The 72,089-nt window shown below is 39.5% G+C and overlaps 1 long non-coding RNA gene across 5 annotated transcripts; it reads left to right on the forward strand.

The window, feature by feature from the left end:
• The first annotated feature begins 5,554 nt into the window (after positions 1–5,554).
• Positions 5,555–53,054, forward strand: LOC308176850. Of its 5 annotated transcripts, none has more exons than XR_013938691.1 (5): positions 5,555–5,599; positions 8,817–8,992; positions 11,901–12,029; positions 27,891–41,287; positions 42,385–53,054. It is a non-coding gene; the product is annotated as an uncharacterized lncRNA (long non-coding RNA). The 5 variants fall into 5 exon arrangements; XR_013938693.1 differs by lacking the exon at positions 5,555–5,599 and having other exon boundaries at positions 7,154–8,992; positions 42,385–42,500; positions 47,362–53,054; XR_013938694.1 differs by lacking the exon at positions 5,555–5,599 and having other exon boundaries at positions 7,154–8,992; positions 27,891–28,047; positions 41,178–41,287.
• Positions 53,055–72,089: the final 19,035 nt, after the last annotated feature.

Raw genomic sequence — 72,089 nt, forward strand, 5'->3', positions numbered from 1 at the left:
TATTTATGTAAGGTAGATCTTGGTTTATCCTTTACCAAAGCTTTACTGCTGGTAAGGTTTTCAGCTGAATATCTGACAATGACAAAACTTAGTTAGATTTGGAAATTTCATTTGAATGAAATTCCCAAAAGTTGAATCTGATTTTAAGCTGTATCTGAACTTATTGAAAACAGTGTTCCTTGGTAAGCTTTGATTTACAGGTATTTCTAGCTTAGCTAGAAATGAACATAGCTTATTTTGTGCCAGCCAATGTTGGAAATAAGCAGCAGAGGAGCCAACAGCAATGGCCACAAAATTATGTAAAAACAAACCAGCTTTATTTTGCTTTGTTTTTTGTAATAGTGGAGAAAGTTCCTTTTGAGTGTAGCCATTGTCATCAGTTACAATATTAAATGTGAATTACTTAAAAGCCAGTTTCAACACATTTTAGGTAGCCTGACTACCCCATTCCATGAGTCAGTGATATCTAAGAGCCTTGTGACATATCATGCCAGACTTAAATTGAAGAAGGCAGAACTTTCTAAGGTAAAACCCTAAAGTAGGGCTCCAGTAATTCTGCTCCTCTCCCTGCCCTGAGTTTTCTAGCCCTGCTCCCTTCTCTGGCCAGACATTATGTGACTGATTGAGGAGGGACAAGAAAGCAGCTGAGCAGCTGAGCCCATGAAAATTCTTGAATTCTAGGGGAGGGTGCCAGGCAGAACTGCTGGCCTCTGATGGCCCAGACAAAAGGGCTGTTGCAAAGGAGTGGGTGAGAATATGTCTCTGTGTGACAGCTCAAAAATGGATCATGTGAAGTCTCCATGCAGCTGCACAATTATTTATTTAAGTATTATTATTAAAGTTGTTGCAAGCTGAGTATGGGCAAGAGACAATGTTTGGGTTCAACGAACAGGCATGACACTGAAATTCTGAATCAGACTGCCTAAACTTACACTTAAAGAACATTTTTACAGCACTTAAAATTTAGGAAAAATAAGGATTAAAATGCACCTTGACTTCAGTTTCCTCTTGCATTATTTTGTAGTGTTTGCCTAAAATAATCAGTCTGGAGTAACACAAAGTCCTGGAGTAGTTCAGACAACAGCCACAACCTTGTGACCTCATTCAGGGGATTTTTTTTTCTTATTTTTATTTTTTTTTTTTTTTATTTATTTTTCCTAATCTCATTTGATTGGGCACAAAGCTCTTTTTTTTTTTTTTTTCAGAGAGAGCCTTAGTCTTAGCAAAGGCCTTCCCTTGGACAGCTCTGTGAATGACACCATTTATTACTCCAGTGAAGATTTCACCAAGTGGAACACTTTTCAAAGGCAGGGGCCCTCAGGCAGAATCCCAGCACTGAGCAACTCTTTCAGGTCACAGGTTGCATGCTCTTTTCATGGCTCTGTGGCTGACAGCATGTGCCTTCTCCCCAGTGAATCATCAATGACAAGGGAGAGCAAGAGGGTGCTTCTCTGTGCACTTTACATCTGACGTTTGGAAGGGCCATGACCAGAGAGCTAATACACTGGCTGCTGGAGGGCTCTAGTCACTTTATTGTGACTTATAGACCGGGAAAGTGAATCACATTAAAGACCTAACCTGCAGATGAATACAAATTTGGTCTCTCATTATAAATGACATCTGCAAAATGCAGCTCTGCTTCCTAGCAGGAGAAGGAACAATCAAACTTAATGCTAATGCAGCAGCCCCATCCTGTCCTGTGACGCATGGTGATCAATTGCTTGTTCTTCTGCTGTGGATGTAACACATCTTCAAGCAGGGAAACATTTTAGTCTAAGGTGTGGATTTAATTTGCCTATAATTCTTGCTGCTCTGTAGGATATGTTTCTGAGCTATGGCAAAGAATATATTTATTTATTTATTTATTTCCAGAGACATTGGTTGGAAGTAATTTTTGATAAGTGTACAGCTTGAAAGACTTCATAACGTTAATTGTTTTGTGTCCTGTTCAAGCTGCTCTTTCTGATGGTCAGTGACATATAAGATTTATTTCTGCATTATGAAGTCACGGGCTGGGTGCATCATGGAATACCCTTTTTCTCTTGATTCGGAATATTTTATGTACAGACTGGAATTAGTGGGGGTTAGATCAAACTATGACTGCCAAATTTCCTTTTTCCTTCAGGATAGCTTCTTCCTCCCTAACATGCTGATTTGGTAAATTATGAGTCACATTTGCCTATTACTCTCTCTGGAGATGGCTTTTTTGGTGTGGTTTTTTGTTACTGTTTTCTTTTTGAAAATGCCAGACAAGAGTTTCTCTACTGTACAATAAACAACTCTGTGATTTGGTTAGTTAGAGTCATCTGAAGGAAAGAGAGAAATAGATGTGTTGAAAAGCACAGCTCTACTAATTGAGTTTTATGAGGACCAATGAAAGCTTGCTTCTAAACTTCTAAACTAAAGTTTCAGTATTACTCAGAAGAGAGTTTGCACAGGCTTGCAGAAGACAGCTTGACTTTCTGAAAGCCTGTCAAAATTGCCTTACACAGGGGAGTGGTGTCTTTTAAGAGAAAAAAAAAATTGTCCTCAGCATTAGAAGTGAAGCATGCAGGTGGGGTTTCCTTTGTGGTCACATATCTTGCTCGTTTGATCTAAAAATAAGAAATCTAACAGTAGATTTTATTGCAGTTTCCAACTTGTTCTCAAGTTCAGTCAATTTGCTTAAGCTTTGGAAGTGATAGGACAATTTGAACTGGAGCAACTAGCATCTGTCTTGCAAGCACATTCTCTGTTTGGGATGAAAAGCTGAGCAGAAATTGAAAGCAAGGGTTAATTATGAACAAAAGGGTAATTACCTGGATTTGGGGTTTTCTTTTTCTTTTTTATTTTCCTATTGCAACCTTTACTGTCCTATAGCTACTGTTAGTTCACTTTCCATTCTGCACTGATACCTCTATGCATTCCAAATGGCTTTGCCCGTTGTCTTTCTGCTTAAATAAAACCCTGGGGATTCTTCAGCCATTAAATAAAATTACAAAAGCCTTTGCATATTGTGCAATTACCTCTTATTTTGCTTTCCTAAAAAATACATTAGACACCTCCCTGTCAGGACACCATAATTAGCACATCAATATTAACACATCTCCATATATAACATTCCAGTCCAAGGTTATATGTTGATAGGCAAAGCCACATTAAAAAGAGTTGTTTGCACCAGTACCTTCAGGGGAAATAAACAGGTAGTAGTCTCTTCATTCCTGTCATGACTGCAGAATCTATTACAGGCAGAAAAACATTTGTGATTTAGAACAAGAGGTTTCAGAGTAGGCAACCTCATTTCCTGTCCTGCACCCCACACACTCCTTCTGATTCCCAAAGTCCTTCCACATAAGAGACACCCTCATCTGCACATTGCCATTGCCTGGAAACTGATATCCCTCTTCCAGCCTGGCTTTAAACAGTGGAGCTCTAATGATGGCATTCTCCACTCATTTTTTATCATGTTCATTTTCACTAATGAATATTTTTCCTGTCATACCTAAGGTGCAGATAGTGAACCCCTTCTGAGAAAATAAATAAATACACATATATGTGACTTCAAAAACAGATGTAATTCTGGGAAATTATAAGTCTTTCATGTGATGGTGTTTATGAAGGTTAAATATTCTAATTCAAACCCAGCTTTAGTTCTGGAACAACTAATTTGCTCTAGAAGTCAGAAATGTATCAGTATTTTTAAGCTTGTATACCAGAAAGAAGAAGAAAAAAAAAAGAGAGAGAGAGAGAGAGAGAGAGGGAAAAAACACTTTTTAAAAGCTCTGATCCTCCTTATACATCTACATCTACTGCCAGAGTAGATTGCAGTAGATAAGAGGTAGATGAAACCAAACAGCCAGTATAAGAGGGATCAGCAATACCCAGAGTCTGGTGAGAGTTTTCACTAAGAAGCCTTCCACGTCCAACCTCCCCACCATGACTCTGCAGAAAAGTCACAGCAAGCCTGGGAATTCCTAAATTCATAACGCTGCTGCAGACTGAAATCATGGACAAGACAAAAACACTTTGCCTTCCAATCTTTTTGCAATCATAACAGGTAACTCTTAGCAGGGTTGTGCTCTGCCCCTTCTCAGCTGTTGTAAAAGCAATGGTCCTGTCTGTTTCTGACCAGGCTGAAAATTTGTATGTCCCAGGTCTTACCTTTTTTTCTTTTTTCAATGCATTCAATTGATTTTATAAAGCGTTTGACCTGTCCCTTCAAACCTTACTTCTCTGAAAAGATTAGCAGTACCGAGGACATTGCAGTTTTTGATGCTGACAAGCCATTTGAAGGGAGTTGGGGATGTATGTGTCTAATCCTGAGCAGCAGCAGTCTCTCTTTGGTTCGTGTGACAGAACAGATGTAATTTGGGCATACTTACAGCTGGATGGGGCTGCATCTTCCTCATGTTCCTTCAGTGCCATCATGCTCACTCAGAACTGGATACAAATTTCAGTGGAACAGATAAATACATGAAGTTTAGAGTGGTTAAAAGTGCCAGACTGGAAATGTGGATGCCTGTATTCCTGGTTATGCCACTAATACACCTGCAGTCTTGGCCCAGTCATCCCTCCTCCTTGTGCCTCAGTTTCCTCATCTGTAAATTGTGAATAGTAATGTTAACATTCTCTTCACAGTAACATGAAGAAAAAAAATACAGAGGGCTGCTGAGCTCACTGTGGTCTGTAGGAGAAATCCTAGCACCTGGTTCATAAGTCTACTCGGGGAACACCACAGTTACTTTTTGGTTCCCCAAACATTTTTCTTGGCCTAGGTTTGCATGTTATCAGGAGATCTCAGTATTTTATCTACCTCAGGTGGTCTTGATCCACTTGTTCATTCCTCTTTCTTCCCTGCATGTGAAAATGTGAAGATTGTGAAGTTGTGAACTTGTGAAGATGAAAGACCATTTATTCCTAAATATGTTTTTTTTTTCTTTTTTCCTGTGCATAAGCAACATCCCACTGCTGCAGCTGCTGCACTTTCTGCTGCTGCTGCTAAAGGGTACCAGAATATTCAAATAAATATGTACTAATGTAGTTACAGCAGAGAGAGAGGGCCTCTGACTGTTGCTAGACATGAATAATGTGCAGAATGAGAGCATGGATGTCCCTGCTCCTAGACATTTACAGCCTACCCAGGCAAATCAAATCACATGAAGAAAGAAGTGTGCTAGTCACCATCTCCAGAGAGCAGACAGAGCAGAATAAAAATAAAGGGATTTGCCAAAAACAGAGACGGGAAATGGAGGAAGAGCCTGGGACTTGGTTTGGTTTCCCAAGGAGCAGCCCAGCTCCCTTCCTTGCTCTGGCTTTCTGTCCTGCTTCCCTTTGCAGTATTGTTTGAGTATATCCAGTCATAGCATCATACCTCCCGGGGAGGAGCTGCTTATGTGCAGACAGAAGAACCATGTAAGTTATTTCTGGATGAACAGATAATTGGATTCCGAAGTGAATAAAGTTTTTGTTGTTGTTGTTGTTTTTTGTTTATTTTTAATTTATTTATTTTATTTAGCCTCATCCCCACCCCCCCCTTCAGTCTCTCTATCTTATTCTGTCTTTCTGTTTATTTTTTCAGGTCTGCCTTTCATATCCTTGTATTTGATAATGTTGTCCAGGGGTAAGTGTTTCTTCTTTGCACAACACCTGCTGCTTTTTTTTTGGGAAATGAGTGGAAGATAAAAATGTAGCAAGGCAGAAACACGAGGCAACCAAGCCCCAAGGATTATAGCCAAGCTCCCAAACAGGGCTCAGGCACTTGCACACCTTGCACCTTCCCAGCTTTGCTCTGCAGCTTTCAAAGTACATTTGCCAATTACAATTTGCCACTCTTTGTCTCCTGTGAAGTTATCAGGTGAAATCTGTCACCAACTAGCTGAACTCTGGTTACCCTGCAAAAGTGCTTGCAGAGTGTTGGTGCCAATTCTTTTTTCTACAGTGATAAGTGATTCCTTGTGATACAGTCTGCCTGAGCTGTAATTTTGCTCTTGCCAGAATAACTTGACACTGCTAGTAGCTGGAAACAAAACTTACATGTTTACGTTTGTATGCCTCCTCTCAGTGTTTGCTGCTGTTTGTTGTTCCCCGTGTTCTCACTTGTCTGGCAGTGCTCTGGCCGCTTGATCAGCCTTCCTGCCCTGCACCCCAGAGGCTGCACATTTCCCAGAGGAGAAGTAATCCTGAACAAAGAGATAAGGTGTGGGAGTATGGGCAGTAGTGCCGAGCAATTTATCAACAGCACTATCCCTGCTGGAAACAAGTCATCAGCAATAAGAAAGGGGCATGATAGTCCCTTCTCCAGAGCAGCCGGATAGCCCCGTGCTGAATGCTAATGGCTTCATGAAGGTCTCCTTGTCCTCCGTGTTTGCTCTGAAGCACAAGAAGAAAGCTGCTTCCACAGAGTAGCACTTTCAGCAAGGCCCATAGAGGTGTTTTTACATCCCCACTAAGGGTCTACAGAACTCCTTCGGCATTTTGGAGCTATTGAGGAGTTTCCACCAAAAGAACTCCAGCCTAAAAAACGCCTTCATGTACCAGCAGCCAGCTGTTTCAGTCTCACTGCATTGTGCAGTCATAGGCTCACTCTAGCTGTGGCCAAACACCTCTTTGCTGTTGCAGTACCGAGGACCACAGCACATGTGTTTGTGAACTACATCTCTGAGCCTGCATTTGAATCACAGCTGTCCAGGTTTCTGTTTTAGTCATAAAAGAAACAGAGAGTTTAGTTAAGATATTTTTCTTGCAAAGGGTGTGGGGGTGGAAGAACCTGCTCCTATCCTCTTGCCAGAAGTGCATTTCTGCAGAATTGTGCTGTTGATAAATTGTCACTACTGGTCTTCTAATCCATGCTATTCCTCTCCCATAAATCCCACACACATATGTCAGAGTGTCCCACTCCATTGCAGTGTGGGGCCTAGAGACCTTTCCTGTAAGGTCTGAGTCCTATGCTTTTGTGGATACATTGGCTTTACATTCCATAACACTTGATACTAAAAGTTTTTCCCTTGATTCCCCAAATCTCTAATTGACTGGACTTGAGCTGTCTCAGAGACATGTACTGCTTCAATGGCCAAAAAATACCTTATTGACTACAAGCCAGAACAGCAACGTATATATATATATATATATATATATACACACATTTTGTTTTTCAGATAGAGAGAGAGGTGTGGGACTGCAATGCTTCAAACCCTATTATCTGTGGCCCAAGAGCTAAAAACAGTCTCAAACATTTGGATGAAAATTTGCAGCTCATCTTGCAACTGTTTCTTCTTTAGCAGTAAGAAAAACAGTCACTTTTAACAGGGCTTATCTATCTAAATTTTTCTCTGTCTGTAACAGGGAAGAAGCTAAAAAACCTCAGTGGGCTCACAGATTTAGACTAGCTACCAGATTTACAGTCCTGAGAAATGTTCTCATAACCAAGTGATGTATCACTCAAATATGTAAATAAGTTTTCCGTGGGGAGCTCTCAGTCTCTGCCTCAGAGGAAGAGTTTTGCTTAAATAAGCACAGAACAGCTCTGTTGTTGCAACTTTATGGAGCTTATCCCTTCAGGCTGCTAGTCCCAGAAACTGTGCAAGTCCTGGCCAGGCTCTCTGACAATCTAGCAGATGTGTTCAGCTGCAGACACTACCTTTCTTGCTCTGCCAGCACTCCTCTCCCTGCTCTGTCAGAGGCTGCTGCTGCTGTGCTTTACAAGTAATGTAAAGTATTTTCTTTTTTTTTTTTTTTTCCCCCCCACAGGAGGGCATAGGACATCTGGGCTGTGCACAGTGAGAGACATTCTCAAAGAAAGTTTTCATGGGACTAAATTATAATAATTCAGCCTTTGGTTTGCTTTGAAGTTGTGCAGTCACACTATAGCAGTTGTGGTTCATTTTCTTACCGAAAATACAATGTGAGTTGTCCCTTAAAATGACAATTCTTGCATGATCCCCTTTCCTGACAGAGAACAGTGGCATTGTTTTGTCATTATGTATGATAGAATTCCCACTTCTCCCTTTGTCTTTAAAACAGGGAGATTTGGAGACCTCCTGTGCCAGCATCAAGAAATAGATTCAAATGTAGAATTCAAAATTTCACATAAATTGTTTTCAGAAGATTTTAGAGGCAGATTCAGCTCAAGAGATGCAGAGAAAACAGGAAGGAAAAGCTACTCGTGCATGGAAGAAAAGGGAGGAGAAGGCATACAAAGCAGCAGAGGAGATAGAAGCCAATGAGATGGAACAGAAACTGAATCAAACCTGGATTTAAGAAAAAAATTACATCTCTTTATTTTAGTGTACAAAAGTACCAAATCCCAAAATAGGACACTTTAATGACAATGATCACATTATTATGAAACTTGTCTTTGGGGCAAAAGGGATGAATATGTTCAGTGGCATTATTCCAGCCTTGTACTTGAGATAGCTTTTCTTCTACTCCCATTTCAAGCAAGTGCTATTACAAGCCACATTTAGGCACAAACAAAGCAACTAAGAAAACAGAAATAGGCATTATTTCAGGCCATGAAAACAGAACAAGATGCAGATGGCCTTCTTCAAAATCTGGCTTTCTTTCAATGCATGTCAGCACAGCTATATATCTTTCTGAGCTACTGTGACAAGAACTGAGAATAGATGGATGGCTGTTTTACTGCAGGTTTTGATAGCAGTTTTGAGAGATTAGGGCTGTTTTGGAAAGACAAGTTTCAGAGTCTGCTTTCTGAAGGTGCTTGAGATTAGCAAGTATCTTTAGCAACTCTGATATCTCCTTCAGAGACGATTGAAGGTTGAAGGAAAATCAGTCATGAAAGAGAATTTAACTAAGTTTCTTATCCCCTCATGTTTGTTTAGGGAGGGCATTTTCAGAGGACTGGCAGAGCCAACTTCATAGGATGCATTTCAACAATGAGAAAGGGCTGTGATCAAAGGGAATTAATATACTCTTAAACGTGAAACATCTACACTGACATAGCATGTGGCCTCTTGCATTGGCTGGAAAGAAATGGAATCAGCAGCCAACAAAGCAGGCAATTTTTCTTTGATTGTTCTTATACTTTTTTTTTTTTTCATTGAACCTTGTGTGGTTCTTGTTGGGTTGCTGGTGTGCTAGGTTAACCTTCTACTCTCAGTCATTAGTCTCCTTGTCTCGATGGCAGTCACTTCCTTCAGCCAATGTGGTAAATTTTGTGGGGGTGATTTCACAGAAGAATTATGATGAATGCTGCTAGTATTAATCACTGTCTTCCTGAATTAAGGCACTTGAAGTAAAGCACTGTCTGGTGAAAGGAGAACCATCATATCTGTGTGATAAACTGCTAGTGCTCTATTAATGCCCAGAGAGAGGAGCTGCTTAGTTCTGTAATGACTGGAGTCTCTTATTTCATTTAAGAATATATTTCTCTTCCTTCTGACATTCATGTCTGCTTATTCATATTAGTATACTAAGTAAAATTATGCTTTCTGTCATATTTGCATTACATCCACTGAATACAGTGGTAAACGAGGGTGTCAGACTATAAAATATGTGTTCCTTAAACACTGCTGAGAAGGGAAATATTAATGTGTCCATCAGCAGTTTTTCTTTTTCACTTGTGCTATTCATGAGTGATACAGCAACTTCCCCTGGCCTCACTCTTCAGATAATTAAATTGTGCTGTAACTCCTTATGGTGGGTGACTACAGAACTGTACTTCTGGGAAATCAATTGGTAGGGAGAGGCACCATCTTTTACTAGAAAAAAAAAAAAAAAAAAAAAGTGCTATCGGGTTCCTCTAGATGACTCTATGCTTGAAAATATTCTATATCCAGCCTAGTAATGGATGTGAGCTCTGTTCTAAGTCTTACTTTCTCTGGCTGTCACACCTACAACAACACTATTATAAAGCACACAGAAAATTGTACTTTCCTTCCTGGATTTCCATAGGCCAGAAGAATAACAATTCTATGTCCCATAAGATGTTGGGAGGGAAGAATCAATGCCTTTTGTATCAATGGGCAATGATTTTTCTCCAGCTGGTGCCTGGCATTTTCTTCTGATCACTCCAGTTCTCACTTGGTTCTGGATACTGCCCCCACACAACCCACCATCAGGCCAACAGCTTCTGCTCTATTTAGACCAACAACTCAGACACACATTTCATAGCCATCAGCTTCTGGTATCAGTTTTATAGACATGCAAAATAGCTTTCCTTCCCCCAGCAACCATATGCTGAATTGCCAGATTATACAGATGCTTTTTTGTTTGTTTGTTTTAATTTGCAAAGTCTCATTAAATTGAGAATTAATTGTGAGTTTTGAGTTAAATCACTTCTCTGGCTGAATCAATGGTACACTGCTAAATAAACCCTTTTCTGGGATTTGGACAAGTTGTTTTAAGACCTGGCTAATGCTAGTTGTGAAGCTGTAGATCCTTGACCCAACATTCCCTCTTCAGCTACGTGGAGCTAAATACCTAAATGCAATTTCAGAGAAACCATTGTGCTTAACATCTGTACCTATGTAATCAACCTTACATGTTGAAAAGAAACAGAAGTCAGGAGAGAAAATGGTGGCCACCAAAAGAAAACAGGTTGTCTGAGGTCAAGCAGAGGGTTGGAGCCAGGGCAGAGCTGTTCCAGCCCAGCTCAGGTCTTGTGCCCCAGATGTTGCTCATGAGCTGCCTCACTCCTTCATATTTTCAGACACCAATTTATTATGGCTTCACAAGTTGGTTTCCTGTGCTTCTGTGGGACAAGGATATTGGTAAACAAGAATACAGGACCGTGTGATTTTCTCACTATAAACTAGAAGAATAGAGTTTGTGCTTGGACTTATATTTATTCATGACAATTTTGCCAGTATGACGTAACATATTAAATGTAAGTATTTATACTAATGCACTTTCATAGTCCCACTTGGGCCATGAAGATGAAGAATGTTTAGCAAATCTGTTAGCTACTTATGGCTGCTATTTTTCTCTCAGGGTTTTAGTAGTGATTTGTAATGTTCATTTAAATAACAACAACTTCCCATCTAAGACAGGCTGGCATCCTGACTTCAACGACCTCCTGTTCACAGAGAAATCAGTTGGGTTATATAGTCTTTGCTATATATGCACTTAACCTAAATACACTTACAATGTTGGAAGAGAATTGTGACACAGCTTAAAATGTTTTGGGCCCGTGTTATACAAGCTGTTTCAGCAACCATATCACATACGTATGCCTTCCTAATGTTTTGGTCAGTATGCTTATAGCTACTCCAGATCTTTTTTTAGCAAAAAAATCATAAAAAAAAATCACACCTGTAAGTACAAAATTACCTAAACTAATAACTGTAAGAAACAGGTTTCACATTCAGTTTTATGCTTTTTTTTTTCCATTTGTATTTTCAGAAGAAAAAGTAGGTAGCATCTATGAACAACCCATTGTTTTGCTAACTTTGTCTTCATCCCAAATTGAGAAGCGTTTCAACCAATTGGCCACCATAGTTCTATGTTTGGAGTTAATACATCCAGTTAGGGCAGAGTCATAGCCTTAATCAAGAGTGTCTCCTGATAGAGTCTTCTCTTTTCAGGTTGCAAGATTTCAAAAATTAAAATGTATTCATGCCTGAGTACTCCTTGGATGCCATTTTGTGGTAGCTTTATGAAAAGCATGACTCAGAGCATATAATTAATCCCTAAAGCATTTCATACTTTTTCAAGTTATTCAACAAATGAGACTTCGCAATAATGGTGAAATAATTTTATTTCCAAAATGTAAGACTGAGTTCAGCTCTAACAATTCTTCTGGGTGTATAGAAATTTATTTATTTCTTTGATCAGGAAAGAACACAATAAAGATGGATATATTCCACTTTAAAACAAGGAAAGAATTATGAGATATAAGAATATGTATATATATATAGTTTATTATACACTTCTATAGTTAATTTTATTTGTGATTTGTTAAACAGGGAGAAGAGCTGAAGATCTTACTGAAGAACTTACCAAAGATCTTAAACTGAACATTAATGATTTCTTAATGGACAAAGACTGTTGAAGCTCTGGGACAGTGGTCACAATATTACCTACCCTGCTAGAAAGTAAGTAGCCATATTGCTTTCAAAGTCTTGTTCACTGAACATAAGAATGACAGTACAGCACCAGAATAAAGATTAATCTAGGTAATTTGCTGTCTGGGATAGTAGCAGATGCTTAGAGATGAGCACGAGCTTATGGTTTCATAATACATAGAGCCAAGATAACAGCTAGGTACTGCCAAGAGAGAAAGGTCCTGCTCTTTCAGCTTCTGCACCCCCAGCTCCTGGATTCATAAACTTGCCTGTGCAGTTCTGATGCTTGTCCAGTCACACAACACACCAATTCACTCCAAATGACTGACTGAAAGGGTAGAGAATGCACTTAAAAACAGAAGGAAAAAAAAAAAGTGCATTTGTATTTGGTGTGTTGAGCTGGCTAGCCCTATGATCAGTCAGGTACCAGAGCCAGACTGAGGTGTCAGGCATCTGGGGTCAGCTAATGTGAGAGGAAAGAGAAAGGAAGGCTGGATAGGAGGAGGAATTGAAGTAAATCTCTTTCCTGAATGGAAATAGCTAATTTAGAATTTATAATCTATACTACATATATCTTTTTTTTCTTTACCTAAGTGCATTACTTACAATGTATTGCATTTGATTTTCATTGGCCATTTTATTATTTGGTCACTCAATGTCATGCAGTCTTTCTGTGGCAGTTCACTGTAGCTGTCACTGTAGGCAGCATAAGGTCTTAGTATTCAGAACCTAGGAGGACCATGACAGTAACTGCTTTCCATCGTCAAAACTGACCATATAGTTGAATGCTCTCTTTCCTACTTTTTAAGCAGTCATCAGTCTTTGAGAGAAACTTTCTTTCCAGCCTGAGAGGTCTGAAGGGCTTTTGATAAGGAGAGCTGTTGCCACCTTTTCTGGAAGATGGCAGATTGACCACTTGGGCATTGATTCTGTCCATATGATGGATGACTTGTCTGAGCAAAAGTCATGTTAATACACTTATTTACTATTCATTCACTTCTTTGTTTCTCTCACTGTCCCTTACAACAGCTGGGATTTTTTTTCTATGAGTTTCATGCAGGGACAGGGAGCCTTTGTTAAAGATTGGTGCCATACTGCCACCTTCTACTCCTCAAGCACTTTGTTGGTGCTATGCTATAGATCACACCTCATGGCAGTTCCATAGCTGAGATGCTTTAAGCTCTTGAATAAATATCATCTGTTCCTGGTAATTTTTCATTGTTCAGTTTCTCAATTTGTTCCAAGCCATCTAATATTGATTCTTTAAGTTGAGGCCATTCTTTCTGGTGAAAAATGTCTCCATTGTAGGAAATTCATGGACACTTTTAGGGCCATTACATACTTCTGAAAATCTTTGAGGTTCTTTTATAGCTTAGTGATATGTCCAAATATAAACATTTAAAAAATAGTCATTATGGTAGGCAAAAAACTCCTCTAAACTGGCAGCAGATAATTGCATGTATGCACATATGTGCAGGATGAATATCTAAACATCCTGGCTGCAGGAATATCGTGGAAATAGGGGAGATTTATAGCTTGAGAATTGGGACCACCTGAACCTGACAAGGTTCAACAAGTCAGAATGAAAGTTGCTGCGCCTGGGCTGGGGCAATCCCAGACGTGAGTACAGACTGGGATTAAAACTCATTGAGAGAAGCCCTGCTGAGAAGGACCTGCGGGTTCTTATGGATGAAAAGCTTGACATGAGCCAGCAGTGCGTACCTGCAGCCCAGAAGGCCAACTGCATCCTGGGCTGCATCAAAAGAGCGGCCAGCAGGGTGAGGGAGGTGATTGTCCCCCTCTGCTCTGTTCTTCCAAGGCCCCACCTGCAGTGCTGTGTGCAGGCCCAGGGCCCCCAGCACAAGAAGGATGTGGACCTGTTAGAATGGGTCCAGAGGAGGGCCACGAAGATGATCAAGGGGCTGGAGCACCTCTCCTACAAAGAAAGGCTGAGATAGCTGGGGCTGTTCAGCCTAAAGAAGAGAAGGCTCTGGGGTGACCTCATTACATCTTTTCAGTACTTAAAGGGAACTTATAAAAAAGATGGAGAGTGACACTTTGCTTAATCAAATAATGACAGAACAAGGGGGAATGGATTTAAACTAAAAGAAGGGATATTTAGATTAGAGGTTAGGAGGAAATTCTTCACTCAGAGGGTAGTGAGGCACTGGACGTTTACCGAGAGAGGTTGTGGATGCCCCACCTACAGGTGTTAAAGACCAGGTTGGATGGAGCTTTGGGCAACCTGATCTAGTGGGTGGCATCCCTGTCTATGGCAGGGGGGTTGGAACTAGGTGATCTTTAAGGTCCCTTCTAACCTGAGCCATTCTATGATTCTATAATTCTGTGATATAGAGAAAAATGAAAAGAAATGCCCAGGAACCTTAGCATAGATAACACTGGAGACTGACAATGGCAAGCAGCTGCTCAGCAGGCCTGACTTGCTGCCTGACCTTCCCAGACGAGGAAGACCTCCCACCTGAGCAGGGAAACTAAGACCTAGGGAAGATGATACAGGTGGGTCAGCAAACAAGTATGTAAAATAATAAAGTAGGGCAAAAACATGTTGGTTCTTAAATAGACCCCAGTGTCTAAATCCAAGAGTTGTTGTTTACTCTGTCTCATGAGTCAGATCCACTACATTTTTCTATTTATTTATTTATTTTTCTTTTATTTTCATTACAACAGACAACAGTAAGTTGAGGCTTCTTTTTTTCCTTTATGCTCAGTCTTGAAGTGCACTTTCAATGTTTTGAAATATTGCTTTTAAATTAGAAATACAAGAAACCTACTATTATTTTGAGAAAGGCTGTATATTCCCCTATTTACCTGATTCCCATAACTGGATAATAAATGAAAACCTTCATTAACACATATCTTGCCCTAAAATTTGAAGAACTGTCAGTACTGGACAATGAATAAAACTGTAAATGTAATCAGAGCTGGTGTTGCAACTATTTAAGCTGAAAATGATTTTCTAGGGTAGGAGTACATCTAATTGAGCTGTATTTTAAATTCAGTATGTTTTATTCTGTTCCATTAAATCACAATTTGTAAGCCAAACTTATATTTATTCTACTGCAAAATTAATCTTTAGAAAACCAGTAAAATTTTTTCCACACCAGAACTATATAACAGACTACAGATTGAAGTTTAATATACTGACTTGTTGGTTTGTGTTTTTGTTTGTTTTTTAACTAACATTTCATTTTGTGGAATGGTTATAAAGCATAATTCATGGTCTTTTTCATGTGCCACACGTTAGATTCCCTAGTCAATGTTTTTTCCTATTAAAAAAAAAAAAAAAGGCATTTCTGAAAATTGGGACCATCGATGCTTATTTAGGTACACAACTAGGCTACATGACATTCAAAAGTGATGAACATTTAGAGCTTTTTTGCTGTCACTCAAGGTCTATTTCTTGTACTAGAACAGACGGGCAGTCTCTTGTTTTACTCTGTCATAGTTTTGAGTCTCCTGTCCTGAAAGCAGGACAGGAGCTATTTCATTACACCTGAGTTGGGTGCTGGCAGTGGTCAGTCCTTAACCCTGCTATCCAGCACATCAGTGAAGGTAGGTTCCATTCCCTAGCCACCTCACTTCAATGCAACGAGTCTCATACCCCAGAAGCCTTCACTTTGAATTCAGTTCCTGGGGCTGACTGATAGGCATCTGACTTTCTTGTGGGCACACAGAGCTATAGGCAGATTCAGAACATCAGCTATTTGTTCTGATAAAGCTAATCTGGAATGTCAATTTGATTTGTTAGTTAATTACCAGCATTCTGCTTTTTTTCTTGGAACAATTTTAGTTTTGTTCACACTGACCTGCAGAAACTGCCTACTTACTCATTTATGTCTTCCAGTCAGCAACATAGAATCACAGAATCATAGAATATCCTGAGTTGGAAGGGACCCATAAGGATCATCAAGTCCAACTCCTGGCACCGCACAGGTCTGCCCAAAAGTTTAGACCATGTGACTAAGTAGACAGTCCAATCTCTTCTTAAATTCAGACAGGCTTGGTGCAGTGACTACTTCACTGGGGAGACTGTTCCAGTTTGCGGCCACCCTTTCGGTGAAGAACCTCTTCCTGATGTCCAGCCTAAACTTCACCTGCCTCAGCTTGACACCATTCCCGCGGGTCCTGTCGCTGGTGATAACAGAGAATAGGTCACCTGCCTCTCCACTCCCCCTCACGAGGAAGTTGTAGACTGCGATGATGTCCCCCCTCAGCCTCCTCTTCTCCAGGCTGAACAGGCCAAGTGACCTCAGCCGCTCCTCATATGTCTTCCCCTCTAGGCCCTTCACCATCTTCGTCGCCCTCCTCTGGACACTCTCCAACAGTTTAATGTCCTTTTTGTACTGTGGTGCCCAGAACTGCACACAGTACTCGAGGTGAGGCCGCACCAGCGTAGAGTAGAGCGGGACAATCACTCCCCTCGACCGACTAGCAATGCCGTGCTTGATGCACCACCCCAGGATACGGTTGGCCCTCCTGGCTGCCAGGGCACACTGCTGGCTCATATTCAACTTGCTGTCAACCACAACCCTCAGATCCCTCTCTGCGGGGCTGCTCTCCAGCGTCTTGTCACCCAGTCTGTACATATAGCCAGGGTTTCCCCGTCCCAGGTGCAGGACCCAGCACTTGCTCTTATTAAACTTCATGTGGCTGGTGATCACCCAGCTCTCCAATCTGTCCAGATCTCTCTGCAAGGCCTTTCCACCCTCAGCCGAGTCTACAACTCCTCCAAGTTTTGTGTTGTCAGCAAATTTGCTCAAAACACCTTCTAGTCCTACATCCAAATCATTTATAAAGACATTGAAGAGGACTGGCCCTAAAATGGAGCCTTGAGAGACCCAACTAGTGACCATCTGCCAGCTGGATGTGGACCCATTTACCACAACCCTTTGAGCCCTGCCCGTCAGCCAATTGCTCACCCATCGTATGATATTTTTGTTTAGCTGTATGCTGGACATTTTGTCCAGTAGGATCCTATGGGAAACCGTGTCAAAAGCTTTGCTGAAGTCCAAAAAGATCACATCAGCTGGTTTCCCTTGATCGACTAGATGGGTGATCTTATAAAAAGAAATCAGATTTGTTAGGCAGGACCTACCCCTCATGAACTCATGTTGGCTGGGACCAATGACTGCATTGTCCCCCAGGTGCGCTTCAATAACTTCAAGGATCATCTTCTCCATAATTTTACCAGGCACTGATGTAAGACTGACAGGCCTGTAATTGCTAGTGTCTTCTTTCTTACCCTTCTTGAAAATTGGCACAACATTTGCCAGCTTCCAGTCCACTGGGACCTCTCCAGATGCCCAAGATTTTTGAAAAATAATTGAGAGAGGTCCCACGATGACATCAGCCAGCTCTTTAAGCACCCTGGGATGAATCCCATCTGGACCCATGGACTTGTATGGATCCAGGTGGAGCAGCAAATCCCGCACACGTTCAAGGTCGGTTGGGAGTTTGTCCTTCCCACCATCATGGTCCTCCAGCTCAGGGCACCCTGGGTCCCGAAGCCCATCATCAGTGTTTAAGACAGAGGCGAAGAAGGCGTTAAACATCTCTGCTTTGCCTGTGTCATTGTCTGTGAGGAGACCTTCCCCATCTAGTAGCGGACCTATGTTTTCTTTGGTTCTCCTTTTTCTGTTCACGTATCTAAAAAAACCTTTTTTATTGTCTCCCACAGACACAGCCAGCTTCAACTCTAGTTGGGCTTTGGCCACACAAATTTTCTCCCTACAAACACAAACAGCATCCCTGTATTTCTTCCTTCTCGCCTGACCCTCCTTCCAGCTGCCGTACACTTTCTTTTTTTGCCTAAGCTCCAGTAGAAGTTCCCTGGTCAGCTAGGCTGGCCTTCTGCCCCGCTTGCCTGACTTCCAATATTTTGGAATTGCCTGATCTTGTTCTTTTAGAAGTCAGTGCTTAAAGACTGACCAGCACTGATGGACGCCAATGCCTTCAAAAGCAGTTTCCCAGGGGACCTTGCTGACTAGTTCCCTGAGCAGCCTGAAGTCTGCTTTCCCCATATCCAGGGCTGAAGTTTTGGTGACAGTTTTCCTTCTGTCACCATAAATTCTAAAATCAACCACTTCATGGTCACTATGACCGAGACGGCCGCCAATTGCCACGTCCCCCACAAGACCCTCTCTGTTCTCCAGCAACAGATCTAGGAGGGCACCTTTCCTAGTTGGCTCTCTTAGCACCTGCACCAAGAAGTTATCATCTAGGTGCTTTATGAACCTCTTTGACTTGCTCGTGTCAGCCGTGTGGTAATCCCAGTTGACATCTGGCAAGTTGAAATCCCCCATTAGGACAAGGGGAGTTGATCTTGAGGCATCTCTTAGTTCTGGAAAGAATAATTCATCTGTGTTGTTGTCCTGTGTTTGCCAGGTCCTCTGTAATAGACTCCCACAACGACATCCCCTTTATTTGTTCGTCCCTTAATCCTTACCCAGAGGCTCTCAACTTTGCCATCGCCAAGTTGAAGTTCCACACAGTCCAGCCCATGCTTCACATACATTGCCAGCCCGCCACCTCGCCTACCCTGCCTGTCCCTCCTGAAGAGCCTGTAACCATCTATTGCAACACATCAGCCACAGGACTCATCCCACCAGGTTTCGCTTATGCCAATGATGTCATAGCTGCGGGACTGGGCCAAGACTTCTAGCTCATCCATTTTATTCCTCATACTTCATGCGTTTGTGTAGAAGCACTTCAAATGCGCCTCCCTACAAGCAGCACCTTGTGTAGCCGACCGAAGGGCCTCACTAACACACAGTCCGTCTGATTCTATGCACCATCCCTTAGGTCATCACTGGCATGCCTGGTTTTATCCCCTCCCCCCTTCGATTCTAGTTTAAAGCCCTATCTATCAGCCCTGCCAACTCCTGAGCAAAAATCCTCACCCCTCTCTGAGAGAGTCGCATCCCATCTGGTGCCAGCAGGCCCGGTGTCGCGTAGACCTTCCCGTGATCAAAAAGCCTGGAATTCTGCCGGTTGCACCAGTCCCGAAGCCACGTGTTAATGTGATGAGTCTGTTTGTCAGCATCGATTCCCCCTGTCGGAAGGACGGAGGCAAACACAACCTGTGCCCTTGATCCTTTAAGTAGTCTCCCCAAAACCCTAAAGTCCCTTTTGATCGCTCTCGGACTTCCCATTGCTATGTCGTCATTACCAGCCTGAAAGACCAGTAGCAGGTAGTAATCGGTGGGCCGTACCAGGCGCTTGACTTTCTTAGCAAAGTCTCTCACCCGAGCCCCAGGGAGGCAACAGACTTCCCTGTGGGTTGGGTCTGGTCGGCATATTGGGCCCTCTGTCCCTTTCAAAAGGGAGTCCCCCATGACAATAACACTTCTTTCTTTTTTGACAGTTGATGTAGCAATGTGGGGGATAGGTTGCCTTGCCTTAGGCATCCTCTCCAAAACAATGAATAGCAGCCAACATCATTGTAAGGGTATTGCAGATATTTTCAAACTTTATAGTAAGCCATATACCGAGATTTTTCAGTGGAATTCAGAAGTTGATAAGAATAACAATACATACCTGGGATTTAAATCCAGGCTAGTGATAACATAGTGATTTTAACTGTGAGGATGCTTGATCATTGAAACAAATTATCTGTTGATTAGAATGGATTCCTTGTAAACTAAAAATGCTCATATCAAGATTGCACAGGCTTTTAGAAGTATGTACTGGCTTCAGTCTCAACAAAATGTTTATAGGAAAGAGTGGTGGTAGGAATCAGATTATTTTATTGCAGGATTTTTTTTTTCTTTTGGTCTTAAAACTATTAATTTTATTTCTTAGAATGGAAATGTTTTTCTTCTGAATTATTTACCGGTGTACATTTTTTAGCATCTTTCCTCACGTCTTCACGAGCATAGTAAAAGAATAAATAAACAAAATATTTGTACCTTTGTATCCAGAGGGCAGAAAAAATCCCCATTGCTCAAGCCATACTCAGCCTCCCCCTTTCTTTCACCTCGTATGAATCACTGATGTGCATAGATGTATGTTCCTCTCCTTCTCCCTAAACACGTGCTGAGCTCAAATAGTCCATGTCTCAATGTGTCATAGTTACCTCTAGAGTATCTGGAGATAACTGTTATATGCCCGAGTGCTCGTGAGAAAGGACTGGGTTTATATGGGATTGGATATATATATTTTTTCTGCCTAGAAGGATGGGTAGGAAGGGTAGAAAATCAAACAAAATTAGTATGAACCCTACAGTGGAAAAAAACTCATCCAGCAGACTGAACGTCTTTGCCATAATAAAAAGATTTTCTTGCCAAAGTCCAAATAAGAGCTCTGGGATTTTTATCATGCTCAGACAGTTTTAACTCTTTGTCATTTATTTGAACCTGTGATTAGTTCAGCAATTCACTTAAGGAAATGCTAGTTTCTGTTCAGTTCCTCGTAAAAGGAGGGTATTCACCTCACACCACCAGCTATCACAATGGGTTAGCACCTTCACCTTTGATCTTTCCAAAACCACTGAACTCTTGCAGTTCTGTTGAAAGCTTTGATTTCACGCAGAAAAGTGACCTTTATAAGGATTTACATGAACATACAGGATACTGCTTCTGTACTTGTTCTTTGATTTTTTTTTTTTAATACCATCAAATGTTTCATTTCACACTAATTTTATGTTCATAGTGGTCAACACTTTCCCTTCCAGCCAAAGTTCCTGGAAGGCAGCACACAGTACGGCAAATGCCACCTTAACACTTTAGCTTGGTTCTTGATCAAGTGAAGAGGGTCTAAGTTACCACTGGAATTCTCTAAAGAGCTCTAGTTTTCTTTAACAGCAATAATCAGTGTAATTTGATTGACTCTAATTAAAATTACACCTTAAAACTTTATTGTTTCAAGCAAGTGCTCCTGGTCAGAATGCAAGATTTAATCAATAGTTTCAGTGTTAATAAGATGCAGCCTTCCTTAGCCTTTTGCCCTGGGAGACTAATCAGACGACATGCCACTCTGTGCTTCCAATGGCAATGAATGTTTTTTTCTTATGCTGAATAAAAAGTGAGGAAATTTGTACTCACATTTTCTTGCAGGTAGTTTCCAACAGCCTATTTGTCTAACCAGCTGTTTTCTCAGTTCCCCTCTCATGGCTTTTGTAGCAAATGTGTTGTTTTGAAGATTAAGATTTTGATGATGGAAAACGGGAAGTCCCTAAGTCATTGTTTTCCCGCAGTCTGCACTGCTGTCTAGGGAGCATAAGATGTGCCTACTTGACAATTTAGTGTAAGGGGTTAGAACGAACCAATTTATTTTCCACTGACAGCTGAAAACTTCTACTTTCTCTCCCTTTCCTGCCTTCCCTGTCTTTGCTTCTGATTGCAAGAGTCACTGCAAACTAGCTAACAGCTGTGCTGTTAATTACTTTATTGGCTATCCCAAACTACCCCAGTAGATAACATTTTTGCTTGATTTCCCACCTCTCTTTATGTTTGCCCTTGTCCCTCAAGTGGGAATCAACAACTTTCCCAATGCAAGAAGTGAATGTTTAAAATAATAAATATATGTTTTTTTAATTGCAAAGGGAGGTTTGAAGTGAAACAAAGTACACTGATGTCAGACATACTTTGGTACTTTCTCTTTTTGATTTACAACCTAAAGGAAGTCATTTCTCTACCTATGACCTCTAAAAAGCACCATAGTCAGAGAGTGAGATCATGGTGATCTGAAATTGTCAGTTGTATACTGATTACTGTCTTCCATCCCTTAGAAAGCCAAATTTTATAGGGCTATATGGCAATAAAGTCAAATATTACAGGCTTGTTATAGGGATGCATTTATGAATTATAGAAAATATACAGTATAAAAGCAGATACAAAGTAAGATTATAGTTTTAAGACTTCATTCACTCAAATAGATCTGATAAAATACAGAATTGTCAGGGCTTGCACTAAACATGCCTACATTGTGTGGTTAGACCAAATACCACACTGATTTTCTCCCCAGTTCTACTACCTATGTAAAAAATCTTGTGCCGATGAATCAGTTCATTCCTCTCCGGGAAGGCTGTGGGGCTGGGGGTGGCCACCTTCTGGGTTCCTGGTGGATGCTCTCTAGAAACTGATTACAAAGCAACAAGGACACAATTCTTCAATGCTCTTCCTGCAAGTTCCTCAGAAATACAGGTAGCTTTTCATCCAATTAGTAACCACTATATCTGCACCTGGGGTTGTAGGAGCAGTCTTTGGAGGCAGAAAGGACAGCTATTTAAGTGGGATTTTGCTATGTGTGTTTCTTGCCTGTATTCTACTACAGAGGCTGTCAAACATCTGTGTTAACACAGGTATTAGGTTTTTGCCTGAGATACCAGCCCTTTCCTAAAGCTTTTGTTCTGTTCTCTAGAAGCATGTAATCTTTTAATTTAGACAACAGTTTGCAAAATAAAGCCAAGGAAGATTTAGAGTTAAATTAAATTTAAAAGAGAAGGAGAGAAGTACAATATTCATTAGTAAATAACTGAAACCAATATCTCAGAGTGGCTGCCAACCTCTTCTGGTAAAACTCCTTCCCCCCAAAAAAAGAAAAAGAGTACCAGTGAGGAAACAAAGAGAGCCCCCTGGTATGTCCATGCCCTTCTGAAGTCAAGTTCAAGTTTTCTAGAAAAGATAAAGGGGAAGTGAAATTATGTTTCATGAGTGAGGGTGTTTCTTAAATTTAACTTTAATTGCACTGAGAAGAATGATGATAAAGATTCCAACCTCTTTATTGCTGAAATATACGTATATATATTGTTAAAAGTTTAATAAAACATATGAATAATTTGCCTGGGGGAAGTTCTGCTGTGTCCATTATCAGTGGCTTTTAATAATACATTAGACTCAGATAAACCATCTGTCAATGTTGCTGTAGTACAGTAGATCCCGCCTTGGGGCAGATGAAAAAACTGGTTGATTTACTGAGGTCACTCCCAACCCTTATTTTCTATGATTGCACAAGGAACATGTTTGCTGTGCTCATCACCCAGGTGAAGTACTTGGGGCTCTTCTACATGTCTGAAGCCTTTTTATGTGCCTAATACAATGAGACAGTATGGAGCTGAATGCTCTGCTGGTTGTAGTGGTTGACAAAACTAATGCAATTCTGTCCCCAGCAATTGGCTGAGCCTAGGCTGCAGTGTAGATGGTAAACCACTGGCAACTTCTTGATAGGCAGGGAAGTTGAGAAGGCAGACATTTCGTGGGACATCCATAGTAGCAATTTCACTGTTCGTTCTGTGGAAAAATGCCATAAATTTGAGGGAATATATCTGCAGTATTGTATACTGCAACACTACCTGTTTATTTTTCTGGTATCACAGAATTGCTCAGAGACTTAATTCATATTTTTAATTAACTTTGTGGTAGTTACCAGGAGGTCCAAGAAAATCCATTCGTTTTCTGTTTAAAAACTCTGTAGTTTGTAGAATGTAAAATCACTGGGAAAAAAAATAAATCTTTTAAATAGTTAAAATAGAAGGTAAGTTAGATTTTCATAGGGTATTACATTTTTCTTCTATTTTAAATTTGACTTATTTTTGAGTTCCCTATACACATTGCATACCCATACTAAAAGCTTCTTAAGTGTGTGAAATGCTCTGCCTATATTTCTGAGACGAAGAATGGGTAGATGCTGCTAGCAGCTGATAAAGAACATTTCACTTAAGGTTCATTTGTATTGTTTTGTGTCATTCTAACAAATTGCTTGGCATCCACTACAAAATTTGTACTGGAAGACAAATTTAGTGCAAATGTAGCAGTAATGATAATTAGACTTTCTTAGTATATAAAACTTAGTGTGTCAAAAAACAAAAAAACTATAACTGGATGGACTCAAAGCAGAAATTTATTCATGTAATTCTTTCAAATGTAACATTTTATTGAAAGAAGTGGAGTCAAATGAAATTTAATTTAAAAAGTGTTTCAGTTTGAGAAGATTACTGTAATTCCCTCCATTTACATAGGACTGTTCATCTGGAAGAATTGTTTCCTATACTGGTTTGCATTCTATTCACTTTGCATACATACCAAAATGCTAATATAAGTTGCAGATAAAATGTTTTAAGAGTTAGACTTCTACTACTGCACAAAAGGAGTAGAAAGCTAAAGAACTACCTGGAAAATAATTGCAGGTACATGAAATTCATTGATAGTCTTCTGTTGTCAGTTAGGATCTCCTTGTGACCATTGCTTCAGAGATTAATATCCCTTTACTCTCTAAGTGTCTTTAACACTCAATCAGCTAACCTAGCCAGTCAGGGGCCCTCTGTAATGTACAGAAGGCCAGGGATGTGTCTGGGAGGTGATGTACCTCAGATGTCTGGGCTGCTATCACAGAATAAAGTATGGTCCAGGAGAACCTCTCTTCCCTCCCCACTGCTGGTTATTTGTGACTTAGACCAGGCCACCTAGGTTTTGGAGGGCTAAGAGGTAGTCAAAGTGACCCAAATCCTGACTGGTTCACAGACAAATAAATCTTGTCTATTTCCACACTTTTAATTTAGACTCCTTATATACCTGAAAGCCTTTATCAAAGCAGGGAAAATCAGAGCATGTGGAAGTTGCATTGGTCAAAGTAATTCCTAGAAGCTTATTACAGAAAAAAAAAAAAAAGTTCTCTAAAAAGTCAAGTATAAATTTTAGTGCCCAGCAGGCCTATTTTCAAGAGCAGCAGAACTTAAGGACAAAATTTCCCTATGGATTTTTCTTGGTTTTACTGCAAATGTCAGCCACCAGACACTGACACATAAATAAAGAGAAAAAAAAAAGTGAGGTACATTGCCTGATGTGCTTGTATTTCCTGCTGATGTAGGTGAACCATGTAACAACCACAATCTGTGCTGGCTCCTTTTCTGCCTTAGGGAAATAGTTACTGAAACCAGTCATTTGCTAGAAAAATTAGATGATTGAGCTTTGAAGTCTCTGTCTTCTCTGCTTCCCTCTCACTTGCTTTTCTATTCTTCTCTACTTCCCTCTCTGCTTTTCTATGAAGTGCACGTAGAGCTTTGTGTTGGAGAGTCCATACAACCCACAAAAGGAAATAAGGAAGCATATTGATAGCATTGCTGAAATAACATCTCTCAAGGCATGAGGACCATTGTAGGAACAGAGAGGATGATGATGGAGAGGACAGTCATTCTCTTTTTAAATTTAATTTTACTAGGTACTTTAACAAATATTGAACTTCAAACGTGAAATAGCCCATTTAAGCCAAAGTAGAATCCTGAGATGGGACCTTTGTCAACAGAGTTTTTTATGTAAGAAAACTTCCAGAGAGTGCAGTGAATTACCGCATGTACTAAAACAGATGAGCTGGTAGCCTCTGGCTCCCAGAGGGGAATAGCTTGCAATCATTGCATGAGTCATGGAGACAGGCAGATACAAATATTCTTGTTAGCTCAAAGGAAAAAAGAAGTTCTGCACTGGAGATCAGCATTCCCATCAGGCCACCACCCTGCCACATCTTGTATACATTCCTTGCTCAATGCCAATAAATAGGTCATTTGGGAACAATGTACTCCAAAGAATTATAAAACTGTAGTAAAGGGTATTAACTGCCACACTACTAATTTTTCTAATTATTTTCAAAGATACTGCTCAAAGGTTTGGGTTTAAATTTAAACATACTATGTCTAATTCAAAGTAGAAATTCTAAGGTAATGTGATTGCAGCTTTGAAAAGGTTTGCACATCCTTTCACAGATTGACTGTAGAATAGACAGCCCTTTAGAATAGAAGTTGGTTGCTTTTTTTTTTTTTTTCTGTTGTTCTCTAAAAAGAAGTCTTTTGGCTTCTCAGAATGAAGGTTTATAATGCTACCAGGGGGAAGAGCAGAGAGAAGGAACAGGAAAAGACTGATGGACTTTTCTTCCATGAATTTTTCTCCTTGCTTCTGAACTCTACATATTTCTTTGACCTCCTCAGCTTCCAAGACAAGGATTTCTACAGCGTAAAAGTTCTTCCTTTTGTGGTTCTTCCTTTATCTGTTGTCGTCTGACTGCCTGTCCCAACCTGCACACCCCCCCCCCCCCCCCCAAAAAAAAAAGACCTTTTAAAGGCTGGGGAGATGTGTTTGGTTTTGCTAATGTTCATGCATGTTACATAGCTGTTGTTTAACAATGGATGGATTCAACTTTTTGGACATTTGAAATGATAAGTAATGAATCATTCTGGCTGGTTACCTGAGTTACATATCCATGAACACTTGAAATATAATGCATACAGAGAAGAGGAATGATACAAAGCACAACAGTACAGCCAGAGGCAGGCAAATTGGAGGAAACTAAGTTTTGTCTAACTGCTTGGCAATTATTTAAATAAAAACATAGAATTAACTAACAAGGTACAATAGTAGTTTGAACTAAGAGGTTGTCTTTCTCTTGTCATGTTTCTCTTTCTTTGGTTGTTTACATTTTTGAAATTTAGAGACATAAAATTAGATCTCTTTCAAGAACCAGAATACAGCCCTTTTCTTCCAATCCCTTTGTTCTTTAGGGACAAAGGCACTGACTGATTGCAGATTCAGATCAAACAAAAACAAGGTACAGTAACATAACAGAAAGAGCCTCTTTTACTGTGCAGTTTACTATGTAATCCCTTGAGTACCATGCAGAATATCTCAAATAGGCTGGCTTGCATTCTCACTCTTCCAGTATGCCACACATGCCCTACAAATGTTATTGTGAAATTTATTGTTATATCACTGATGATGAGAAATGCACCAGAAGCTTGACTTCTAGAGACTTAATATTACTGAATTGATTTTTCTCTTTATAACATTTCCTATCTTTTTAAGGGATCTTCTTGACATTTCAGAGTTCTCAAAAAATGTGTGGCACCTTCTTGACTGAAATAAACAGGGTTTCTGTCACTGATAATGGCAAAATGAAATAAAAATACAACAGAACCTGGATTTATGGCCACCCTGAGTGAAAACTTTCTTTGTACGGTTTTCATGTGCTTTTCATGGAACATAGTGAAGAAGTGACAGTCAAAAAAACATAGCATCATTGACTGTCATTAAATTCTAAGAAAAAATATCCCCATTTGCTTATCCTGACCAATAAATTTTAAATCTTACCAATGTTCATTTGTCTTTGTCTTTGCTGAACTGGCTGTAAGGAGAAGTGGATTTTTGAGACTTATTGAGACACTTATCTCAGCCTGAGCCAGTCAGATGTTACTGACTCTTTGAAATACCTTCCGTCAGACATGAATTCTAATCAGCCACAGATGTTTATTTTCATTCACTGAAGACTTGAAACCAAAAGCTAGAGGTGGCAAAGCTCAGTCTTGCTAATCTCCTAGGTGTCCTCACTTTGCTAAATTTAATCAGTGGCTGCTGGTACTGACCTTTCTTTCCTTGACATCAGGAAGAGGATGGACCTACTGAATTCATCTCATCCAGCCTGATGAGGAGGCCTACAGTTCCAGAGTAGTACACTCCAGAGAGTGTAGTATGTAGATAATGACATTAATTCCTTCTCTAATGATCAAACACAAATGACTCCATTGACGCTGATTGTGAGGTGGACAAAAATCCACAATGGAAATGCTGGAGTAGAAAAAAAGTGAATGCAGCACTAGTGCAGATCCTTCCCTGCAAGTGAAGAAAAGTGGAAAAAAAAATTGTGCATGGATACAGAAAAAAATTACATCCTGGAAATTATGGATATTATTTTCTCTTTTTCAAGACTAACTGGAATGCATGTATTTTTACACATGAAGTAATACAGAATGTTATAATATAAGTGTATAATTGGAATCGGTCTGACTGTCTGAAAAATGAATTAGAACATGATACAAAACTCTGAAGTCCATATTCATTCATATGAGACTCTCAAATAAACATGAAGATATTTTTTTTTCCCTTCTCTTAGATGCCTGACAACTCCACAAAAGACCACAATATTTGATGATTATGGAAGTAATAAGGGAGAGGAACAAGAGAGAGGAAAAGCTGAAACAGGCTTTGATATACATTTGTGTTCTAGGGGAAGCAAATTACCTCCAAAATATGGAAATGAAGACACAGGGGTAAGACTTCACTCTCTAAGGATGTATCTTGGAGAAACAGCACTTTTGTTTGGGAGCTGGATCTGAATCAAGCTCAGTCTCTCTCTTCTTCTCCTGCCTCTCCCCCCCCCCCCCCCCCGATATAAAAGCAAGCTGGATAGGGATTTAAACTATGTTCTGAGTATGATTGTTAGTGTTTGTTGGTTATTGTTTGTTTGTTTGTTTCCTTTTAAATGTAGTTTTAGCTTTTTAAACAAGAACATCGAGATTATGACTTCATAGTGACAGTAACTCTAAACAAAGACTTGTTGCACACAAAATAGTTGAGAAGCTTAGCAAGCCAAGACAACTTTTGTGATCCCAGATTAGAAACCATTTTCTTCAGCTTGGTTTGGTAGCTGGTTTTACCAGGACTTGGGAACAGTTTTTCTGACAAGCAGTATTCATATCCCTTCAGCCCAGGAGCACTTGAGACAAGGTACCAATAGCTGCAGGAATAACCCTTATTGATGTATCATGTTTCTGTCACGTCCAGAAAGCTTTTGTAGGGTTTCACTTAACTCGAGTTATTTTCCCCATGGACACCTATGTCTGCATTCTTTTGTATAACTTCCCTGTGAATAAGAGAAAAAGACATCAACCAATTCACTTAAACTCAAAGGGACATGACAATCAAATCATGACAATTTAACCACTAAAAATGTTTGGTTTCATTCTTCAAGTACAAAGGGAGCCTAGGCAAACATCTAGAGCTAAGCAAAATTAATCTCAGCCTCCAGCAGGAGGTACATACATTAATAGATGACAGACTTAACATTAATCAGATCATGTGCCCCACATACCTCCAAACATGCTTGAGTGGCAAAACAGTGAAAACATTATTGAATTGTTCAAGTTTATGCCAAAAAGACCCCTTCTGCAGATGTAGCTATGATATGGCTTGCTGTTTCTCCAGAAGAAGAATTCAGTGGTTGCTGGATGTTAGCTGGGTTCTGTGTTTTTTGCTTGTGGCAGCTAACCAAGTGGAACACACAAAACACAACAGGCCTTTTAGGCCTGGTGTCAGGCTATGAAATGACCCTATAAACTGGGCTGTGGCTAACTCTTCTCATGCCAGGGTAAAGAAATCAGTCTGGCAATTATCTTTTTTTTTTTTTTTGTCTTATCTATTCTCATCCTCTCAAACCAAGACACTGCCCTGCATCTGTTTGTTTCCCATAAATATACATGTCCTTTCTCAAATGTAGCAATCTGAGTATTATTAGCATAGAAATGATATCAAGAAGTATATGTAAAAGCCATTTCCTTTACTCTCTCCTTGAAATTATGATTTAACTGCTTCAATAAACAGCAAAATCATTTCTTGCACACATCATTACCATTGAAAAGATTAAGATAGTCTGGCGATCAGAAAGAGATAAATCTCCCGCACAGAAGAGCAACTTCTGCATGCACCCATCCACCCCAAATCCCAACATGTTGCCCCTCCTTGCTAAGAAATGTCTATAGCTTTCCAGAAGCTGTCTTTTGAATGGTGTCTCCCTGCTTCTGGCCAAGCAGCCCTGGGGGTTTTGAAGGATGAGCAAGAAAAGGCAAAACCAGGTCATTAAAAACCCACCATCAACACACACACATAACTGGGAAAGTGCTCTGCTTGTAAACTGCCCAGAGCTCATGAAAATAAAGAAGTCTCTCATATGATTTCCAGAACCAGGGAAGAGGCTGAGAAGGGCCAATATTTCAGTGTCTAGTCCATTTTTTATTTCAGCTGTGCCTGTTTTATTACACAGAAGAATGTGTTAGGATTTGCAATGGGTAGTGATAGTTTATTATCCCAAAGAACGTATTGGACAGCTTCATTACACAGACAATAGATTCATTTAGCTGGTGCCTATCTTTTGTGAGACAAGTTTTAAGAGCAGTCTATTGCTTCCTGTGCATTTGATGAAAATATGCTTAGACTGTTTTCTCTAAACACAAGTTCATTTGATAGGTTCCATGTCCTAATTATAACATTTCACTGCACATAATATTGAACTCAAGAAAGAGCTATTATCCCTTCTCTGCTCAACGCTCAGTACAGTGAGGTCATTTTCCTGATTGAGGTCTCACCACTCTGTTATGAAGCAAATTATTTTAGAATAATAATAGAAAAAATATTTCTCATTGATTATGAAGTTTAAGCTACTTTGTAAGGAATATATGGTAGTTTGCACTGTGTCTTATACATCTACGCAGAGCAAAATTGCAATGATCCCTATCTTATGCATAATGCTATATATGAGGTGTAATGTTTTTCTTGAGCCTGCTGTGTCTTTGTCTGTAAGTCTACATTGCATTACAAACACTCATTTGCTAAAATAACTTTAGGTATGTCATCCAGAGCTATGTACTTGGCAATCTCACATTACTGCTGAAAGCTCTGAGTCTATTCTGGCAATCTTTGATTTCACTTAGTGAGCTCCTAAGCTTGCAGTGATGTTGGTAGCTAGCTGGCAAATGAGCTCCAGCAGTATTAACCAGAAAATCCAGGCTGCACACAAATACTCTTCTGCTGTGCACATCTGACCTTCACTGGTCAAAGCCACACAGGCACAAACTGTTGGGTAATCTCTGCTGTTTCTCACATTTTATCTGCCTCTTTTTCTTTTCTTCCTTTAAAGGCAGGAAAGTAGTGCAAAGAGAAGGCATTTTTTCCCTGACCTCATTTGGATATCAAGGACAACTCCTATATCCTTAGGGAATAGACAAGTATGTGGGTTGAACATGCTGCTTGACATAATTTGTCTTCATGAAAACACTTGACTTGTCAAAAGTAAACACCTGCAAAAAATGTTTGGGCCTACTATAATTCTGTTGCTAGATTGGCCTTATTAATTACTTCTTAAGAAATTTATGTTGTCTCTCGTAACTGCACACTGCTTTGTTTTTGTAGTTTATATCTTTCTTATGCTGTTGTCCCAGTGTAGTCACAAAACCTGCAGTATTCAAAAACCCAACTATTACTGTGCTAGGCTAGGCTAGGGTAGAAGACAAGTTTCAAGGCTGCTTGAATTAGTTGGTAGTTTCTTTAGACTTGGAGGTTTGAGGGTTTCTTTTTTCAGCATGTTGGTAACTTAACACCTTTTTCTATATTCAGAATGGGCTTGGAAAGTGATGAGCCACAAACAAATTGAAAGATTTGTTTCCCAGCTTAAACATCATGATCAGATTTGTTTACTCTTGTGACTGCAGCATCTCCTATTATGGGTGTGTACACCAAAATGCTATTTGAATTTTATATCCCAGGGTAACTAGGGATTACTTCAGAGACAATAACTGCACAATGCTATGTTTTTGTTGCTCTGTAGCTTTAGATATGTTGGATTGATATGAAGGACAGACAATATAATTGGATCATTCAGAATTTAAGGTTATTGTTTATCATCAGTGGTGATAAACGCCACAAATTATGTTTAGAGTTTTAATATTTGTGCTTCTGTAGGGTAGAAAAATATTTTCCTAAAAGTAATTCCTGGGGAAATACTATATTTTCCCTGGATAATAGTTCTATACAGTTGTTTGAGTTAAAGTTGTTTAAATGTCTTGCTTGTATTTCTTTATCATAATATGCTTTAATGATTTATTTCTTAGCATTTTGTTACCAGCCCACACATTCAATTTTAAGTGAAATGTTATTCCACCAGGTTTTAAAAATAAAATATTTATATTTGAGCACTCTAAATAGCGTGACAATATACATTTAACATGTTAAATATGACAGATACCTTTCAGTATTTCTAAGGATCTGTTGATAGTTATGTTCATTTTTAAATCTTTTAACTAATCATTTTTAATTCTTTTAAATTCTCTTCTGAGAGTGGAAGCCCCAAGGCAGTGCAAGGACAATGGCACATGGTGGACAGTGAAAGCAAGTTCACAGCAATATCAAGTCACATGGGAAGCATGAGGCAGCCAGTGGTGAAGCCCTTGTGTAATTTGCAGTTGCTTTGCTGTCTGGTATGAGTAGGGTATGTTGTGGGATGTGATAACAGAGTCATTTCAGGAATAGCTGCAGAGGTGTAAGAAATGACCCTGTCTGTGCTCTTTAGCCACTCAAAATGAAGTTACCTCCTCCATCACAAAGAAGGTTTCTAATCCAATTCACTGCAAAGTCACCTGGGTTATGACTTACCCTTGCTCATGGTCTACCTGCTGTTACTCTGAAATGGAATGGGAGCGTGTGTGTGATTCTTCACAGTGTATTGCAATCTCCAGCCTGGTAGTGTCTTAAACCATTCTGTCTAGACCCAGAAAAGCTCCATTAGTGAGACTATGCTATATAAAGGAGGTCAAAAGAACCCATGTCCCAAACAACTCTGTACTTAAAAACTTCACTGTTCCTAACTTAGTTCTGGCAGTTCTACCTTATGCAACCAAATACCAGTTACTGGAAAACCTGTGGTAGAATTGCAAAAGCTACCAGAACTCTGAGATGAGCTTTTGTACTGGTAACAATGAACAACACTGACATTGAACTATTCTTTTTTCTGTTTGGGAAAAAATAACAGCTCAGCATAGACACTCTTGGAAAGAACAAGCCTCCTCTGTGTCTAGCTTGGGGCAATCAAAGTTGCTTACATACCCTCTCTGTCCTGGCGTAGGAGGCAGATGCATCAACACAGTTAATCCTCTTCTGCATCACTTTTCTTAGTGTCTCCTGCTTCTGTTAGATCTGGAAGATGGAGGGGAGACATGAGTACAGGTGTATTTATAGAGTCTCAAATGTAAGAGACTTGCCCTGTGAGTGGATATTCATGTTTTACTATGAACAAATCTCAATTTATCAATATATTAGCAACCAATTCACTACTAAATACTTTCTTGCAATCTTACCTTCAGCCTCTGCAAGAACTGAGGACAGTACAAAAGACATCTAAGGATGATATATCATCAGCATGCCTATCACCTGGAAAATTTGCTGTTTGATCCCATGGACTTTGAGTAAAAGCTTTTAAGATGTTCCCAAGATCTAATAATTCCTCAGTCTCCTCTGTCATTAAGACTGAGAGACGTACCAGTAATCACAATATAAAATGTCACTTGCCTTTGAAGGTTCAGTTGCTTAAACTTGGTATCCTCAAGTGTTAATGTAACATCACTACAAAACAAAGCCTTCTATATACCCAGTTACTGGCAGAAGAAAATAGTGGGGAAATGTTTCTTCCTTTTCTCTCCAGCCCTTAACTGTACAAAAGCAATTGGGACAGCTATAAGCAGCCTCCCAAGAGTAAGACAAAACAAAATGCCAGCTATGCTCAAGATCTTCTTGAGAAATATGTGCTGGTTCCCAAAGATTCACACATGGCTTTAAAGTCAACTGCTGCTGCTGTGACAATTGGTGAGTGACCAGCAGCCTTGGGTTGCATGGTGCTGTTAGCTCAGGACAGTGACTGAAACCCTTGTGTCTTAAAGAAGAGATGGCTGTGGTTCTTAAGGTTAGTTTGTCTCTATCCCATCTTCTCCTCAGTGAAGATCCAGCAACATGGAGCCTGGCTCTCCCCACCTCTTTCCTTTTCTTATTGCCTACACATAAGCATTTTGCTTTGGGGAAGATGGGAACATCCCATCTCCACTGCTGTGGAGACAACAATGAGGAAAGGTAAATGCAGGTTGGAAGTTTCCTGGAGCTTCTCACCTTCCATCTCTCCAATGCCCTGCGTGCATACTGGACTGCTCTTCTTGCTTATTTTACCAGTGCTGATCCATCCCTTCCAGCCCCTGACTTAATGCTTCCAATTTCTTTAAAGATAAGCTCTGTCAGAAGTTTGAGTCTCACGGTGGATTCCCCTCTGACAATGCCTGTAAGTTAGGTTTTCCCTGTCTTTCTGCTATCTCACTCCTCTTATATGCACCATATATCAACACTGGGCCCCAAAACAAGCACAAGGTGATAAGAGAAGGAAAAATGATGAAACTAACGCTAATAAATAAATAAATAATAAAAAATGTAGGGTTTATCTATTTCTTTAAATAGCTTGACTTTCTAAGACCTCCTGGTATGTAATTACCACAAGATAAGCTCTGCAGAAATCCACTCAAGCCTCATCCCAGCAACATATAGGTTTGTCTGCAACTGCTCACTCTAGCAGATTCTGGCTTTGTTTACCTCTGGGCAGGATGACTGGACAGATTAATGGACTGAAGATGTGTGACTGAGATACAAATCAGCTTATGTAGCACATCCTAACATTCTGCTCCCTTCAAGGAGCAGATGTTATATGTCACAGCAAGATAGAATTTTGGTGTAAAAACAGAATCCTGGCCTCTGCCCTTTGTAGAAGAGGGATTTTCCTTAACCAAGTTTGGAAACAACAAGTGCAATGAGGCAGTGCTCTTTTGCCCTCCCAAAAGTAAGAGAGAAACAGAATTGTGACTTTGCATCCTTCGTTTCTAATTTAACCACTTTTTTTTTTTTTTTGAAATTACTGTAATGATTTGCGTATACTGGGTTGTGTCTCTTAATTTTATATTGCTTTCAAGTCTACTGCCTTTAAGTCACTGTGCATAGTCTCAGCTGTGTGTACCTGTATTGGGAGACTTACCCAATAAATAAGTAAAGTGATAGGCTTACTAGATGTGCTACACAATTCATACCTACATCAGTGTATTCACAATTTTATCTGTGTTTCCCAGTGCAGCTAGTTTCTTCTTTAGTTTATAATAGTGTGATAGTGATTGCTGAAGTTCAAAGTCCTATGCACTTTTTCTCCTGTGTCAGCCAATCTATCACTCATTTTTTAAGGTATGAGAATAACAGAAGTTAAAATCAAATTATTTTTAATGCTCACTGATAGCAGATTTAATCTTATCTCCTTTTAGAGATAGAAGCATAAAGGTCATACGGTAAAACATTCTAGAAACAGCTAGAAAAAGCTTTTCTTTGTCTTTGTAGACCTAATTGTGTGATTTCTTCTCTCATTCAGACTGATAACTTAAGAGAAAATAATAATAATAATAATGATTAAAACAAACAAACAACAATTCAGCTCTGTGGCATGGGATTCTCTTATACTGCAGAGGCTGAGACCTCATTGAAGACGTTCATTCTCATTGGTAGCACTATAGGAAGGTATCACTGACAAAGAGCCAGAAATTCTTACCCCTGTGAATAACAACACCTCAACAGATTTTCCCACTGTTAATTTGCTGTAGGTCCTTAGAACAACTTCTGTCTATGTTCATTGGCATTTAGTTTGTCTCCACCCATGCAGAGCTGTGTCTTACAGTCAGGACAGGCTGTAGAACTTTGAATAGTCATTTCACAGTATTCTATATATGTTTTTTTCCTACGAGATACTTAACATGTGACAAATGATGTAAAATAAAATCCTTGTAAAACATTTGTCTGTAGGTTCCATTTGAGTTAGTAGATTAATATTGATAGTTGGTAGGGAAAGACATAGTTTAAACCAGCCTACTAATTTTTGTGGGAATTACACACTGATTTGTCTTCACCTGAACTTTTATCTAATATTAATTCCCATAGTACAGGTAAGAAGATTGTGTGGATCTTGTTTCTTCTCTTTCTTTCTGAGAAGAAGACCTTATATTCTCCTTGAAGAATTGTATGAGCCCATCCATGCATTAGGTCAACAACTAAGTTAGAGGTTATTTGTCTTGATTTCTTCTGGAATATTCACCAGACTTGCTCAAAACATATTAAAGTGGGCAGCTTCTCTTTTAGAGATATCATAAGATCAGAGAGCAAGCTGTACAAGCTAGAGAGTGATCAAGCCATTGGTTGGTGGCAGATGGCCTTCCTGATTCCTGAAAACCTCAGTGACTGCTGTTTTCTGCAGTGGTCTCATTCATTGTGCTTACTACCCACTCTCTTCACCTTGAATCTGTTTGCTCAGCACCCTTTTCCTATAGGCTGCTGACTCCAAAACATCCAAACTCTTATGCACTGGGGTAGCTTGCTTATTTCAGGAAAAACATGTCTGTTCTGGAAGTTATGACTCTACTTGACAGCTTTACCAGATTGAGACCAAAATACTCAACCCCTTTGAGAGTGGGATTGTCCTGGTGGAATCCATGTGGTTGCCAATTAAATTAAGGCTCTGTTGCATTTATAATAAAGAATCAAATCCTGATTTTGTACATGGAAAGGTGGGAGTTGAACAACTATATAATAAACAATAAGGAGTCACAAACTTGCCTTGGAACTAATTCCTGTTTTAAGTAAACTCTGTAAAATGCTGGCTTTCAGTTCCAGTTTATACATCTCCAAGAAGTACAACTGTTGCTGTCAATACCACAGAGCCAGAAGAAGTTCTGTTTCCCCTCCTGCCCTATTACTCAGCAAAGGACTATTCATAACTGCCCAAAATAAATATGACTTTATAACATAAGGCCTTTACTATGTCTTGCCATCCATCTATCTTTTTGAAATATTTCATTATTTATTTTTATGCATTTATTCTCCCTCTTCTAGCATACCGCTTTTTAAGTAACATTGTCTAGCGCTATGAATTCATGTATAAAGGAAAACATTTAAGGACTTCTTCTTATTTTCTTTAAGTGAATGAGAAAATGCACGGTTAATGCAAGCAAAAAAACATCACCAACACAAACCAAAACAACAACAACAAACAGACCAAAACACTGGTATACTTTTCCATCTCTTGCTAACAGCACCATTATTAGTCTTTGACCATATTGGCAAAAGAAGGTAAGGGGTACATCAAGGAACAAGAAAATACAGTCCTGCAGGTCAAAAGTTGGCTTTCAGGAATGGTGTCAGAGGCAAACTGCAGTACCTGTTCTCTTTCCTCTAGTGTTTGCTCTGCAACAGAGCTCAGACCTTGACTTCAGTCCTATTCCAAAACAAAAAACATTGATTATTTCTCTATAATTAAAAGAAATTTCCTCTTTCACACAAAACATCAGGATGCATTTTGTTATGTAGCTTTGTATGCTCATTTTTTTTAATAAACTTTTTTTTTTTTCCACCATTTATAAATCATGAAACATAAAGGTGTTCATTTCTTTCTTATTCTCAGACGTAGTACTGACCTGAGTTCAGGAACAAGAGAGTTGCAGGCAGGATATTGATATATTCTGATATTGCATCTTACAGCAGCAAAGGGAGAGAAACTGTTGCAGTATTTTGGATATTTCTAATATAAAATAAATAAATAAATAATAAATAAATAAATAAATAAATAAATAAATAAATAAGAGAGAGCAACAATTTCAAAGCTCAGAGAATCTTACCTTCCTCAGCACATGTGATATTCTCCCTTGCATAAAATTTCTAATGTTTTCTGCAATATAGAAATCTCCCTTGATTTTTTTTTTTTTTTCCCCACTGGGGGAGTAAAAGACTGGATTAGTATTTGGGCTGTGTTCTAGGTCACTAAATTAGTGATATTACAATGCAATGCATCTGATGCTACATGCTACACCAAACCATTTTTTAGTTTGGTTTAGTTGTAAAAAGATAACCTGGGGAAAAAAAAAAAAAAACACAGGTGGAATATATCCTCCAATGTAAAACTTAATTTGACTCTACTATAACTCTAGTTAGCGCACCTCTCTGATTATATTCCTCACCTCAGAGGGAAAGCAAAATCAGAATTGTGTACTCTTCAAAGGTAAAATCCACAGAGAGAAATGTTAACATTTATATTATTCCACTGCCCTTTAATTCAGATCCAGATTTAACATTCTAAATTACCATCTTTAGGTGATCTATTCTCTGAAAGTCAGAAAGTCCTATTATGTATGCTCATTTCAGTGTTGTTCAGCCACTAATGCTCACAACAATATCATGAAGTTATGATATGGTTCTTTATTTGCCAAGATTTTAGCCTTCTTCCACTCAAAGTTGGAGTCACATTGGAAAAATCAGCATGGCACTTGGGTGTGGTTTCCTTCAGTATTCAAATGCCCAATAATAAACTTTTTATAATGTCAGCTATACACAACTCCATGAAGCACAACTGGCTTTTGTAAAAAATCCTTGACCATGTATAACAACATCTTCTTTCCAGAGAAACATAGCATTTATAATAACCAACAACCAGCAGTAATGTGACATAGTACTCTAAATGTGGATCAACATTTCAGTGCTCCAATAAGATTTGATTTGCCTCTGAGGTGCTGCTGTGTCAGTGTGGATCTGGAGCTTTTCCCTTGGGGTACGAGTTCCTGCTCTGGCAAGTGAACACTCATCCACTACATCCATTCTTTTCCAAGAGCAGTTCCCAAATGTGCCTACAAATGATTTGTCTGAGTGAAGGGTGCTTGTAGACACTTGAAAGTCAGGTAAAGGGAAGTCATCCAGTGAGGTCTTCCCAACTGTAAAATTAAGTTATTAATCTAGTCACCATATTGGATGATGTTTTGGGATACCCGAAACCAGGTCTTGCATTCCTTTCTGCCCTGGAAATGTCCCCTGCCATCCACCGTGTTGGATGAAACCATACAGCCCTGTGTTTGGTATCCCTGAGTGCAGAGGTTAGTGGCTCTTCTCACCGCATTCCTCCTCTCAATCTCACTGGCTCATTTCACCCACTGTTTCCTCTTCCTGCTCAAGCTGGCATTAGTGATTTGTCAGGAAAAGGTTTAGACTAGCTCTGCTTCCCTGGACATGGTGCGAACCAACCCATTGAGGTGAAACAGACTCTCTGGTGATGGTGAGGGTCTTCTTCTTGTAGACACCTTGGATGGTCAAGTGTTCACTCGAGAGGATTAGGTGTGCCTGTGAAAGAAAATGAAATCTCTCCCTATCCTTCCCCACCCTGAAAATGATAACCTTGCACAGGAGGAAACTCAATGCTTATGCTTGAGACACAGGAGACACAATATTGAAATCATTTTCACTCTTTTAATTCTTCACAAATTGAATACAATTTGAATCCCAAATGATTAGAATGAAGAAAAGCAGGAAGGAAAGACTGTAGAAGAAGACTAAATGGAAGAAAAAAAAAATGCACACACACACTGCTAAAAACAAACAAACAAAAACAAGCAAACACCTCTCCCTTAAATTTAAGTACTTAAAAGGAAAGTTAAAATGACATCTATCCCCTCCACAGGCACATTTCTTCTCTAGGGCTTGCTGGGAAAAATGTAGTGGCAGGAAGGTAACTACTGATTCACATAGACTTGCCACAGATGTCAAGCAGGTCACCATTTTTTTTACTGATGCCTGTATTAGGAGTTTTATCCCACTATTTACATTTCATTACAGAGAAGAAAGAAAAAAAAAAAGTTATTTGGTGGTATAAAGGTGGCTTTACATGCTCTGGTTTCCATAAGATGTCACTGCTTATTCATATACCTCTCTGTGGGTCTTGAAAGAAGGTGGGATTGAAGCAGTAGGTGAGGGGTGATAGTGTTCCTGAAATTACCTGTACAGTAGATTCAAAAGCATTATTTGAAATGCCCTTTTATTTAACTGACAGCAAAAAGTAGTTTTAAAGGGACATTTTCTCACCCCTACCTCTCTCCAAATGAAGTAGTCGGAGGGCTCTGACCTCTGGAGACCTGATTTGAATACCTAGCTTTGACTAAGAGTGTTCTGGGGTATGCTCATACTGTTTCATCTGAGGATCTTCGTCCCATGCTCAGCCATAGTGCATACAAACTTGTTCTCTCCCTGGATAACAGCTGGACTGAGCCAACTTGCTTCTTTCAGAAAGAAGGCAAGGTGCCAGCAGCAGGATCATTTGCTTTAGGTCCTTTCCAGATTAGAAAGATCAGACGTGATCCAGAACAAGTTTGTTTCCCTCCCCCAGCTCCTTCTCCATAGATATCTGTGTCCTTACATATGCCATGCCATACATCAAGATAGACTACACACCTTGAGCATTCTGTAACAAAGAACCTGTTGGAGGCTGCATTACCACCCTTTCATCACTTTGGACACAGAAAACTTACAAGCACACAAGGCCAACAGGGACAGCAAAGAGTAGAGGCAATATAGACCAAGGCTTAGGCTGTAAGCCCGTAGCCGGTGCACTCTAGAAGCTGTGAGCTTCTAGTCTTTGACAGCTTGGAAATGAACCACTCCACAGTATTGTTTTAGGGTCTGTGGTCATCCTCAGATGACCAGGCCCAGTTTGGTGATGCTCCCCTGTCTATAAAGATGTCTGTGCTCTCCTGAAGAAAAAAAGCATGGTTGGCCTGTGAATTCAATAGCATTGCTGGGTCTGTTACAGTCACCCAAAGACTAAAGACAAATGCACCAACACACCAAGTTAGGAAAATCTATAAAATCCCGCCAACACCCCACCTCCCCCCACCCAGGAAAAAAAAAAAAAAAAAAAAGCACTGAGTCAGAAGATGACAATGTAGCAAGAACAAGAGTAAGAACAAGGGTTAGACTGTTCCATCCATAGAAGCCAGCTTCCCTGTTTGACTGACTTCTGCCTGACAGACCTGAGGCTAAGGGTGGGATGTGTGTATCTCTTCTAGGCTGCCCAATAATTACCATTCACCTGAGAAAGAATATTCAGAGGGTTGTGTGTTAGTGGCTCATGCTTATGTAAGTGACAGAAATTATTAAAACCTGGACTCCTGACAGCATCTTACCATGTGGCTTTATGTGCAATCAGCTCGTGGCTTTGACATTGTCTCATGTGTTTCACTATCAGTAGTTGATGACTTGAAGAACAGGGTTATTTAAATATTCCTTCCTTTAATTTTGCTCATTCACATAGTGATTCCCCTTGCCGATAGACGAGACTAGGCTATGAATCTGTGAATCAGAATTTCCATCCCAGAGGGATTGGTGATATCTATATATTTTTTTTTAATAATAATAATATTTTGGAAAGTTAAAATGTTTTGTTTTGACATTTTTGACCGAACTGAATAGTTTTTGTGTTCCCAAATTAGAATGTTTTGTTTGCTGAACTCAGCCAAAGCTTTTTTATTTGAAGTTCATTCAAAATTAACATACCTCTTCCAATGGTGATGCAGATTGCTGGCTTGCCACTTGTTTTGAGAGGAAGCTGCAAAGTGTGAAGGGAAATAGAAGGTGGGATAAAGGAGATTGGACTGTAATGGAGCATGAGAAATAAGTCATGTGAATTCTGACATAATAGAATTTAAAGTGTTCAAGATGAACATGTTTCTGAACAGAATATTATGCCCTATAGTCATTGTGTCTGGGAGACAGGATCCACTGACATAGCAGAGGCAAAGGAGTGGGACATTCTGACCCAGCCAGGAACAGCACTAAGTCTCCAGGAGTGCTGTCTTCACAGAGGTAAAACTTCTTGCAGTAGGTCCTCATGTGTTTTGTGCCAAAAGGCAGTCATAACAACCTTTAAAAAACAAAAGGTAATTTTATGGCGTAGGAAAGGGGAAGTGGAAGGGGGAGGGGGAGGGGGGAGGGGGAGGGGGAGGGGGAGGGGGAGGGGAGGGGAGGGGAGGGGAGGGGAGGGGAGGGGAGGGGAGGGGAGGGGAGGGGAGGGGAGGGGAGGGGAGGGGAGGGGAGGGGAGGGGAGGGAAGGGAAGGGAAGGGAAGGGAAGGGAAGGGAAGGGAAGGGAAGGGAAGGGAAGGGAAGGGAAGGGAAGGGAAGGGAAGGGAAGGGAAGGGAAGGGAAGGGAAGGGAAGGGAAGGGAAGGGAAGGGAAGGGAAGGGAAGGGAAGGGAAGGGAAGGGAAGGGAAGGGAAGGGAAGGGAAGGGAAGGGAAGGGAAGGGAAGGGAAGGGAAGGGAAGGGAAGGGAAGGGAAGGGAAGGGAAGGGAAGGGAAGGGAAGGGAAGGGAAGGGAAGGGAAGGGAAGGGAAGGGAAGGGAAGGGAAGGGAAGGGAAGGGAAGGGAAGGGAAGGGAAGGGAAGGGAAGGGAAGGGAAGGGAAGGGAAGGGAAGGGAAGGGAAGGGAAGGGAAGGGAAGAAAAAATTAGTGATGCAAATTAGTGATTGCAGAGTTCTCTATTTACCATAATAGAAAATATTTACCATATTACTATTTACCATAATAGAAAAACTCAATACTTAAGACTTTGGTTACTAACTTTTCCAGATCACTGGCAAATGCTCTTTATCCTAAGAAACCCTCAGACTATTTTTTATCCTATTCCAACAGGAAAAATAGTTTTTGAAATTTCCTGTAGGCATTTCCTTGTTAATAGCACAATGCTTATTTTTGACATTTTTTAAACTAAGCTAAGTCCCAGATTTCAGGCTGTTAAATTCCTTCCTTGACCACAACCCCTAGGACATCTAAGTTGTCTTGCAACTGGAGCACTGGGAGTTGAGATTCCCAGGCTCTGTGGCTCTACAGTCTAGCAGCTAATTGAGTCTGTTACAACTTTCACTTCCTCCCTGTATTGACAAACTCTTCTTTTTACTGTATTTAGCCTGAAGTTTCTGAGTGCTTTGACTCACACTGGGCATCCCAGCATTTCAAGCCTCTGCTGTGGAGCTTGGAGACCAGCAATGACTAGAATCTCTTCTAAAACCCTCCACCAACAAGGTACAAACAGTCCAACAGATTAAAAACCCTATTTAATTGGTGGAGAACTAAGACACCTAGCAGAGAGCCTCAGGTGATACTGAAAGCCTTTGGTGGAGCTTAGCCTTTAATGTAACCTGTGAAGTAGAGCACTGTAGGACTCTTTCTCTCACTGAAATAACTACTAGCTATATGTCAAAAACTTCCATACATAAATTACTCGTTATACAGTAAGAATAATATCATCTGTCACTGGAAGGAGGTGTTCAATGCCTTTATACAGTATGAAATTCTCATGATCAAAACCAGCAGAATCACATGGAATAGAGAACAAGTTTCATCATTCCATTGACTTCTCCTAAGTACGTTTCATACTAAATTGGGATTTTCCCTCTGTCTTTGAAGATCACGTTTGATAATTGTTTTTATTGAAGAATGGGCCACAGAGCACCTTTCAAGTCTCTAGGCATGTCTATGAATCAAGGATGGTCACTCAAATGGATTACTAGGATGACAGTGGAAATATTTATAGATACTCATCAACAAAATATTATTTACCAATGCTGGCAAACTTCCAAAGACCAGATTCTAAGTCATGCTGTTCATACACAGTACAGGCTAGAGTTAGGTGGTATAAAGAGCTCAAAATTGTGAATGTAATTTGAGCTACTAACCAAGGAAAATTGACTGAAGATTTGGTACATTTATCCACAATATCCAAATATTTATGTAGGACCATACATTATAAGTTTTGTTCTTGGGTTGGTTCAGAGAGTACAATGCCAGAAAGAAACAACTGCAATGGATGCTTAACAGCAGAAACTAAAAGACATTTCAAATATTCTTTGCTTAAAGTAGAGCCTACCTTGAAATAAATAAACACAGCAAAACATAGCTCATCCTTTACATACAGGATGAAGTGCTCACCTAACTAAGGAGCACAGTTCTCAAAATGTGTTCTTCAAGCATCACACAGTAAGTCCATAGAAACCCTACCTAATGGTGATATGGACACGGGTTCTCTGAGGGCTGGGAAAGTGATGGAGGAAGTACAAGAGGTTATGCAAGTTTTTCTAAGGGTAAATCCAGGTAAATCAACTAATTAAGAGTGAAATAAAACAATGGAATTCTACAAAGTAAGTTAATTTGCTGTATTACTGTCACATGCTGAAGGCTTTATGTGTTTTAGCATACAGTGTACAGTTATCATATGAAAAGTGTGCCATCTTGTGGGAAAATACAAAAAATATCAAACTATGTCCTCGCATTCTGTATACATTATGCAAAATAAAGATTGTGAACACATGTTTGAAGGAATATTCAGGTTGTCGTTATTGAAGTCCCCAGGCTGAAAACTAAAGGAACAAAACCTTCAATAGACAGGTTCAACTTTCTGACCTAAAGACTTACCTGGGTTTTGTAATTCTCAGATTGAGATGATGAACTCAGACAGAATATTTATTACTGAAAATTCCAGACTGGCAGACTTTTCACAGTCAGCTGTGGACTCCCACAACAGGCTAATTCTTACCCAAAACAAATCAACATAACCCAGCTAATTCATACCATCCTAAGCTGTCAGCTTTTTAAGAAAAGAGTATGTGTACATGTTGATCAAAAGAGACAGAAATAAAAGTTAAGGGAAAAGGAGGAAAACATAAATACTTGCAGAAAAAAAAACTTATATCACCAGGGCCTCAGTCTCTGTGATTCTTGGAAAGAACAGGCTGGAAAGATTTCATATCCAAAAGACTCTGAAGATATTAGCAGAACAAAATGAAAACTAAACAATAGCAATGAATGTCTTGGTTAGAGATCAAATGCTCTACATCTTATCCTTGGATTTATGTAGTTTGGATAAGTGATGCTTTTCAAAAAGATGTTTGGATGTAAGTATTGCTGGACTACTGTTGCTAAGGAGTCTTGCTGTGAGAAGCATCATGAGGCAGTGAAGATGAGAGAACAGCAACATCCATGTGCGGGGTCAGGGCAAACAGGCAAAGAAGAAAGGTAGCGGAAGGTTGTTCTTTAGCAAAGAAAATAATAAATAGTAGATATCTGTGAGAAAAAAAAAAAAAAATCTATGTTGCATTCTTTTTCATCCCAGCTGCTAGAGTGTTTTCTCCTCTGGCGGAGTCTGCCCATGGCCCATGCTTGCATGGAGGGAACTCTAGGCCACTGCTTATCTCCTCTCCTCACAGCTGGCTCAATAGCTTTGGCACAGAGCTTCTAAAATATGAGGTTAATCAGCATTTTTACAACTCAGGTTGCTCAAGCCTCAGAGTGGGGCTTACCCTTTGACATGAAAAAGTGTCAGATGGGTCTCATTAGCTGTTCTACATTCTCATAGCCTTTAAAAAAATATATGAAAGAAAATTCCACTGAAATGAATATAAAAGGGAAATAAAACAACAAAAAAAAACACAGGTTAGGACAAAAAGCATTGCTATAAAATGATATTTGGGACACACATGCTTCAAATTGAAACATGACTGAGAGATGCTAAATAGTGGAAAGAAAAAAAGATATTACCAACGACTGTCAGAAAACAAGACTGTCAGAAGTGTTAACAATGAATAGAAAAGGTATTTTTTTAATTTTTTTTTATTTTTATTCTTAAGTCTCTTCAGATACAACAGTGTCTGATGTACCAAGAGAGATTTTTTGGTCTGTTTTTTTATTTTTGCATTAAGCATGCTAGTTACAAAATAAGGAGAAGGTCCAACATCTAAACAATCAGAGAATTCACGTGATATGTCCAAAGTATTGGCAGAACTTAATCTGAGTGAGTGTAGATCCATAAAATGGAGCAAGATTCATAGAAATGTACTTTAAGTCCAGATGCCAAAGTATGGAGCTTAATTGCTCTCAGTTCCCTGGAAGTCAATAAAGAGAGATAGGCTCCAGAGATTTCCAAAGAATTTTAGTTAGTCTGAATTGCTCTGAAAGGAGCCTAACTCTCCTGACAGATCACAGATGTAAATTAGATACTTCATTTAAATGTCTGAAGTTAAGCATATTGAATCAGGACTTCCCTGTGTCCGTGTTCACAGTAGGGATGTTTTGTTCATGTAACAAGACTATATCTAGTCCAAATTAAAACTATGTAGCAGTTAGAGGGCATCCAGCAACATAGTCTTCAACCTATTGATCTGCCCTGATTGTGAAAAATTATCACCCATGTAGATGTTAACACGTGTTTGCTGATGCAGCCACTCAACAGAGAAAGTCAGCCTGGACCGAAAGCCTGGACCGAAAGCTGAGTAGGCAGAGTTACACTGTCCCCAGGCTGAGTCATGCAGAGAAAGTTCAGAAAATACTTTTTGTAAAGACCAACATTTCTTGTGCCTGGGTTTGCTAGCAAGAGCAATGAGTGTCAAACATCACAGTCCCCTCAGCTTAACTAAAACATCTGTCCAACACTCTGCTTTGTGGCATGTGGGCTTACCCACTGGCTGACATGCAGGAAAAGCTGGACCAGTGCTGACAATAAGGCTACCCACAGATATAAATTTTTCACTTAAGTCAATAGTGAAGAATGTTGCTTTTGCTGGTACAGAAGAATGTTAGTCTCTAGCAGCAGCACAGTTGTTTACATCAAAGTGCAGTGGAGCTTTGGTAAAGCAAACAGAAAATGAGCCACGAAGATGGGATCTGGCCTTGGTATTTAGAACAAAATAAAATAGAACAGAACAGAATTTTTCAGTTAGAATGGACCTTCAAAGATCATGTATTCCAACTGCCTGATCACTTCGGGGTTAATAAAAAGTCAAACCATATTAATGAGAGCATTGTCCAAATGTCTCTTGAACACTGACAGGCATGGGACATCAACCACCTTGCTAGGAAGTCTGTTCCAGTGTTTGACCATCCTCACAGTCAAGAAAATTTTCCTAGTGTTAAGACTTAATATCCATTGAGTTTTTTTCTTCTCCATTGAGAAGAGAGACAGAATTAGTAATGAATCAACATCAGCTCCATGCTGGAGGAGTTTTTTTACATGTAAAGATGGATTATGTAAGCATAGGCTGATCACATCATGCCATTCGTGACCTTCACTTAGGAAGGTTCAGTGTCTTAGTTATATTAATTGGGTCTTCCTTTGATGACAGAATCAATTCCAATGAAGAGAGAGGGACTGTATTTGAGTAAAGGTCTAATTAGGCTAGTAGCAACTTCATATTCCCACTGCTGAATGGCCTCTTTGTCAGTTCAGCACAGATGTTTGATTGTATACTGATTTCTTTTTTTATGCACAGCCTCACTGGTTCTTAACAAAACAAAACAAAGAAAAAAAAAAGGTGCAAAAACATTGTTGCATATTTACTCTAAATTTCTGTCAGTTGGTTTTAACCTTTCTAAAAATGTAGCTTACACAAAGTTTTGACTAAAGATTACTTTTTCTGCCTGTAGTCCGTGACTAGAACAGGACATTGTAATCATTCACTGACACTAGGGAGCCCATGGCAAGTTCTGGCAATGCTGGGGAGGAGACAGAAAGCTCTTTGGAGGAAGAAGGGTATTAAAAGATGTGAACTTATCTTTCCTTGAATTAATATAGGCTACCATGGGCCATTAGGCGATGTGCACTGGCTGCACGATATACCTCTAGTTCTTTGTTTCTCCTGGCAATTGACACTGTGCTGGCCCCTTTCCCGGACCAAGCTATTCAACTTGAGACAGCTACAAACCACAAAATTGGATCCAATTTGAATTTCCCAAAGCCCAGGACAGGGTTTTAGTCCCACATCTAGCTAGAATGCTACTTCTCATAACAAAATAATTTCTTTCAAAAATGTATCTTATGTTGATGACATGTCTACATATGACATAATTTCAGTGTTTTATTTATTTATTTATCTATTTATTTATTTATTTTCAGTCTAGTCCAGACTCCCAAGAAGAACCGACATACAGCTGCACTAATACTTGCTTCCTTGGACTTTCAATTGGGTTTCGTGTTTAATTTTCTCAGCAGCCTTGGAAACTTCCAGTCATATGATTTTTAAAAGGCTCACTTCTAAGGCAGATTGCCTCTTTTCCCTTCCCCGTCTCTCTAGGAAATCTCCCTTCTACTCTTTCTAGTGTTGATTTCTTAAAAACAAACAAACAAACAAACAAACAAACAAAAAAAACAAAAAACCCTGCAGCCCTTTTACATGGGATGTACCATATTTTCCTCCTTGCACACACATGGAATGAAATGGAGGAGGGAGGATATGTTAGTCTCTTCCTAACCCACACATACATTACAGGGAAACTAATTAAGAACCCAGAGAATCATTAAAGATGTGTTATCAATCTACTTGGGCCAGTATGAACCTAAGGCAACCACCAGCCAATGAAGGAAAGAAGTTATTGAAATTGAATTACTTAAAACAAGTTCCTGGAGGTTTTAGATCAGAACTTCAAAACACTGGCTGGCAATATTTTGTCCTTTTTATTCTGTTCCAGAAAGAAAAACTAGGTGACCTTATTTCAGTTCCTAAAAGTTTTTGCAAGCCACAGCACATTGTGTAAGAAAGCTTTTCCCTGCTCTGTCTGATGACAGCATCTCTTTTCTGAACCTGGGTCTTGTTTGTGCTAGGCTGTGCTATGGATGAATTGCACAGGCAGTTTCTGTCTCTGTCCTTTAAACCATAACTTTTTTAAGAAGTAACCCACAGTATTTTTTTTGGCTGTTTTTTCCAGACTGTCTTGAGATTTCATTTTTGCCAAATTTTGTAATCACAATAAGTAAAATTTTTCACTACATTTATTCGCTCTGTAAGGAAAGCAAGCTCAGGGCCCATTCATTTCTGAAGACTGAACATTATGTAGGATATGTGTTGAAAATCTATGCTGAATTTATATGTCTTATGGACAATTTTATAATGCCACCTAAACTTCTGTGCTATATAGTACTGTTCTGTGCTATTCTACAGACCTATTTAGAGACTGTAGCTTATAGTATTTTCTTTATGTTTCTCCATCAAGATATATGCTCCCTGAAAAATTTATTGCTTGTTGATCCACGGATCCTCTGAATTCCTGTTTCTTCCACATTCTGCTCCTTTGAGCCCTATCCATCTGTAAGAGAGTGCAGGAAAGAACAGGCTGCACAGCAGTGTTGTCACTGTTGCCATACAAAGCCCTAAGAGAATAAAGCTAATGGAAGATCACTCTTCCCCTTCATCTCATCATCCCAGGGACTGCAGTAACTCTCAAGTTTCCCCTTTCAATTTCCAGAGCCTTAGTTAGATGCTGAGGTTTGATCAGGAGTTGGCATCATGGCTGACGACTCAGGTATGGTTGAGTTGTGAACCTCTTTGAGGGAGCCAGCAAATAAAGATTCTGTGTGACCAACTGAGAAGAAACTACTAGAGGCATTATTCTGAAACACAAGTTGCAAAACTCTAAACAAAAAACTCTAAACTGCAAACAGGGAAACCCTGTGACCAGACACTTAGCATGCTCACCGATGGACAGCTGTCTTTTAAAACCAGGCCAATTCCACTATAGCTCCTCATTTGTTATTCTTCCCATGTTTCCCAAGAGTTCAGGTCAGTCTCACTTATAAGAGTAAATGCTTTTAACTGTTCCTCTGCTCCCACATATTCAGCAAGGAGAGAAGAAGTGTCGTAAAAATTCTCTTGCTGACTAATGACAAGAGTCAGGATGTCCGAACCCTAACAGCCAGTCTAGATTAGGAGCCAGGGTAAGGGATGAATCTGATGAAATCTGCGAATAAGCTACATATTTAACTGCAACTGACTTCAGTGGGAGTCTGATCCAAGGAAGAGCTGCTGGATTTGACCTGAGCAATTTAAATAATGTGAAACAACTTTGTCAGTTTCTTAATTTTCATTTAGACAATCCCTTTAGATTTAACTCAATTTAATTGAAAAGTCTCTTTCTCTATACTGAGAAGCCTGATATTGGGCAAAAGGACTATGAAAAAGCATTTGGGGGACGTCCTGTAGTCAGAATGATCCATGATTGTGATACTGATTAAAAAAAAACTCTAACAGACACTAGAAGAAGTGTCCATTCTTGGATAAACTTGTTAAGACAAGACCTTGAGCCACCTGCTCTTGTAGCTGACCCTGTTTTGAACAGGGGTGTGAACTAGGTGATCTCTAAAGGTCCCTTCCAACCTTCATTTTCTTTCAGTTCTATGAATCTAGTGTTACAAGAAGACTCTAGTACACTATTAGGCATTCTTTATATGCTATTCATGAATTTCAAATGATGATTACATCACCTCAGCTCCCGTTCCAGGTTTCAGTACTTGTGTGACTTCATCGGTTTCTGGAGAATCAATAAATGAGTGAGACAGTAAAGGGTACATGATACGCCTGCTCAGACTTCACTAAGATGAAAGAATAGACCAAGTATATACGATAGTAAATACCTGTTTCACATAAACAGTTTGGAATTTAACTAACATGGTCACATGGTTTAAAGCATATGGTTACATTTAAAGCCTTTCTGATGCCTGCCTGGCTTCAGCTGTTCTGTATACACTTTAGTTGTAACAAGCAGATGAGGCAAGCTAAGGGATCATTTAGTGACTTGACTCAATATCCCTTTCACCAAAAATGAGACGAGCTAAGATAAAAATAATTTTGTTCATACACAGATGATATCATATCTTCTTACCCTAAGACAGCCCTAAGTGTCCTGATCTTATAAGTGTTTATTAACATTTATATATATGTAGTTCTCCATTTTCCATTGCAATGTCAATATGCTGGATGCTTGGTCTACAGGATTAAAGACTTGGGGCAGTTGTGAGTTCTGTGACTAATGAGAGTGTCAAAACTGTTTATGTGACTTCAGGCTGAACTCGCTAAGTTATTTAGACATCTAAACATGGAGAGGAAGACCAAAGGGAGTTTTTGAGAGCCCCTCTTCTGACTGGGTGCAAGTATCCAGATTTTTAAAGGTCCAAATCTGTGAGAGGATGTTCATATATAAAGTGAAATTTAGGTGCCTTGTTCCAAAATTTATGTCCTGATCATCTGCTACTTGTTTGAAGAAGCTCATATATAGTGTCCTGACAAGTAGGTGTTAAGGTACATACTGAAGAATATGTTTTGTCTGTTCTTTCTGTTGAAGCGGTGATTTTGTTTGGAAAAACTGAACTATCCCAGGCCTAAAGAAAGATAGCAAACTTGTATTCCCTCATTGAGTGAAAGATAAGACAAACAAATACACTGAGGAAAAAAATGAATTTATTTCCTGAAAGTGTGAGTGCTGAGTCCTTTTGATTATTTTACAAAGGAATAACCACCTCGTCAAATGTGCCTTAGGACTAGTGTGAAAGTATAAGCAGTCAGCTAGAAGGGTCAAGGCTCTAGTTCCTAACCCCAGGATTACTTTCGCTCCTGTTAAAAGATTAAAATAATGCTGCCTACCTCTTGACTTTTAGCTGGGCTATCCAAGGCAAGCCTTGTCTGCCTGTGAGAGGGAAAGGTCACCTGCTGTTGAGCCTTTTGTGTCACTGGACAGCTGTTGGGCCTCAGGCACGATGGGGCTTTGCACCCAGGCCCTGAATAACTATCCAGAGCATAGGCAGTAAGCCTGAATCTTCCCAGAAGCGTTGCTCTTTGACACGACTGCAATAAATCAGCAGTCCTCCCTTTGGGGATTTGTTTACGAAAATGTTACAAAGAGTATTTTTACTGGTTTTATATTTAGTTATTTATTGGTATTATATTTAGCTCCTGAGGGGATGAAGTTGTTTATTTTCTCACAGCTTAGTGGCACTGAGAAAAACACCATTTTTGAAAAACTTATTAAAAGTTATTTCATATCTTTCTGTTTGTGTTTATATCAATATTTACTGTACCAGTTAATAAACACGTTTTCTTAATGTTAGAGGCTCTTTTTTATTGTTGCTTTTTAAGCTGCTGCCAGGTTAGCAATCCACCTTTAACATCCAGTCCCTATTATCCTGATCTCAGTTACCACAGAGAATAAGAAGCCCCTGCCACAGAGATCTCAGGTCCTTTGCATTATTCACAAACTTATGTGGAGTTGGTAAAGACCAGATGCAACAGGGAAGGGAGGTTTTTTGTTTTGGTTGTTGTTGTTTTTTGTTGTTCTTGTTGTTTTGTTTGGTTTTGTTTTATTTGCGTAAGTTGTTGGTGAGCTGCTACGAAGGAAGGAGCAAGGGCCTATTATCAGCAAACATCCACGAGGTAGGTTGCTGAGAAATGCATATGGTTTTTCTTTGATTATTTTTAAGAGGAAGCAGATGTAATGTTCAAATGTTAATTTCCAGTCTAATGTGTGCCTGGAAGAGAGATAGCAGTCTGCTGGCCTACTTTATTGCTCTGCTAGATGAAACCTTACTCTTGCTCCTTTTCCTGAGAGAAGCAAGGAGAGCTGTGCTATGCATAGCTAGGCAGGACAGGGCATATAGCAGAAGTAACTAGTAAGTAACTGGTAAGTAACAATACTGCTTGAGGAGAAGGGTGACCTGAGTTCTCCTGTTCTGTTGCAGTTTTGACCAATATTCATAAGCTGCAGACAGGAGGGATACTTTTGCAATCATGTGAAAACCCAACAGTTTAAATACAATCACATCGTTTCAGGATTTAAAGAGGTTAGTGCAATATAACGTGGTCACTGGGCTGGCTAACTGGCCTTCCCAGCTCACCCTTCTTAGCCTTCCCTTCACTTAAATGACCATGTGGGGAGGGGAGGCATCATGATTTTCTCTATCAGCTGCAGTTATCTCACCAGGTCCAACAAAAGGTGAGGTAATTCATTTCTCTTCCATCCAAGAGCATTGAGAGATTTTCTATAGACAAATGTCTTTCCCAAACCATTTTTTTAATGAATCCCTTAAAACTAGTTGGTCTATATGCTTAGTTGATACCCAAGGACTTTCTGTTTCCTGCTTTTTGGAGAACTCAGGTCCTTCAGGATAATTCTGTCTCAAAGCAGACCACTGCAAATCTTGAGTACTCCTCACCCTCTTTCAACAAAACCTCTCAGCTGCACGGCCTCTTTGATGGCTGACTTCGGTACTGGCAGAGCAGATGGTGTGGTACCTCAAAACAGGCTATTATCCAGAAACTATTTCCAGTCCCACCTTTTCCCCAAGTTGCTGACAGAGAACTTTTCTATAGCATTCAATTTTTCCAGTTTATGTCTTTCTAATCCTCCATTAAGACAGAACAGTGTGTTCACACATTGGTTTAATAATCCTTTATAACTGTATTGACCAAAGCTGATGCACAGTATTATTAATTATCACACTCAGGCTATTCTGTAATGACATCATGTCTATTATGGTAAAAACAGATATATTTGCTTTTCTAAATAGATCACATTGGTCCTTTGACTTAAGTATTGTCCTGTCTAGTAGGTGGCTCTGCTTAGGTAAGAACTTCTGTCACTCATACTATTCAAGAAGCTATTCTTTTTTGAAACATCAAGAAATTTTTGTGTGTGAAGCAAAGAAGTACTCCTTTCTGGATGTGAAAATATGTGTTCAGTTTCATTTACTATTCTATGAAAAAAAATAAATAAAACTAATCTCACAAGAGTCTCTCTGTTCTCCATCTGTCCCTTCAAAATACATGTACACACTATTCCTTTGTATCTTTTTAAATGATGCAGCTATGGGATATGATTTCTGGACTAATTGGTTTAGCCAAAATAAATGATTTTATTATATTCTTGTTCAAATGTCATTCTAGTATTTTGTTTTCCAGATACTGGGCTTTTCAGAGTCTATTTGATCTGTAGCAGGTAGAATCAGTGTTCTGCAGTTAGCTCCCATGAATTCAGTTAGTTTGAGTTAGTGACCTTTCAGCAAAATACAGCAATTTTTATTAACTGTACTTTGATTAGAAGACTGACTGGCTTCACTACTTTTTGAACATTTGCAATTTCATCTTAATTACCAGCATGTGTTTCAGTATAACTTGAATGTCAGCCTACGTCCTCAGGCAGGTGAGAAAGACCTGGGAAAAAGCCTCTCCGAGCCCAGGTCTCCAACTGAGGCTCAGTGCAAATTAATATTACAACAAAGACAAGCTCTCCAAGCTCTCCATAAGACACCAGTGCAATGAAGCTTGTCCAGCCCATTAATTTCAGTGCATTTGTCTGTCAGGCAACAAGGCACTGATTATAGACTAATAAATAAATACTAAATGACTAAATAATTTCATATATAGCAATATATGCACATATACCAATATAATAATAATCTATAGAACTATTACTATAGTGAATTATTTCTATATGTATAAAATAAGTCACTAAGTACAACAGAGTAACAACAGAGATCAGGCTTCCATTCTTGCATACACAGAATGAAGGTGTTAAATCTAGTTTCTTGTAAAAGGCTCATGTTTAAATTCCCAGCGTAAAAGTCAAAAAGTTATTGCAGAATAGTAATGTGTGTATGTGTGTATGATTATTAAAACCAAGACCCTATAAAGAACATTGCTATCTGAAGCCTTGTGCTTCCTGAATTTTCAGTGCTGCTTGAAGAGAAGCAACATGTAAACATTTTGATAGTGACTTCAGGATGACAAGAAGGGGAGTCCTATGTTATTATTGCAGCATAGCTTACAGATGTATAACACCACATAACAGATGTTTTCTCTCTTTTCATTGTTTCACTTATCAAAACATGATTTTTATGAGAATTTGGTAATGTTGTCATTGACCTTTTATCCTGAAAACATTTTCTACAACATCCACCATCATTATTCCTTTCATTGGCACATATGTATAAGGAAATATAAGTCTTTAACTTAAGCTCTTTATATACTGATCTTTTTTTTTTCCTGTTATTTTTTGAATTAAGAAAAGACACTTTAAAATGATCAATAAACAAAGCATGTGAAATATGTCACCAGGAAGCAGAAACAGTCCTGGAATGCAGAGTTTTAAAAGAGGAAGAAAAGGAGAAATATTTTACAACCCAAATCCCCCACCCCCGAAAACAAAACAAAAGAAAAGATACCAACAGAAAACAGCAACAAAAGATCAGGTGTTTTGTTTTGAATCACAGGTTTTCGTTCTACTGAATCAACCAGGAAAACAATAGGCCTAGGACAAGGGTAGCTGCTTTCTGTTAGATGACAGAACGGAGGAAGAACTGAAGATGTCACCATACCAGTGAAAGAAAAACAGCCATTTCCTTGTCAAATTTTGGGTTTATTTTCCATACTGTATCTGTGTTTTGTTCTAAACTTGTTGTGGAGTTTGTGTCAGAGAAGGTTTCCCAATAAGATGCTTCTTTAAGACAGCATTGTCTAGGGGCTTGAATCACTTGAAAAAGCAATAAAATGGTTTTCAACAAATGGCTTACAGGCTAAAACAACAGCAGCTTTGAGAATAAAATTACACACGAGGCTTAAGCTGATCTAATGATTTCCTGCCACTGAAAGGGAAATGTCTCTCTTCCCAGCCTCTTAAGCTGCAGCCTTTGGGCTCAGCTGCACACTCTCAGTGTTGCACCAGAGGGTTTGGCATGCCTGTTGGTGACTCAAGGGACCAGAGGTCTCATTTGGCTAAGCAAAGGGTCAAATGGGCACCAGAAGTGACAGAAGAAAGAGCAAGGTCATTCAGTTGGAAGCAGTCATTACAGGAGAGAGAGACAGTCCTCCCCTCATTTCAGTCTGGAGTGAGCTGTTGGATTGACACAGTTATTCATACTGTCTAACCTAATCTCAGTGTTATGATGTAGGAAATACTCAACTCCATTGTTATTCAGGTGCAAACAAACAAACCCTCTTATTTAAAAAGAAATAAATGACTTTCATCCCAGGCTATGAGCTGTGGCAGTGATAGGAAGGTTTTCTTTTTGCTTCTGCATTTATGGTGTTGTTTTTACATCACTGTAAGAGAAATATTAGGCTATCAACATGACAGTATGTGGCAGGCAACAAAAATAAGCTTGGAACACGGAAAGACTATGGGGAGTAAAAAGACCACACACAAAACCTTTTTTATATCCCAGATATCTGTCCAGTTCTGTTATATCAAGAGACACTCCTCGAGAGGGTACATATTTAATGCTTTGCCATATTCTACTCCTATTAAAGTCTATGAGTTCTGAAAATGTTCTTCCCCCGCTTTGTGTTCAACATTTATTTCTATCACTAAAAGACAGCCATCCTTGACATGGAACACTAAGGCCATTTTGTGCCATAAAAAAAGCACCTGTTTAGTGGCTGGAAGGGATCGTAAAGGTTTGTTCTCATACAACAGTCCTACACAGTGGAGTTAGACTAGTAATGATTGTAATTAAAAATTACTGATTTACGCTGTGCAATATGATTAAAAATGTTTATATTTACTATAGGTCCTGTGAGTGCTGTTGTGCATTGTCATGAGGTTGGTGGTTTTAAATATCTCATGAGATTTCCTGTGTTAGTGGTTGTTTCCCATGTTTCAGAAAGCACTGGAATTTTCTTAGTGAAATACTGCAAAACATCAGCTGTCCAAGGTGTATCTTGACAAAAGATACACATAAATATTTCCATGCAGTAAATATCTACCTAGGAAATGTAGCTTTTTGTTCTCTGTGCTCATGTGTTTACTGCGTAATACAAAAATATTTACCAGCAAAAGACTCATGCCTTGAAACTGGACACGGTCTAGATGCAGCTCCACTGGTGTTGTGAATGGAATAATCACTTCCTTCTTCTTGCTAGTTACTCTTCTGCTAATGCAGACCAATAAGCAGTTCAGTATGTTTCTCGTGTTTTTTTTAAAAACCTTATGAATTGGAGCTTTCATATTTGTCTTGAAGGTTGATATTTCAGACTTCTTTATACTACCATGAAAACTGCAGAAATGGTGTGGATTGGTTTTGTTTTGTTTTCATATAAAGGAGAGCCAGGTTCTCTGGAGAACATTAGACCCTTGCAGCTCGTGGATTAGAGGAAAACATCAAACATCTCAGCTATAACTACAGAATTTGGTACCACGAAACTTCTGCTACTGTAGGCCTTGTAAAAGGAAAAACAAAAAAGCACCTTGGAAGGAAAATGAAGTTACATACATGGTTTGAAAGGCAGCATTCAGACACTGGGGATGCCATTCAAACCAAAGCTGTTTCCACACATGGGGAACTGTGTATAGATCCTGACACAACCCCACTCTTGCAGGGAAACCAAAGAACATAACAAGTCCTTAACTGTTAAAATTTCTTTTTACCCATTCTTCGGCCCACAAGTAATGTTTCCTTTACCAGGAACTGAATCAAAATGCCAGTACTCACCAGGAAGAATGAACTAGCAAATGGAAAGCATAACACGAGGTTTGGTCTTCAGCCCAGAATAACAAAAGCTCTTCTCATCAATACGACATCCCCTTTTCCTAGCTCAAAATGGAATTGCCTCATTTTTTTACACAAACCCATTTACAGTTCCTTTCAAAGCATTTCAGAGCCTCTAAGACAGTAACAATGTATTTTTACAGTGACTCTTATGATGTAGATCAATACTGGAGTGTCTGTTCAGCTAAGACATAAAAGGATTAACCCTTTTTCTCCTCCTACCTGACAATATGTCACCTTTTACCATGCCCCAGCATACTTGCAAATCTTCATGCTGATGTGATTTTCCACAGTACTCACAGATCTGCAATGATTCTATGATTCTGCAATCTACATTATGGCTCATTCAGTCTGTGTTGCTGAGGGGTTTCAAGATAATGATATAATAAAGGCAGCACCATGTATCTGAAGTTGTTTATTTGGTCCCAGTATAGTGCCTTGATCACCACAAAATCACCCTCCTTCCCCCAACTTAACATGTACCCTCAGTACAATTTATCTGTTATAAATGTACACCTTGTTTACTGAGAACAGATTGCTGCAAAGTTTCCTTAGTACATTTTTTGGCTTTCAGTTAAAATTTTTCTTCTTGCAAAACAAAAGCTAAATTACTGTAGACATCCCAGTACACCAGAAAAGCATGACAAATTATCTTCCTCCTGAAATGGGGTTAGTAATTACAGTGCAACAAATAAAAAGAAGATACAGACATCTTTGTGTGTATGCTAGCCAATTATAAATACAGTTAATAAACTGGAGAGATTAAACATAAGGTGTTTACAAGTGTGTATGTGGAAGGGAGAAAAATACAAATGAAGCATCCATCCATGCCCTTGGTACTTGCTGTCATTTCTGTATTGAATCATTTCTATTTCTAACTTGACTGTATTTGGTCAGTGATCAAAGGGAACATTGAAACACTCCACAACTAAATTACCCCCCAAATCAACATGAATTGAGCCTTTGCTCACCTACTGGAGCTTGTGATTAAGACAAAATGCTGTAATAACAGCTGCCTGAAACAGCCCTTGGAGTCTTCATTTAGACTTCCATTTTCTAGGAAACCTTGTGAGTCTTAGGTTAAAAACAATAGATTGAAGTGGGAAGGCTCTTCAAGTATGTGATTGTTTATAATTTTATTCTTTGCTGTGTGGCTTTAAATTAAATGTGATCTTAATAACAAGATGTAATTTTTATAAGGTGAATTAATCTCAGCTGCCCTGTCTGAAAGGACAGTTGTGATGGGTAAGGCCCGTTTTGCTTTGCATACCCATAAAAACAGTGCAAAGCTGATGTCAAATATTATTCATATAAAGTGGCAGAGACAAATGCAGAGTATAAATTCTTTTGAACTCAGCAGGTTTTGTACTACTGGGTTTATCCATTCACTCTACTGCTGTGAAAGGTATTTTACCTGTGCCTGTTTACTCATGTGATTGTGAGTCTTGGTATCCTCTCTGTAGTTCATTTTAAATTAACACCCATAGGACTATGCAAATTCCACTTAAGCAGTGATTTGCCTTGTTTTTAGAAAGCCTTTTTTGTAGTGACATCTGGCCTGTATGAGTTCAGATTTTGCCAGAGATGTTCTGGTAGATGATATGTTACTGTTATCTTTAGAGCTACTTCATTTTGGCAAGGACTTCTGGTTAGCTGGAGGATGTACAGGGCTGTAATGATGAGGACAGTTAATTTTGGAACAAACTTGGAAGAGACATGATAAATTCACCATAAATTTGCATAAATTAACCAAGATGGGACAGTTTTCCAAGGGTGTAAGTCAACCACATATCAATGGAGCAAACATAAGAAAATTCCTGGATCCAAATCTGTGACTGGTGCTTTGCCATAACTTTGTTTTAATGACTTTCTCGTTTTCTTTCAAAGTTTTAATAGAATGATTAAATTCCAAACACAAAGGTGACCATCATGGTACTTTCATTTCTGATCTCCATCCAAAGATGTCTTCTCTGTCCACTCAGCAATTTGTCAGCATCTGTGGAGAGGTATAGGGAGCAGTGGGGATTACAGCAGTAATGTCATGTGCTTGTTTGGAGGGCTTGCAAACCGGCATTTGATACATCTCTCTGTGTGTGGAACATCTAATTTTTCGTTGGTTATGCAGCTGTGTGGAGGATGTCCTAGAATATTTAGCATTACAGCAGGGAGTAAGTTTGATTTGACTGCAAAGCATCATAAGTCACGTGGAAATGAAATATGAGTCAAATAAAAACAGGAATATTTGAATATTATTTAAATTCAGTTTTCCTTATAATTACTTGCTTTTTAGATAGTTTTTAGATAATGTCTATAATTTTATTTCAGAAAACATTAAAGTTTTAAAAGCGTTAAAAAAACTCATCTGTAACCAAATCCACACTCCCCCCCCCCCCTTTTTTCTCAACACAAGGAATGTAGCATAACTAATTGTTTCTTTTAACTGTTTATAAAATAAGTCATAGGAATTAGAAGTTTAGGGGAAGAGTATTTTTTTTTGGTCCAGAAGTTGAGAATACAGATCATGTTTCATGACTGAGAAAATATTTCAGAATAGGTCATTGCACATTTCAATTATGGTGTTTATTAGAAATATGTTTTTAAAAGTTTGTAAATGTTTTCAAATGTTTTTAATGTTTTCAAAAAGTATACTTACGGTGGTGTCCAAAATGATAATTCAAGTAGCTTTTCTTTCTTTTCTTTCTTTTTTCTTTCATCGCGACTTCAAACTGATGACTTGAAGATTACTTGAATTTTAAAATAGGAGGAACAGAACTTGTTTCTTTATTTCATGAAAAAAAAAGCTATAAAAAATCTTCATACAAAAACTGAAATACATTTTAAGTTAGTCCCAAAGCCTAGCACCATCAGAAGGTAGGAAACACAATATTTAAATGAAATAACCTCAACTCTGTTTGTACTTAAATATGAGTTCCAGCCTCTTCAATTTTGTCAGACTTTGAAATTTCTGAAAACTACAAGTGGACAAAATGTTCATCATTGTATTTCTCCATTTTTGGTAAGTGGAAAGTGGATCCCTTTCTGGCAGGGCAGACTTTGTTAACCAGATCTACAGCCTCCAGGACTCCAGTCCTGGGCTTGGTTGGTGGGCAAGGAGCAGCCGCAGCCCCACAGATGCCAAGCAGCCCCCAGGCCAAGCCTGGAGGTCCACCTACCATGGGTGATGTTCAAGATCATGCCCCATACCATCCCCTGGACACAGGCAGCACAAGCCCTAAGAGGGAGAGAAAGAGGTTGGAAAGGCTGGGGGCTCCCCTGTGAGGTTTCCTCTTCCTCCAGTGTCAGAGAAGCCTCCAAATACCATCCTGACCTTAGCTGAAACCATGCCTATATGCTAGCTCTGCTGTCCGTACTGCTGAGGTGTACCTCCCTCAGCACCTAATCTGCGTGGAGGCAGATGGCTTTCCAGGTGAGAAAAAGGCTTTCCACTTCAGTTCTGGTCCTACAGGCAGGATGGGTACACAAGACTCAGGTCTCTACTGACCAAGCTCATACCTGAAATTTTAGAAAGAGCTACCGAAGGTGGTACTGAGCAGCACCAGCATTTCACACTTTTTTGGTAGAAGCTATCCATCCCAGTGAGACATTCAGGAAATATTTTCCCAGTGCATTGCATGCTCACTTGAGTTACCTTGAAACATAATATTTTCTTTCTACCACACAATTTGAGATTTGCTTTTACAAATTCTTCATAGTTTACAATTACTATTTTATTTCTTAACCTTTTCCAGTGTTTCTTCAAATATTGATATGTAGTCAGCAAATATTTTCTTTCTTCTGATTATGTTTAGCCCTCACATATTTAAAGATATTTTCAGAAGGACTTTCACCCTGTAGGCAGAATTTTAGTCTTGCAATCAGTCATACATTGAAATTTTTTATTTCTGGAAACAGGAATTCTTTGTCTCCAATTGTGGGCCAAGATATTTCAAGTTCAAAAATACATATATATACGCATATATATATATATATATGTACACATATATAAAACAGCTGGCTTAAAAATAGGCATTTCAAATGTATTGCAGAGGTGTTTTCTTTGTCATCTCTTTTAAACACATTTCATAACTACCTAAACAGAAATAGCTCCAGGCCTAGGCTAATGGTTATAAGGCTCTAAAGAATATGACATTAATTTTCTTAAGACAATTTAAAATAAATGCAATTCATATCAAACAACAATATACCTTCCTAGCTGGCACAAACACTAAACATCGATGGTCTCATTTTCTCACCACAAACTGCTAATTAAAAATAAATAAATAAATAAATAAATAAATAAATAAATAAATAAATGATATGCAATGCCCTCTTGTAAGAACAAACAGTTCATTTAAATAGGATTCATAGCTTTCATGACAAGTTTGAGATTTTGAAGATTTAATTTCTCTATGGGAAGAAGTGCGCTTCTTTTTTTGCCCAAATGCAACGTTCCTCATTTGTAAAAGGGGGCTTTCAAACCACAGTGGGACTTCTACCTTGGTCTCGCAGATGACCTGCCATGATGACAGTGGGAACACATGCTGCCTATTCCCTTTCAGGTAATACTGCTGCTGCAAAGCATCACTACACAACTAGCCTTCTGAAGAGCTTCTGTTTCTCCAATACCCTGTCTTCCCTCCCAGCTAGGGGGGGCAAAAACTTACAAAAGCCAAAAACAATACTGCAAGTTGCATATGTACAGCATCACAGCAGTCTGGTGTTGTCAAATGTCTCTTTGACTGTTTCTGTCACTGAAGAATTGCACCTCTCCTTCCACCACTGTATATTTTGTTTCCATTAGCTGAGATGAGCCTTGGATATGTCCCAGGACACAGAAAATGATGTTTAGTTGATTTTGACTCCTTGGTGAACAATTCTTTGTTTTGTTGTGACAGGAGTGGAAAGTGAACTGTTGGTAAAAGGGCTGTGGATGTCCATCCACACACATAGGTTGATGTGTCAGTGAGGGAGAGAGGCTGACACCCTAAACCCAAGCAGAGTGCAGGCTTATGACCGCAGCCTTAGAAAACCTCTAATCCAGGTCAGAGGTGGCTCCGGACAGAAGTCTGCTTTAACTGTTCAGAGAAGGCTCAGGCTAAGACAGCCACAAGATATATAAAACATATTTTTTCCTTTCCCTGTCACAATGGTGAAAACTAATTTTAAAAGTATGTGCTCATTATAAGCCTGACCAAGAGCCCACTGGGCGTCTTCCTAATGGCTTCAATAATCTCGGGTGGGGCCTTGGATATTTCGGTCACCTTTTTTTGCCAATGGGGTCAGCTGCTTCCTCTGTGCTGATGTGTGTGCATGTGGGAGTGGGAGATGGCAGCAGAAAGGCGTAGGCACATATGTCTTCACTGTCTATCCTGGAATTCAGTAACGCTTTAGCAGCCTATTAGGCAAGCCACAGGGAACCACAGGGAACAGGCACTTGCAGATATTCTAATTGGGAGTAAACTATGGAGAGATTTTGGATGAGGAAAGAGGCAGAGTAAACAACCCAGGCAAACAGTTCAAAGCCACAAACCTGGCATCCAACATCTGCCTTCCAAGCCTGCTCTGCTCCTGTCATTCACCCTGTCCTGGGGGCTGATGCTAGGAGGAAACATGACACTGGTCCCTCGAAGGGGAGACTGTGGGATACAGAGGTAGAGAAGGAAAGAACAGAAAGCAGAGCAACTGTAGATGCTGGAGAGAATTTAAATCCTTCCTGCTTTGTGGCTTCCTGTGGACCAACAGCATCTGAATGTTGTATCTCCTTTCTGGAAGCCAAACACCAAACATAAAGCTCCTTTCCATTCAGCTATCCATAAAGACCTAACAGGTCTATTGCAAATATTATTCTGTGGTTAAAATGGGACTCCTGTTCTGTGTAAGGGCCCCTTGCCTATGAGAGTGTTTCAGGACCAAGCCCTACTTTACTAGGAGAAAATTAGAATAACGTCAGAGCTATTATCTCCCTGGGACACATGCTTGAACCCATTTATCTGCAAAGTTTCTTTCTGCTTTCCAACTAAAGGCAGCAGGAGATGTACATCCCCAGAGGGAGGGAGTGGAGGGAATGAGAGAGGTTATTGTCACAGAGGCAGTAACCTGCAAAATCTGCAAAGCTGCCTTCATCTTTTCCCTTTTCTGTCCAATGTTTCAGCAACTTAGCTCAGATGTTGGTGTTTTCCATTAGGCTTACTGTCAAAATAAAAATAAAAAGAGAAGATAGTGGCTGAAAGGGAGAGAGAGAGGGAGAAAAGAAGAGATCAACCATCTTTAATTTATAATTTCAAAAAGGATTATGTTAAATTCCCTTTTTTATGCTTTCCCAGTTTGCTAAAGTTTACATTTAATCTCACTTTAATACTTACTAATATCTGCTTTAGCATAATTTTTCTCCTACCCTCATTCTCCCATTTTGACTAAAATGTGGCATAAACACTAGGTCCAGCTCTTAAAGATACACAACCGTATTTTGCTTTCCCCTCAGCTACGCTGACAACTGCCAGTGTTATGTCAGCAGACAGTGGGACCTTCTAGAAGAGAAATGTATACCCTCCACACATCTGGTCCTGTTGTTATACTTTAATGATCAAGATGTTATGCAAGTTACAAGAACAGGTTACCCAATAAAGAGCTTACTAGTGATACAGAAGGTATGTTCAGAGATTACTTTGGCATAGCAGTTGTCTCAGGAGGGACTGTGTTTGGACATATTTTCCTACTCTTTTTTCAGTGCTGTTTGGTTTCTGAACCACCTTCAAGCACACTCTATGCACAACTCTGTGGTTTTCACCTGTGCTCAGATGGAGTTTTTCCCACATGCTTTCAGCATCCAGCCACCCCTGCACCCCTTCATTAGCACAAGGCAGGAGATCTCTCCTGGGGAGAACCAGCTCCAGGCCAATGAGGCCAAGGAGTTCACAGCTGCACCAGCCTGACCAGTTGTTAATCCCACTCTGTTACTTGTACCTGCTCTCTGCAGCCTGTAGGTATGAAGCATCTGACTTCCCTGCACCCTGGGTAGCCATACCACCGCACCCTCTCTATGCTGAGCACTTCCAGGCAGATCCATGTTATTAGAGAGATAAATTCTGCTTGATGGAATCTGATATCTGAAGCCTGACGTAAAGACAGGGTGTTCACACAGCTGTGTGAACACAGACATATGAAAGACAGAGACAGATATGCATCTTGTTTTACATTAGGCATTTGCATATTTCTCCAAAAAGGATATTCATAAAACCTGTATCTGTAGATAAAAACCTACCACTGCTTTCTGTGGAGCCTGACATAATGATTTGGCTCCAAGGGAAGCCAAACTGGAAGCGTTTCTTCAACCGCTTGCATAATTTTTCTGAGCTCTGTGAGCTCAACTAACAGAAGTACTAAATCCAAGCCATCTTTGGTTTGGATTTTAGTACCCAAACCATATTTAATGGTTTCTATTAAGCCTAGTTCTGCTCATCAGATCTCCTGTTACAGGGGCACAATTAATGGTGAGTGAAAACTAGGCTTCCTTCCCTGAAAAAGTTTTATCTAATATCAGAAATACTTTATCTCTGTTAAGATAAATCCAACACTTTTTAGAGAAAGAGAGAGGTGCTACCTCAATCCTCTTCTTTTGTGAAAGGGGTTTCAGTTTTTTGTAATTAGTCAGTAAAACGAGTTAGAAAGGCATTACTCAGGGTTATAACATGAGAGGTAGAGGAGCCCAGTTTGGCTTCCTGCCTCAATTAATATTAGTTTACGTAAAGAAAATTGACTGCTTACAACAGAGGCACCTGAAGACTTCTCTCTGCATGTAGTCAATAGACAGATAAGGCTCTTGTCTCAAATGTGGGAGTAACAAGGACTTGAATCCAGGTCTTCCATATCTTGTAACTATGCACTGGAAGATTTCATTCATTCACTGAGGGCTGGATGCCCTATCAGATTTCCCCAGAAATTCCCATTTGGGGCTTAGAAATATTTCCTCACAGAATTTGTACACACATTTTCCATACCTTGGAAAATTTCAGTTTCTTTTGATTGATGTTTTCCAAGAAGAAGTATCCTCATCATACAGTTCCCTACTACATTTAAGCTACCTGAGTTTTATTGATTTTCCTGTTTACAAAAGAGAGACAACAGTTTCTCCCTCTACCTTTGCAGTATGTCTGTCATTGCCTATAAACACTTTTCTTTGTTTTAGCCACAGGTGATGTACAAGAAATTGGTCAATGTGACCTCAACCACCATTTTGTAGTACACAACATTGTGTAATACAGAAGCAGCTGGGAACAAGGGTAGTGGTCCAAGCTCCACCAAACTAAAGCAATTTAGCAATAAAGAATTGTCCAGCTTAGAGACAGTAGCTAGATGTCTCCCATGGTTGCCAGTACCACCAATTCACTGGAGGTTTGGTGAAAGCCTAGAGCTAATGAGACTGTTCTTTTGGTCTCTTGGCACTTGATAGCACAGCCCAGGAGTGAAGGAGCAGTTGATATGGATTTTGAAGGACAACAAATGCAAATATTGCAGAGGTAAGGTCATTGGGGTGCAAGCAATTCCACGCTGCCATGTTCTGCAGGGATGAAACCTGTCTTTCTCATGAGGGGAGCAGTTCTAAGCAGTATACTCACTCTCTCCATATGTGTACACACACATATGCACATAGACTTATATGGGCAGTTCTGGAGGGATTTTTTTTTTCTTTCCACTGCATTTGCTCTCAAGCTTTTGTGCCAAGCTGAGGGAGGAGAAAAATGAGAGAACATCAGAAAGAAACTGGTCCACTCCCTTCTTAGCAATAAGAAAGGTAATTTGGTTTCATTGTCACCAGTGCACTGTGCCATACACAATCAAGAGCTCTTGGCAGATAATAACCATCACGTGCTATTAATTTTGGCAGTTCATGGGTGCTAGGCAGAGGAGAGGCAGCCAGTTCTTGAATGGGTCAGAGAAATATAGCGGGCTGCTGCACCACAAGCTAGATTTTCCCCTGAGGCAACGTCTGACACAATTGGCAGCTCATTTCTCCTGCCTTTGGATGTGAGCTACTGCTGAATGCCTCCCTTGTGCTAGGGCTGGTACTGAGCTAAATGTGGGCCTTGTGCCAATGATTACAGTTCCCATTAACTGGAATATACATTAACTTGAAAGATTGTGGACCTCTCAAGAGAGGGAATGGCCTGTTGTATGCATTCAATCACAGAATCTGTTTTTTTTTGTTGTTGTTGTTGTTGTTGTTGTTGTTGTTTTGTTTGTTTGTTTGTTTGTTTGTTTTGGGGGGGAGCAAAGGGGGAGAGGGAAACTGTCATTACTGAAAACAGTTCCATAAAGGCCTGGGGCCAATTTCATCACCATACAGCAGCATTTTAGTCTGTCAAATGCCGTGGCACAGGACAGATGCAGCCTGCTGGGGATGAGCAGATACTCCAACAATAAGCATCTCCTCAAGTCCTGCAGAATAGCCAGAAGCTTGCATCTTCCTCTGCTCCATTGTGTGTGTATATACAAGACCCTGGGAGCCTGATCAGAGAGAGGGATTACAGCTGGGAAGAAAGTCAAGAGAAAGTGCAATGCTTAAAGCACTTGTGAGAGCTTCTTTGAACCCAGGATGCTTGCTATGGTTTATACTCACCTCTGATCCTTTAACCTTCAATGAATCTGCCATCCTGGACAGGTTTTAGCTATAAACATGAGTTGTTAAATCAATGTGCTGTCTCTCCTCCTGAAGCCTATAACACAGTCTTGGGATTTAAGACGCTATTCACTTTATATATCAAGAAAAATCTTGGTCAACGTGGGAAAAAATGTGTCTTGAACTACCTTCCAACACTTCTTGTGTTCAGGGTATTGATTTCTAGTTTGGCCTGTGCAGCCTAGGAGATTTAATTGGTCTTGACCTCCTTTTTATCTCCAGCCTGTGTGTTATTTTCAGTGTTGTCAGTAAAACTGTGTCTCATCTGTTATCTCTAGAATCAAGTTGCCGTTTCACAAAAGGGACACCAGGAAAGTCCTGGAGAAATTAGAAGCTAGTATCTGCTGCTATTTTTCTGCCCTCATCATCTTCCAGCACAGAAACAGGTGTCTTGAGCTTTAAGTTCAAGGAGATGGTCGTTTTTTTGCCCCCTTAAGCCTGCTGAACAAATCCATGTGCTAAATATTACAATAAATTACATCATTTGGCAATAAATTGAGATGTGACCTGTTTGAACAAAACAAAGTGAAAATTCCTCTGTCACTCCCTTTTGTCTTTGTGGTTAAATAGGAAGGCATGACATGGAGGATTGATTGGATGCTTAAAGGCCCCAGCAGAAGTAAAGTCCCGCATGTGCTTGGTATGGCACAGACAAAGGACTTACAGCTTAAAGAGGTAAAGAGATGAGGACCAAGTGCAGAATAACCTTTTCTTTTTTTTTCTTTTTTTTTTTTTTCTGCACACAGGGAATCAAGCAGAGAAAAGTCAATTATTTACTCAGAGTTTGCGAAAAGGCAAACTGAAGTTTATACCACACAGAAAGAAACAGAAGAGTCCCTGAATTCCTCTTGAAGACTTTTGCCATGGAGTTGCTCTCATATTTAAAAACTTTACTGCTTTAGGGAATGTTTAATTGCTTCCCTGAAAGTCTGACAGATAATCATACTAGCAACATGGAAAAAAAATAACTCTGTGAAGATCTGCATGTGTTCAGTGGATCTGACATGTCAGGCACACATCAGGCTTCCTATTTTTGGGGGATGTTATGATTTCCTGCATCCTCCCTATCTGCAAGTCTGACTTAAGAGGCTTATTTAGGCAACTAGAAACTATGAAAATTTCATTTTGCAGCAGAAATTCAATTGTTCTGTGATTTCTGAATGTAAAAAATCTTTCTGTTGGCAAGAATGCTCATTTTGTAGTGGGGAATGGTTCAGTCTACAGATCAAGGTATCTTAAGTCTAGACCTTGCTTTACAGGTCACCTGCTGCATCTCTCATTGCTTTGCTTACGTGTCTGCTTGAGGAGAAAGGAAGAGCTGGAATACTCTATTTATTTGATCTGGAGGGTCTCACACTGTGACTCTAATCTCACAGTTTTACAATTATTAGCCAGAGTATTAGCCTCTCTCCTTTCCTCAGGATAATTCTTTTCACAGTTTTAATAAACTGACGAATCTAGGGTCATACTTCAAGTAAAATAGAAAATCTGCAGGGCTCTGGTCTGGCTGTTCTTTGTAATGAACTATGGTAATGAGCTTGTATTTATAATTTGGTGTTTCTTTCTGCTCCAGTGATGGCATCAGTTATTCTTGGTTTTATGTTTTCAAGTTCCATTTTTCTTTCTTTCTCTCTCTTTTTTTTTTTTTTTTTACTTTTTTTTTTATTTAACATTTCATGGCCATATTTACTAAAAATACATTCTTCTGCTCTTCTGAGGATTTAATCGTAAAACTCCACATGTGAATGTTCGCTGCTGTCATTATTGACTTTCTAGGCTGAAAGGCAGGAAATTCTCTGCATAGCTGACCTTCCTTTATGGTTTTAGCAGTGACTTGTGACACAAAATTCTTGTCTGCTTCATTGCAGACTTTGTCTTATAGTAGCACAGTTAACAGCAATTTCTGTTGCTTAACTGCAAGTCATGGACTTAATGTTTGCATTGGCTATGTATCATTGGATCATTGGAACTTATAGCAATGGCCAAAATGTTGAGGAAAAAAAAAAAAGTGTAATTGATGGAATGCTTTAAAAAGTTTAATTTTCCAAAAGGACTATTCTGTGTTACCCACCAAGGACTAGATCCTTATAAGCTGTTGTAAATCGGCATAGATCCTCTAAGATAGGTGGAGCTCTGGTGTTTTTCAACACTCTGTCTAACAATTGTTCAACACAACACAAAAAGAACCCCACAACTGTTTCAACAACTGTTGAAAAACACAACTGTTTTTCAGCAGTTTTCAACAACTGCCCTAGCAGCTACAAGGAAAATTAATTCTGTATTTATAAGGCACAGCCAGCGAAAGAAGTCAGTCTTCCATCCATGACTTTCCATGACAAGTTCTGTATATCTGTGCTGACTTCTGTATTTCCATGCTGACTCCTGTGTCTCCATGTTCCTTCCTCTCTGGGATGGCTTTAGTACCACCATCCTGACTGATGCTTGAAGAACTGAACAGCAATAACAAAAACAACAAGCAAAAAAATAAAACAGCCAAACAAAAAATTCTTACATGTTCTCTTAACAATTTTGGGTACAAAATTTAAATCCTTAGTTTTCATGTAGTGGCATACACATTTGACCAAAACAGCCTTACTAGCACGTCAGTTTTATCAAGACAAGATTCAGGGGAGACCCTGGCTCATCATTGCTGTGCTTAACTCTGAGCATGCTTAAAGTTGCTCTGAACTGTATTCACAGCCCCATGTTCAGTTTTTAGGCTATCTGTATAGTGCCTGGGGAGAGAGTCTGATGTCTGAGAATGGTTCACATAATCCAGGCTGAAAAACAGAAACGATCTACGCTAGTCAAGAGGAAATACCAAGCAGAAAGGGGCATATTAAATTTTGTATCTCTTTCAAGCTTCAAGCTAGTGGAAGTTATTTGTCTCTGTTCAGGTTCATAAACATGAATTCTCTCCTGACTTTTTGTATCTGAAGCAGGAGAAGGATCTCTTTTCAGTTAATTAGTTAGTGTACATGACTAGGATCCAAGAACCTGTATTCAAATACCATTCAAATACCTCTTCTTCCTGAGGCAACTTGATCTTTCATCCCCCCTATGCGTCAGGTGTCTATAATGTTATCCTGTTAATGGAATGAATGCTATTTCCAAATTAAAAAATGGATATCAGAGTAGGTAGTAAGACCTGCATCTCCTGTGTGGGTCTATGATCATGGCAAAAGAGTCACCCTCACGTTCTTTCTCTTTGCAAGAATGAATATTTTATTACCTCCTGCCCATGGGAATAGATTCAGCAATGGAGTTGAAAAGCTCCATCCCAGAAGATCCTACAATTTAGGGCTTAGAATCCTCTTCTATGATATGTATTCTCATCTTCCCAGGCAGAGGAAGGCTTTGAACCAAGATACATTATAAAGTGGGAAACCTCTTGAACAGTAAAGTCAAAGAGCAAAAGATGTGGCCCATCTGCTTCCTGATTATGAAGAAAAAAGACTGATATTTGCAGCATGGAATTTGAGAAGGGGCATTTGCAGGCAGATACTTCTGTAAATATTAAGACAAGTCTCAATATTTTTTTTTGAAATATGAAATAATATGTAAGCTGTTCCTTGTTTTCAGGGTAGCTACAGCAATACAAGCATTTAAGAAACTTCACAAAGGAAGCTTAGGCACACAAGCAGTTCAGATATCTGCAAAGCTGCATGAGTAGAATTTAAATTTTTGTTATTTAAATAGCGGTCTAAATTATCAGTTCAGCATCTAAGTGTTCTTGTGAATATGAACTCACACAGCTACATCAAGGTAACTAGAGAGCTCTGGGGCAGAACAACAACAGTAAGATGCATCAAGGTCCCTTCCAACTCACAACTCCAGAGTAGCACTCTATGGCTATGCAAGGCTGATCCTGGCCTCTTTACCAGTGGCTTGGTGAGATTCTGTCATCCAAACTGTTACTGTAGGAAAAGCATCAGCTGAGGGGACAGCTGAATTCATCACAGATAGTAATATTCATCTGCCCAGTAGTCTGGTTTTGAAAAATATATGTATATATGTCTATATACATATACTTTTTCCTCCCCTTATGTGCTTCTAATTATGTGGTTACTACTTAGTTTCTTGAGTAAGATTCTTTCTCTTCTTGGTAGATAACATTGGTGCTGCTTTAGCCAGTGTATTAGCATGCTGGATTGGGACCTTATATTTTGGGCAAAAGAATAAAAGGACCAGCACTTAGTTTCTAGACCCATCTCTACCATCAATTCATTCTGTGAGTGAGTCACTTCATGTGTATGTCTCAGTTTATCCATCTCTATTGTGGGAAGGAGACCAATGTCTGTGTCATGCATAGATGTCGTCCCACTGTGCTGGCATACTAACAGGCAGATGTCTCATGGCTGGTTGGGCAGGACAGAAGTCTGGCTGTAAAGCAGAGCTTCTGGTTCAGAAGAAGTTCCTGCCCACACACACTCATTTTTCAAATTGAGCCAAGAAAAATTAAAAAAATAATAAATAAAAAAATATGTCTGATAGAAGATATGTGAGGAATTCTCTCAGTGACTGAGGTGTCAGGACAGACTGGAACCCTGCCTTGGGTTTGGCAGAAGTTCATCAAAGCTAAAACTGAACTGATGTAATGCGCTGGTATTCTCCAATGAAAAAGAGATTGTTTTTCTTGGAAGACCCAGCAGGCTGCTGATCTTGGATTACCTGGTGACTTCTTTCTCTTTGTATTGTCTTTTTAGTTTATAAATTATTCCATACAACAAGCTACTAAAGATAGCGCATAGGGACACCTCACTTGAAGCATTGGTAACTGCAGATCATCCCCTGGGAAATATGGAGTTTCCACACTCCCAATATGCTGTAGTTGTCCTTCCACCATGACAGTACCTGTGGGAAGGAAGGACAGCTTTGGAGTACCACTACCATCTCTCTGTTTTCACTTTGCATGGACCACAAAATAATAGCTCACTCCTTCCCTATTTAGTCTTCACCCACACCCTTCCTTCCTCCCCTATTTCCAGGTTTCTCAAAAAGACTGTGGTGGAGTAGCAGTGCATACGGACACTGAATGACAGCATCAGGATGGAAGAATTGAATGGAAAAGCTGCTCCCTTGGAGTCTAGTCATATTGCTAAGAGTTACATGAATGTTCATTTTTACCCCAAGTAACCTGCCAGAGGCAGTAGTTAGTCACCTCTTTCCTGTGCCTGAAAGGTCTCACAGATACTGGGAGCACTGGAGGAATCACAGCTGCAACACCTAAATGTTTAAGAACCAACAACACATAAATATTCACCTTAACATGACTGTGACAATGTCCAGCACCACACTGCTTTAAAATCTGAATATCGACTAGCCTGAAGACCAGCTCTTTGCTTCCTGGCTTCAGCAGCATGATACCCTCTCCCAGCAGACACATCTTCAAGATGAATTCTTCACCATAAAACTCTTCTGCCTGATACTTCCAAAACAATTTAAGTGTGTTTAATATTTATAAATAGTGAAGATTTCTACACTGTTTCAGCATTCATTATAGTTGCTGTGTTTCAAGCCTCCAGCAAAGCCAGAAACTGCCTTGAGCTGAAACTGGGCAACCATCTAATAAACTACAGTCACGAGATGAATAGAAGCTATAGAGCTGAAGTTCCTTGTGTGCATGTGAAAGATTTATCTC

Source organism: Anser brachyrhynchus (assembly GCF_964034855.1).
Source record: "Anser brachyrhynchus genome assembly, chromosome: 1".
NCBI lineage: Eukaryota > Metazoa > Chordata > Aves > Anseriformes > Anatidae > Anser > Anser brachyrhynchus.